Source organism: Metopolophium dirhodum, chromosome 2 (assembly GCF_019925205.1).
Source record: "Metopolophium dirhodum isolate CAU chromosome 2, ASM1992520v1, whole genome shotgun sequence".
NCBI lineage: Eukaryota > Metazoa > Arthropoda > Insecta > Hemiptera > Aphididae > Metopolophium > Metopolophium dirhodum.
The window spans coordinates 44,030,965-44,103,053 of NC_083561.1; the positions used below are offsets into that span (position 1 = coordinate 44,030,965).

Below are 72,089 nucleotides of genomic sequence, written 5' to 3' on the forward strand. Positions count from 1 at the left end.
GTGAAGAGACGGAATAGAACCGACTTATAATATTAGACTAGATAATATTATAATCTATAATAATTCTATAGAATTAAACACTAACTAAAAAACCACGAAGATTCAAAAAAAATTAATAACAATATTATGGTTAATGAATTTGTGACAACCATGTTATCTAAGAAATCACAGCTGTTCTGTACCCTAACCACAATTTTTTTGGTATAGTATTTTGTTGAAAATAAAAAATAATAAAATGAGTATTACTTGATAGCATTGCATTATTATTATTATTTTGCAGTATTAATGAACAATTTTTGTGTCTCCAAATATTATTTAGCCCTTTAATTGCATGTTTAGCTGATATGCCTTATAAAAATATAAAAATATCATTAATGCATTTATTAATTAATCATGAACTAAGAATCTTCTTAATTCATGCTATAAATATAAGTATTTCTTAGTACAGACCTAAATTAAACCTACTTTTCTTTTACAGAAAAAATCTAGACATAGCCACTGAATCAATTCTATTGCTTAAACAGAACGCAACCGGGCAACCAGTTCCAAATTCATCAGCTACGAGTAATGTTGTAAGCTGAAAGTCATGGCTGGTAGTTCATGGGTGCTGTCAACGCAAATTCTGTCAGTTGCATATTTTGACAAAACATCTATTTGATATGGTGTCATTATTACAATCATAAAATCGTCTTTCAATAGTGGACCTTCTTTTTCACATCCTTGCATTTTTTAAATTCTGTACATTCTGTGTTTTATTTTTTAAAATTATGTCATACGAATATAATACATTAAACTGGATTTTTTGTAATGATATTCACATTATTATACAGTTCTGTAATATAAATAATCATATATATTTGTAAATAATATTAAAGTACAATAAGCTTTCAATACCTTCGTTTTACTTATTAAATATTAAGTAAAGAGTTAAGTTAAGAGTAACAGATTTATTATGTTTTATTTGTATTATGTCCTGTAAACATAGGCACAAATTGACTAAATTTTTTGGGGGGACCGAAGCATCCCTCCCCATTGCCATATTGCTTAGTACCACAGAATATAAAAATTAATACTAATTACTAGATTTTGAACAGAGGGGGGGACTAAGTCCCCCAAGCCCACTCCCCCTATTTGCTCCAATGCCTGTAAACATTATTAAAATAATAATAATAAATAAATATAATATTGTAATATTTCTCGCCTCCACCTCAAGTAGGTAACATATAAGTGTATATATATACTTAAAAAGGTACTTAATGATAATAATTAATAAATATATACTGTAATATTTCTCAACACCACCAGTTATCCACTCTTAACCGTGATTTATGATTACGATTTAGGAGTATGACATTGACATTGACAATATTGACATAGTGCTTATAGTTCATATTTCATTAAATCATAACATAAAAATATGTACATTGTACAATATTAGTTTTACTATTTACTAATACCTATGATGTAAGTATGTCACATTGTGACTTAATTATAAATGTCTGAAGTTTTGCCAGTTGCAATCAGTTGTTCATCGATGTCCATTTAATAAAATAAAAACAGTGAATGAGTTAAACACATTTTATTAGTTAGTATCAAATATTTGTTAATAAAACATTATCATATACTATATAATAAACATTTAACATAGGTAATACATTACAATGAAATGTTACATGATATCATGCTGCAGATAATTGTAGTAGTAGAGTGGTCAATTTGTCCCAGCGCTCTTTGACACCTTCTGGAATCTATTCTGAGAATTAATGAATAATTATGTTACAAATCACCGAACAAGACATTCACATCAATGTTATCATGTGCATTCAATAATAACAGTAGGTATAACGTATGATTTATGTAAAATAGTAATAATAATAATTTACTTCATTCTTCCGTCCCCGAGTTTCCTCTAAGAATTGTTGGTAAGTATAGTCGTTTAACATGTCTGTTGCCCCATGCGTACTGGCAGTTTGCTCACACCTCTCTAACGCTGTAAAAAAAACATAAAATTAAATAACGAAGACAAACGTTTGGGTACCACAGAGGTTATAACCTAACCTGATTCGGCTCCGATAACTACTTTGTCAGTGGACTTCTTTCCTGAATCGCTTCTTTGTTTGTCGGCCACTGGAGGCGAAGCCGTCGCAGTCTTCTCTTTCATCGCCTGCGTTTGTTCCTGTAATATAATTGAAACGTCATCTTATTAATTAATATCTATTATAATTCATTATTATTATGTCGACATCGACCCGAGTCGAGACATAAAACACACGTATCTTACCGAAAGGACGAGATTGTCAAAATTAATGTTGGCAAGTGATTCCTCGTGATCCATATTGCCGTCGAGGTTCGTTTTTAACTCTCGTAAACCGTGTCCAAGATAGAAAACACTCAAATGGCGAATGTTCAATGCTTATAAAAAATATAACCAACAAATCGTGTGACAATAATAACTGATAAGGAAATAATATTATCAACACGAACCACGCACAAGATATCACACTCACAGATAATATCTCGGCTACCCAGCAAAACCTCGTAAGTCACTTTTATCAAATTGATCAGGAGAAGCGAAAAACTGTGACACGTATTATTATTTGACAATTATAAACTATTATAACTTTATTTACTCCTTTTATGATTACTCCACATTGGTGAAAGACAAAAAAATCAACATTTTAATATAATTGTGAAAATAATTTGACTTACGAGTTTTTGATTTTTAAAAAAACTAGACTTACGAGTTTTTGTAATTTATTAAATGTACTTAGGAGGTTTTGATTTTAAGTAAATTTGACTTACGAGTTTTTGATTTAACTTTAAAATCCTTTTATTTATAATAACCATAGAAATATCATAAAAACAATGTTGATTTAATTATTTAAACATGAACTAATTAAAAATGATTTAACTATCAAAACATGAGCAAATAAAAAAAAGTTGATTTAACTATTAAAACGTCATGAACAAAACACCTAACAGGTTGTACCTTCAATTACAGCAAGTGAATCATCAATATTAACCATTTTATCACTATACATTTCTACATTAGGATCAGTATCAACTTCTAACGCCATATCAAATACATCAATTTGAGTATTACAGTTTTCATTATTTACAATATCAGTCTCCAGATCTAATGAGTTATATTAATAAATGTATACAATATTATGAGTGAAATAAAATGTAATAACATAAAAAAAACACCTAACATGTTGTACCTTCAATTACAGCAAGTGAATCATCAATATTAACCATTTTATCACTATACATTTCTACATTAGGATCAGTATCAACTTCTAACGCCATATCAAATACATCAATTTGAGTATTACAGTTTTCATTATTTACAATATCAGTCTCCAGATCTAATGAGTTATATTAATAAATGTATACAATATTATGAGTGAAATAAAATGTAATAACATAAAAAAAACACCTAACATGTTGTACCTTCAATTACAGCAAGTGAATCATCAATATTAACCATTTTATCACTATACATTCCTACATTAGGATCAGTATCAACTTCTAACGCCATATCAAATACATCAATTTGAGTATTACAGTTTTCATTATTTACAATATCAGTCTCCAGATCTAATGAGTTATATTAATAAATGTATACAATATTATGAGTAAAATAAAATGTAATTACATAAAAAAAAACACCTAACAAGTTTATCATCAATGTTATTTACATCATCTCTAACAAAATCAATTACAGAATTCTGAGCACTAGTATCAGAATCTTCAGAATCACTAAAAGTGTTTAAAAGTGATTGAATTTCACTGTCTGGTAACATTTTGAATACAATAATGTATTATAAATATTTCAAACGTTTAAAATAATATAATAACTCATAAGTCGTAACCGTAGATATGTAAATAATGTATGCCATTAATGATTTATCATAATAGTACCTATAAGTACCCAGTCGGCTGATTTCAGATTTACAAGGTTTTGTTATTGATACTGTTGTTACGAGTTTTTGTTTTTGTGTATTATCTTATGAAAATAGCGGGAAAAACAATGATATTATGATATCAAAACGTGCGGAAATGTACAGTGCATCCAATAAAAGAAAAAAAAATTTTTTCAAATTACGACTTACGAGGTTTTGCTGGTTTAGGTTAATATATATAATAACCATAGACCTACAAACTAATGGACAGCGCTTAGAGAGGTCAGGGGTACGATATAGAGTAAAAGAGAAAAGAGAACGTGGGGGAAATACAGTATTAGTTTCATACGTTGATGATTTTACCCTTTATGTTTTTTCTCTCTTCTCTCTCTTCATCCTTTCTTCTTTCTTTCTTTTATATGATTCCCGTGCATTGAGGGCAGGGTAGAGTGGAATGCGCTCTCCATTAAATTATAGGTCTATGATAATAACCACGGACTCAGATATAAGCACGAACTGAGATATAATGGACTGGAATCGAGCAGCTTATCAGTGGCCCCGAAAGTATGTACAAGAGGCAAATGCGGGCGGTCGCAATCATAATTGAAAGTTTACAGCGCCATCTGTATAAAACACGAATTGAGATACAAAATGTGACACTAAATAAAACCACTGGTAGCGCTGTAAACATTCAATTATGAGTTTTGATGATAGGAGGAACCTTTTGCGGGCCGTCCCTAATTGTCACACGAGCGTCTCGGGAGCAAAATTGCGCCACCAAACAGAATCGTTCACATTTGTTATCACTATTTGTGGAAATCACGTTTCTTATCATCCTTTATAAAAATTATAACGTGATAATATAATAATCATCAATCATACAGGTTAATGATGGGTACTTTCAATTCATTTTAGTGAACTGATTCATGTGATTCAACTCATTGAACTTCTAAATGGATTTATGGCTGAAATAATGAATGACGATGATACTATTCAATTTGGTGAATATTTCAATAGTTATTACTTGAATAGAATCAAACTGTGGGCATACTGTCACCGAAGAAACTGTGGTATTAACACAAACATGTATTTAGAATCAGTGCATAAGTGCCTGAAATATTATTATTTTTATGGTAAGAAAAATAAGCGTTTAGATACCTGCATAAATGCGCTTATGAAATTCACTAGAAACAAGATTTTTGAGAGATTCATTAAATTGGTAAAAAATAAATATACTGATAAAGAAGAAAATATAATTAAGAGCCATAATATTGGAGTACAATAAATCCTGAAACTATTAAAGTAATTGGGGATAATCGATGGGAGATATCTGCTAAAGAAGCAAACATAACATATGAAGTAATCTATTCTACAGATGTGTGTAACACTGAAGACTGTCGCTTGGTTTTTCGCAGGTGTAATATATGCATTCATAATTATACTTGTGAATGTAGTGATTACATAATTAAATTAAATATAGGCAAGCATATTCATGCCTGCGCTATTTTTTCTTTATTGAATAATCAAAATAATTTGTGTGAAACAACAAAAAAAGAAATTCTAATTCCTGCTGCAGAAATAAACTTTTTAGAAAAATCAATAGTTAAAACAAATAAAAATAAAGAATATGAACAGTTGTTTCAAATAAAAAATCAATTAGAAGCTGGAATAGGAATATTATCATCCCTTATTGCAGGTAAAAGTGAAGTGACCGAGAAAGAAATTGCAGAAATGAATAAACATAGCAGTTCCTTACTTCAAATATTGCAAGGAAAACGAAAGATAATCGAAAATAATTCGAAATAGAAGAAAATAAGGAACCTGAAAACAAGAACATCGATAAACAGAAACGATTTGTGGCCAAAAAAAGAAAAATTGAATTACTCAGTGGTAGAATAGAATGTAACGAAAGGAAATCTCTGAAGGAAGGGTTGGTATTGGGAGAAGTAAAAAACATACATACTTCCTACGATCATACTTACCAGTAATATATTTTAATATCCACTTGCTTTTTTTTTACTATGATTTATTTTTATATTTTAGGACTTTAGGTTTGACAAATATTTTAATGTACCTATTTATTTAATGATGACATATTTAAATTTTACTGTAACTATTATATTCTATTTTTTCATATATATATATATTATTATTTATCATCTATGATAAGAAACGTGATTTCCACAAATAGTGATAACAAATGTGAACGATTCTGATTGGTGGCGCAATTTTGCTCCCGAGACGCTCGTCTTGTCACCCACCCACCTTGTCATTCCAGTCCATTATAATATCTTAGTCCGTGATGATAACTAGATACCCGACTTCTTCTTATCAATGACGCTGGCAGCCATTTGCAACTTTAGCAATATTTACTAATCGTTAGATAGGTAATATGATAATAAACAACAACATTTCATATCAAACAAGGCCATAGCCAATCAAAACAATTATAATTTGTAAACATTGCCAAAGTCACAAATGGCGTCGGGCATCATAATTTAATAATGTTGTTGTATATGAAGTCGGGTATCTAGTTATTATATATATATATCTGTGATCACACTGGACTGGTATCGACTTGTTTGGTGGGTAGTAGAGGAACAGTCTTAAAATGTTTAGACACCGCCACTCCGCAGTCCTATTGGCCCGCCATGAGGTACATAACTGGTTGCTACTTCAGTTACGATAATCCATTGCCACGATAAAAAAACGTTCCGAACATATTGATCTGAATGTCGAATGCTACGAATACAAGTTCTCCAATTATATACAACTACGAATGTAAATCAAACTACTCCAATATTATTAATAATACTATTAATACTAGACCAAACTGTAAACTAAATTTTTTTTTCTTTTATTGGATGCACTGTACATTTCCGCACGTTTTGATATCATAATATCATTGTTTTTCCCGCTATTTTCATAAGATAATACACAAAAACAAAAACTCGTAACAACAGTATCAATAACAAAACCTTGTAAATCTGAAATCAGCCGACTGGGTACTTATAGGTACTATTATGATAAATCATTAATGGCATACATTATTTACATATCTACGGTTACGACTTATGAGTTATTATATTATTTTAAACGTTTGAAATATTTATAATACATTATTGTATTCAAAATGTTACCAGACAGTGAAATTCAATCACTTTTAAACACTTTTAGTGATTCTGAAGATTCTGATACTAGTGCTCAGAATTCTGTAATTGATTTTGTTAGAGATGATGTAAATAACATTGATGATAAACTTGTTAGGTGTTTTTTTTTATGTAATTACATTTTATTTTACTCATAATATTGTATACATTTATTAATATAACTCATTAGATCTGGAGACTGATATTGTAAATAATGAAAACTGTAATACTCAAATTGATGTATTTGATATGGCGTTAGAAGTTGATACTGATCCTAATGTAGGAATGTATAGTGATAAAATGGTTAATATTGATGATTCACTTGCTGTAATTGAAGGTACAACATGTTAGGTGTTTTTTTTATGTTATTACATTTTATTTCACTCATAATATTGTATACATTTATTAATATAACTCATTAGATCTGGAGACTGATATTGTAAATAATGAAAACTGTAATACTCAAATTGATGTATTTGATATGGCGTTAGAAGTTGATACTGATCCTAATGTAGAAATGTATAGTGATAAAATGGTTAATATTGATGATTCACTTGCTGTAATTGAAGGTACAACATGTTAGGTGTTTTTTTTATGTTATTACATTTTATTTCACTCATAATATTGTATACATTTATTAATATAACTCATTAGATCTGGAGACTGATATTGTAAATAATGAAAACTGTAATACTCAAATTGATGTATTTGATATGGCGTTAGAAGTTGATACTGATCCTAATGTAGAAATGTATAGTGATAAAATGGTTAATATTGATGATTCACTTGCTGTAATTGAAGGTACAACCTGTTAGGTGTTTTGTTCATGACGTTTTAATAGTTAAATCAACTTTTTTTTATTTGCTCATGTTTTGATAGTTAAATCATTTTTAATTAGTTCATGTTTAAATAATTAAATCAACATTGTTTTTATGATATTTCTATGGTTATTATAAATAAAAGGATTTTAAAGTTAAATCAAAAACTCGTAAGTCAAATTTACTTAAAATCAAAACCTCCTAAGTACATTTAATAAATTACAAAAACTCGTAAGTCTAGTTTTTTTAAAAATCAAAAACTCGTAAGTCAAATTATTTTCACAATTATATTAAAATGTTGATTTTTTTGTCTTTCACCAATGTGGAGTAATCATAAAAGGAGTAAATAAAGTTATAATAGTTTATAATTGTCAAATAATAATACGTGTCACAGTTTTTCGCTTCTCCTGATCAATTTGATAAAAGTGACTTACGAGGTTTTGCTGGGTAGCCGAGATATTATCTGTGAGTGTGATATCTTGTGCGTGGTTCGTGTTGATAATATTATTTCCTTATCAGTTATTATTGTCACACGATTTGTTGGTTATATTTTTTATAAGCATTGAACATTCGCCATTTGAGTGTTTTCTATCTTGGACACGGTTTACGAGAGTTAAAAACGAACCTCGACGGCAATATGGATCACGAGGAATCACTTGCCAACATTAATTTTGACAATCTCGTCCTTTCGGTAAGATACGTGTGTTTTATGTCTCGACTCGGGTCGATGTCGACATAATAATAATGAATTATAATAGATATTAATTAATAAGATGACGTTTCAATTATATTACAGGAACAAACGCAGGCGATGAAAGAGAAGACTGCGACGGCTTCGCCTCCAGTGGCCGACAAACAAAGAAGCGATTCAGGAAAGAAGTCCACTGACAAAGTAGTTATCGGAGCCGAATCAGGTTAGGTTATAACCTCTGTGGTACCCAAACGTTTGTCTTCGTTATTTAATTTTATGTTTTTTTTACAGCGTTAGAGAGGTGTGAGCAAACTGCCAGTACGCATGGGGCAACAGACATGTTAAACGACTATACTTACCAACAATTCTTAGAGGAAACTCGGGGACGGAAGAATGAAGTAAATTATTATTATTACTATTTTACATAAATCATACGTTATACCTACTGTTATTATTGAATGCACATGATAACATTGATGTGAATGTCTTGTTCGGTGATTTGTAACATAATTATTCATTAATTCTCAGAATAGATTCCAGAAGGTGTCAAAGAGCGCTGGGACAAATTGACCACTCTACTACTACAATTATCTGCAGCATGATATCATGTAACATTTCATTGTAATGTATTACCTATGTTAAATGTTTATTATATAGTATATGATAATGTTTTATTAACAAATATTTGATACTAACTAATAAAATGTGTTTAACTCATTCACTGTTTTTATTTTATTAAATGGACATCGATGAACAACTGATTGCAACTGGCAAAACTTCAGACATTTATAATTAAGTCACAATGTGACATACTTACATCATAGGTATTAGTAAATAGTAAAACTAATATTGTACAATGTACATATTTTTATGTTATGATTTAATGAAATATGAACTATAAGCACTATGTCAATATTGTCAATGTCAATGTCATACTCCTAAATCGTAATCATAAATCACGGTTAAGAGTGGATAACTGGTGGTGTTGAGAAATATTACAGTATATATTTATTAATTATTATCATTAAGTACCTTTTTAAGTATATATATACACTTATATGTTACCTACTTGAGGTGGAGGCGAGAAATATTACAATATTATATTTATTTATTATTATTATTTTAATAATGTTTACAGGCATTGGAGCAAATAGGGGGAGTGGGCTTGGGGGACTTAGTCCCCCCCTCTGTTCAAAATCTAGTAATTAGTATTAATTTTTATATTCTGTGGTACTAAGCAATATGGCAATGGGGAGGGATGCTTCGGTCCCCCCAAAAAATTTAGTCAATTTGTGCCTATGTTTACAGGACATAATACAAATAAAACATAATAAATCTGTTACTCTTAACTTAACTCTTTACTTAATATTTAATAAGTAAAACGAAGGTATTGAAAGCTTATTGTACTTTAATATTATTTACAAATATATATGATTATTTATATTACAGAACTGTATAATAATGTGAATATCATTACAAAAAATCCAGTTTAATGTATTATATTCGTATGACATAATTTTAAAAAATAAAACACAGAATGTACAGAATTTAAAAAATGCAAGGATGTGAAAAAGAAGGTCCACTATTGAAAGACGATTTTATGATTGTAATAATGACACCATATCAAATAGATGTTTTGTCAAAATATGCAACTGACAGAATTTGCGTTGACAGCACCCATGAACTACCAGCCATGACTTTCAGCTTACAACATTACTCGTAGCTGATGAATTTGGAACTGGTTTCCCGGTTGCGTTCTGTTTAAGCAATAGAATTGATTCAGTGGCTATGTCTAGATTTTTTCTGTAAAAGAAAAGTAGGTTTAATTTAGGTCTGTACTAAGAAATACTTATATTTATAGCATGAATTAAGAAGATTCTTAGTTCATGATTAATTAATAAATGCATTAATGATATTTTTATATTTTTATAAGGCATATCAGCTAAACATGCAATTAAAGGGCTAAATAATATTTGGAGACACAAAAATTGTTCATTAATACTGCAAAATGCTATACCAAAAAGATGGTTATGGTGTGAAAAAATTGTACAAATATTTAGGGTGTATAATCAAAGGAGTAAAATGACAAACGGTAAAAAAATATTGTGCCAACACTCACACCAAATAGACTTAAGACTCTACACACATTATAAAGAAATAAGCACATAACACAAAAATTTAACTACAGGTAAGAAATAAAATATAGAATTACAAAAAATATCTTTACAATATTTGGATAATACAAAATATGTTATTAGATTAAAAAACAAAATTGAGAAAATGAATTGTACATTATCTTATTTAGAAAATAAAATGAAGCATTTATGTGATGATTCGTTAAAAAAGATATGTGACAATAATAAATTAAGTGAACCTCAACAAATATTGATTAAAGTAATGCTTAATACCAGCAAAGTTAAACCAGTAAACTAAAGATACTCTGAAAATTGGCTACTTTTATGTATATTGTTTCATATTAGGTAAGATTTTCACTATATTATTATTATAAATTTTATTATGATAGTTAATAATGATTATCATCAATTTATTTATATAGGTCATCTTCAACTTACAATTTTTTAAGAAACCAGGTTATATTGCCATTACTGTCGTCTCGGACTATTCGAAGATATTTATCAATGACAAATACAAACTGTGGTGTTGATGACAACTTTTTCAAGATATTTAAAAAAAAGATATCTTTACTAAATGAAAATGATAAACACGGAATGATCTTATTTGATGAAATTTTCTTACGTCAGAGTATTAGTGTCAACTCAAAGACACTAACTTATTCTGGATTAGAAAATTTTGGTAATGATGACCCTTCTTTGAACACAGGTGAAAAGGCAGATCACGAGCTTGTAATGATATTTCAAATTCTTGGGTAAAACATAACTCAGCTTATTGCAGTATTTTGTTCAAAAGGACCAGTGAATGATAACTAAAACATAATTATATTAACTTAATAATATGTATATTACTATGTTTTTCAGGTATTGTACTCACACAATTAGTTATAAAGGCAATATCATTGCTTGAAAATGTTGGTGTTATGATAGATAGTATTGTTCCTGAACCAGTTCTTCCAATAGAAAATTGTAGAAATTATTTGGTATAAATGGAATAAAAGATAATCTTAAAAATAGTATTATACACCCAATGAATAGGAAACGTAGAATCTATTTTTTTCAGATGCTCCACATTTGCTAAAAACAGTACGAAATAAATTATACAATAAAAAACATTAAGAGTAGGTTTAAAACACATGTACAATAACTCACTATAGTATTCAGTAGTTAATTACTTCTACAATTAAATTTAAGGTATCTCCTGAAAATGAATCAATTAGTTGGTCTCATTATGAATCACTTAAGCCCTTTTTACACGGGACCAAAGAATTCAATCTCAGAAGATGGATTAAATGAATTAGCTCTATTGTATATTCATAAAGACATTGTTAAAAAAGAAAAAATAAAGGTTATAATTGATGTTATTCAGTTATTTTGTATGCAACCAAGAAGAGTTCAATTTTTATTTAATGATTTATTATGTTTAAATGTACCTTCAAACTTTAATAAATATAAGAATATCGTTTAAGTCAAATTATTAAACATCTAAATATTATTATTTTATTATTAAATATTACTATTAATTTGATTCTACTATTATCTAATTAGTGAGTATATTATATTTTAAGTAATTTTTATCTTGCCCCTGGTAAGATTCTATCCTGCGGTCATGCTTGCCCTTCCCCCTAAAAAAGTAGGTATCGAGCTGTAGATTAATGAAAAAGTATTATAATTAAGGTAGTAACTAAAATATAGAATATAATTTTCAAATTTTATGGAATTTCGGAAAATTGGAAAAACCGGCACCCTTCAATCATCTTTTCTAGTACTTAGTTTTCTCTGTAATATTAATTTGGACCTTAATACATTTTTTTTTATTTATTATTTATCCTTTCTAACAGTGTTAAGTTGCTTCTTCTTATAAAGCGACAAAAGCCAAATACATTTTTTACCTTCTGACATCTGTTTTCTTTTTATATGTTTTCATGCAAACAGCTTTGTGTTTGTGGTACTTTATAATCAAACAGATATGGTCACTGTTCATGTTGCCAACGTCCATTCAGTCCTACACTTGCTGTAATGTAATGAATACTAGGATATTGGTTGTTGGTGTTATAATGTCATAATGGGCCCCCAATACACAGATAAAAATTATTAAGCTGTTGTAAAATACTATTAATATTTTAAATTAATTTTTAACAAGGAATTTGTTACCAAATTGTTCTAAATCAAATATGTTTTTATACATTTTACATGTTACCTAGATTCATTGACCGACAACAAACATAATAGATAATAAATTATTATATGAAATAAAATATAAGTATTCAAATAAATAGTTAGTAGAATACGCTAATGGAGTATGGTTTATATGAATATGGACTAGTACAGGAGACAATATGCAAGTCATGATTCATCATGGGTTGTAGGGTGTCTCGTCGGATAGCTCCCAGACCTAATATGAGGTACATAGTTGTAGCCGCAAAGCATCAAACCAGGAGTACTTTATGGTACAGAGGATTAGGTAGGAGCAGTATTTTTCTAATAGTAAAATCTCAAATATTATGAGCTACAAAATGGTAAAGTTGCTATTACCTGTTCTATTGAACTGTATAGCACTCCTTTTTGTGTGGGATTTTCTGTTCTTGGTGGGCTTGGACAGGTATTGAAGCCCTGGGAATATAGAAGGAGACTTCACTAGTCTACTTAAGACGTTTCAGGTTTATCTGAAAGAACAATTCAATTAGGTAGGTATCTACTAAATGTTGCATAATATTATTATTGATACTATTGCAACAACTAAATATTAAAAACATTATTTATACATAATACATACCAAAATGTTTGTAATACCAGTACCTGACTCTCAAATCCTGATAATTTACTCCACTCTAAAATGCTTTTCACAAACTACGTATAAGGAGTGACTTTTAAGTTGGAGCAAGGTATAGCTCTCATTAGTTTAGTTTTTAGTTCCTCATTTTTTGGAAACAAAATTCAAGAAACGTTTTCTGGATTTGACCTAGGTATACCTTGATTGATTATGCACAACATAATATCCTATAACATGGAAGATACAACACATTTTCTTAAAACAATAATTTTAACTAAAATTTTTACCTTTTTAAACCATTAATGACATTAAGATCCTAAAATTAAAAAAAATTACTAATAATATGTACTTACTAACTTGGGTACATTTTGTAGAATTAAAATACCTCTTCTGCATTAATAATAGTTTCACTTAAATCCTTTACTTCAGTTACAGTATATATTAATTTGTTGTGATCCTGCAAAATATTTTTGGCATTTAATAATTCATATTTGTTATAAAAATAGTTTATAATTAATTAATAATATATTTTTTTTTATCTCAAGTCCGATACATTCAAATTGGTAGTCATTGATATTTGGGTTGAATGTAGCCTGCCCAAATCCAGCTACAGCTATACCGATACCTTCTGACGTTCCTTTACCAGAAATTATTAATTTCTACCTTTCACTTGATTCTGGAGGCACTCTAGTAGTTTTATTTCCAGTCTGACCAAGATACTTTTTTAAATCTGGTTTTTTTTTCGAGCACAAGCTTTTCGCCACATCTATATTATATAAAACATATATCTATATATACCTATAATAGCTTTGTATCAACAAACAGTCAACACTTGTTATTATGTCAACAATTTGTACGTCCAGAAATATAATTTATAATACGTTTGTGAATAAAATGGTTATGTTTGCCTACTTTTTTCCACTGGTCTGCAGTTTTGAAGTTACCAAGTTCATTCAGTTTCTTTGGTAAGGTCTTCCCACTAAGTATTCTAGCAGATTGAACTCTCTATGGTCAGACTTAAAATTGATCAAATGATCAATTTATCCAACAGCCCTTTTGCTTGTTCTTTTTTTCCTTCACTAGGTCAAGAATAAAATTAATATTATAGATTATAATATAAAAGATTACAAAAAAGAATAGTTAGGTACGTGTATTAAATATAAAAATTATTTTAACCTGTTCATAATTGTAGACAATTGGAATGTTGATTTTCACAAAAACTTCTAGAATGAGTATGTAATATGTTGAAGTTTTAACAGTCTTGTATAATTGTATTATAATAATAATAATATTATAAATTGATAAAATGATAACATAATAATATTAAAGAAATCAATTAATTTTATTTTTTAACAATGTCATCACTGTACATTTTACAATAGTTAAAAAAATGACCGTATGCATATTTCAGCCATCTAATACTATAAAATCACAAGAAAAACAGCTGTTCTATAGGGAATTCATGGATGATCTCATGGTGGAAAAAATTAAACACCGCTCCGTTTCCCCCGACGGTGGACCAATCACGTCGATTCCCTATAGCGCGACCAATCGCGTACCTTCGCCGCGGCGGCGTTTGGTTTTAAAACATTTTCGAAATATGTTACGCTTTTTACGCTGTTTTTTTCGCATTTTAGACATTTTCTCATTTTACATATAGTTCGTTTGTTTCAAAAGCCGAGTGGTTTGTACGCGATATCGGTCCATAGGCATCAGCGTAGGTCGTTATTATTGCTTTTTTCGTGTTTCTCGATTCGTTTCGTTTCGATGCCGTTTGTGCTCGATTTGTTAAGTTTATTTCTTTTGAACCCTGTGGATATGCAGTTTGTACACTTAAAAATTCGCGTTCACAAAATGTCAGTCGATCTTCGTTCAACGCACAAGTGCACAATATTAATATATACAGTTTTTTTTTGTTTTGTTTTTTATTCAATAAATATTGCGTGTTGTGATTGTAGACATATTGTTTGGTCCTTAATAACGTAGCTGGTATATTGCTTAACGTAAACACAATTAAATGTATTATTAAACACAAATAAATGTATTGTTCAAGCATACATAATAATGTAATAATAATAATAACGGTCAGATAAGTGAATAAAATACAATTAAAGTTTAAACAGTGTGTAGATACATATGATACATAGAATTATATACGATTACATCGATCATCGATGTATATCGAATATATTGGTTTACGTCAGTCCGTAGACACACAGCTTAACTGTTGAAGTTTTGACAGTAATTTGCATCACAAACTGTGGCTCGATAGGTTAGGCGTGGGTTCCTCAAACATAGGATGTTAGGTAGGTCCGGGGTAGTAAACCGTCGTAGCTCTCTTCGGGCGGCTACCGACTGTACCGTATTCTAAGGCACGGCCGCCCGTAAATTAACTATTTAGCATTTTTTTTCACGTTATATTTCATAAATAATATAATAATATACATGTTAATTTTACATTATATGACTGTATATTATATATTATGTACCTATATGTTATTTAAATTATTAGGAATTTAACACATATTATTTTCTTTAAATTGTCATTGTTATTATATCATACTAATTTGTTTTATTTTTTGTAAGTTATTTCGAATGTTGTGTGATTGGGTTTTTGGAAAAAACTATTTTTTCTCTTCACTTATAGCAGCTAGACATACTAGACTTATTTTCTGCAGCACATTGTTCGCTATCCGACCAAGTCGGATAGTCTACCTAGCTGACAAACTTTAAAGTTTATAGATTTTGACTTGATATGACTGATTTTCTAGACACTCCAACACGGTTTTCGACTTTACACTTTTTACATAAGAAAAAGTACCGGACATGCGACGGCACATACCTACCATTCAATCCGCCGTAGGCGGATTGCTCATTTTGATTTCGTCTTAGACGGTGATGACTGACTTGCTTAACACTTAAACATGTAGGTTTTTTTTTTTTGATATAATTATATATACATTACAGGTACATGTTTATATGTATTTTATTGGTTAATATAATATTATGTATCTATATGTTATTTTTTTTATGAATTATAATAAATAGGCACAATATATCCGACGCAGTCGGATTGCCTACTTATGTGATTTTATGACTGATAGCTAGACAATCAAATAAACCTATCGACTCTACACTTTTTAACAATTTTAACAACCAAAGCAGCGGAGAAACGGGAGATGATCCTGGAGATCGTATCCAGCCTATCCATTTAAATTTTACAACGTTCGTGACGGCTTGCTAGACGCTCAAACTTTTAAATATTCCCGCCAAAACGCCATGCCTTATCTCCAATCCATATCACTAATCCTTATCACTGTAAACTTTCGTCTTACAGCCTTTGCGACTTTTATAATTCCAACGACATTGTCTCCAAAATTGGTACCCACTCTCAGCGAGTCCAACTCTCACAGAGTTTCACTTAGAACTAGTCTAATACTATAAAATCACAAGAAAAACAGCTGATATATAGGGAATTCATGGAGGATCTCATGGTGGAAAAAATTAAACACCGCTCCGTTTCCCCAGTCCGCTGGCCCAATCCCGTCGATTCCCTATAGCGCGACCAATCGCGTACCTTCATCGCGGCGACGGCGGTCGGTTTTTAAACATTTTCGAAAAATGTTACGCTTTTTACGCTGTTTTTCGACTTTTAGACATTTTCACATATAGTTCGTTTCTTTTAAAAGCCACGTGGTTTGTACACTATATCGGTCCACAGCTATCGCAATCGACGCCAGCGTAGGTCGTTATTATTGCTTTTCATTTCATTCACACAGTTGAATGTTGCTTATAGGTAATTTTATAGATGTACTACAGATGGTGAATGTTTGATGGACTAGTGATGTTCAATTATAATATCACTCAACTGGGCGTTAGCATACCCAGGAATATCTTACAGAGATCACTGGGATCAAATAATGAACATTTAAAATCACAAAATAACCTCTCTTCAATGTCTCTAGGACTAAATATTGTACGGTGGGAACTTGATACCATTTTGCACTATTTTCAAATCTGATATGCACAATGCAAGTACATTATGTCCAAAAGTCCTGTACCACCCTATAAGCAAATCAATATTTTGAAATGTGGTTCTTTTTTTTATTAATCCTTCCACAAATTCCTATTTATATTTGGATGACATTAATTTTAAAGCCATTTCTTAATGGTCAGTTCCGAAAAAAAAGTCATTGAAATGTAGTAAAATTGACCAAGTTTAAAGTTACAGATAGTCTTTTGGATTTTCTTCAGGTCAATGATAGATAATAATTATTGGTTTGTGTATTTTGCTTACGCTATCACATTAGTTTTAAGAAAACCAAAAAAGTAACAATTTGTAACTTGGTATATTTTTATTCAATTTCAATATTTTTTTTTTTTAAATGGCAACTACTACTTTTGACTAAGAGGAAAATTTTTTCGAAAATTTAGATGTACATTGGTATAAGTTTTTATTTTTTTATGGTTAGTGTAAACTATTACAAGTTAGAGAATCAGAATAAAGATACAGTAGGTACTTGTTGGAATTCAGCTGCTACTTCTCTCATGGGCATCCCAAGACATCTGAAGGGAGGGGGGGGGGGGTTAAAATTTAGATACTCATATTTTATTAACAACTATAATATTAATATTGTATTTCATATTGATGTAAATGTTATAAAATGCATATATACAGATGATGCATTTTTATGCTCTATTTTGCCGCAATATGGAGATTGCTTAGCATTGATAAATTTTGCTAAACAGACTAATGTCTCTAAAAGAAAATCTGCTTTATTCGATAAATTAATATCCAAAGTAAAAAAAAAATGATGATGCCATTTTTGAGTCTTCCATTGATTGTCCAAATCAAAGGTTTGTATATATTATAATAATTCAAATTTCAAATAACGGAATAAATTTAAATAGCTGTATTAGGCATAGATCCAAACAATTTTAACGGGGACTGCTCAAATACAAAAGATGGTTTTACCTTTCTATTTTAGATTTTTAGACTATGTAATTATAATATTAATTTATTTATTGGTGTATTAGACAACAGATGGTGCCTGAGCACTCATAGGCTCCCACTGACTCCTCGTCTGAGCAGTATCAAAATAATTTTAATATATATAATATTAACTACCTAATTAAAAAGTATTTGCACATTGCACATACTTTTCACAAAATTCTTCAACTAAAATGTGTACTTTTTTTAAATCGAATAATAAAATTACCAGCTATTCAGAATACTCAAAATTTCACAATATTATTTTGAATAACTAGCCAAAGAAACAGATTTTCTATAGAATCTGTCAAAGGGATAGTAACATTACAATTTAATTTTAAATCATTGACATGTTTGGTCGATTGGATATCCATAAATATTTATTAAAACCAAAAAAAATTACATATTTTTATAGGAAATAAAAAAATATTTCAAAGTATAAGAAATTCAAATAAGTATGTATAAACAGAAAAATGTGGGTATTTACAAAGTACCTAAACCTAATATACCTATCTGATTAATTATGATTTATTTTGTGATATTCTTTATTTTTTTTTTAATATACAAATATTTGATAAAATCCACAAATAAAATAACATATTATGATAAAAATGTTAGTGTACCTATTTATTTCTAAATTATGTAGACACTTTTGAATGTAGGTACATTATAAAAAAAATAAAATGTATTAATTATATTCATGATCTTGAAAGAGTTTGAATAAAAAAAACTATGATGGAAACTAAAATTAAAACTATGTGATTTTACAATTTATTATATTTTGGCAAAAAAAAAAGTTACAAATTATTCTTAAATTGTTTATAAGTATTTGAGTCATATTTAAATTTTGAATACATAACAATTAAATCATTTATGCAGTTAATTTCATTAGTATTTTAAACACTACTAAAATACTTATTAAAATTATTTTTACTACACTGTTAATAAGCAAACAAATTGTATACAATCGATAACAAGAAGATAGAGAAACCGTTTCATATTAAGAATCATACAAATAATTATATCTATAATTTATCCTAAACTTAATTCTTTAAATAAGTTTTATACCTAAAGTTATTATTTTATGAGACTGTTTTTTATCAATGGTTTAATATATTTTTTACTAATTATATGTATATATATTTTAGGCCAAAACTAGATATGGTGGAGGTACAAGGAATACAAATTTTGTAAAGTCAGACATAATTGATTTAGCCATAATATTATTTTTTCCTAATGGTAAATCATCAAAATATGGACAAATTGAACAATTTAAAACTGATTTACTTGACTTCCAACGAAATATTTTACCTTGTGACTTATCCGTGGCTGAGTTATATTTGAAAACAGGTACCTAATAATTAAACAATAATAAATTAATTAATGCTCTTAATGCCGGGTAGCACAAAACATTTATTGAATCAATAGTGAGCTAATGGCCCTTAAACAAGATTTAGTGGCCCTTTGACTGGTCAATTAAATGTTAGTGTATTTAATAAAGTTTAATAAATTGTTTATGCAATTCAGCAATAGTGCAATGAAACACTATCTTTGTTTTTTTACGAAAAAATTACTTAATAACTTCGTATATTTATCTGATGAATATATTTATATTTATGTTTTAACTGTTGTAAGTTTATGTAATATATATATAGTATAAAACGTCATAATTTGTGGTATAACATAAATAATAATTAAAAGTTATGTTAGTCATGAGTTCATGACAAAATAAACTAATTATTTTTGCAAAAATTGCAAAACCAGTATTTTTTTAAATTATGGTTTACATTAACACAAATAAAGTGGGACCATTGTAAACATCGATTACAACAAATTTATTTAGTTGCAGCATCATTTTAACACAAGGAACAGATCCAAGTAGGTGATTTTGTTTTCATTTGAATGACTATTGCTGGATAGCAAGCCAACTTTCTTCAATAAAATAACACTTTATCTTCCATTGCTATTGGCTTATCTAAAACTGCATTTGAAACCTTTTAGTTTTATTTTCATATACAGTAGATTTAGCAACAGTGTCATATAAAAACCAACATAATATTTCATATTGCCTTATATCTGCCGGAAGTTTTTTAAGAGGGAGTAAGTTTATTTTAAGTTTTCTGTTTTAGGAACACTAATAACAGTATTGTCTTTACCTAAATTTAATAAAAGTTTAAAAAAATTACCTGTATTAAAAATATAGAAAGATAATGTAATTATTAAGCTGTATATCATTATTTTTTATCTTAATTAAATATTGATAATACGTATTAATATTATACTTCCTAATTATATTATATAATATCAATAATTCAAATATACGCGGTTTTAAATTATTTATCAATATTTTTTTCTTATCATAATTCAATCTATCAGTGGGCAGGACGTGAAAATAACACCTGTCAATAATTAAATATAAATAGATAAAATAACACTAATTAATTAGCTTAATAATGTTTAAAAAATAAAATCTGATCAGGTTATTATCAAGAAATGTTCCACTAAATAGTCCATCATCTTTTAATTGACAAAATACGTCCATTCAGAATTGAGTGAAATGTTTCCTTAAAATACTCCACCAGGATTCAATTCGCTGATTCGAAGGAGTGGTTCCATATAAAAAATTAGTGGGGACGAGAAGTAGGTATTATTCCTTTGTAAAAACTGTTGAAATTACTCAATGTGTCGGTTTTCAGTACCTTTATCAAATCTTAAAGTAATAGGACATCCTCTTAATGCCTATACCGTATTTAAATAAAAACTTCCTATATCTCTGGGATCACTATAAGAAGGTGCCGCTTCCAGCCAAAGTATTAATCTAGAGAATCCATCGATGCAACCACTTATAGAAATTCCATAGGGTTTAAGTTTGTCGTAGCAATCTGTATGCCATGTATAATTTGGGCCTGGATTATAATACTATCATCTCCTTAATCTCTTCCGACTTCTAATTTCTACACTTTCGAGATCAATCATTTTTAAAAGAGTCCTAACAGTTTCTTGTTTCACAACTAATCCAACACCGATGCATTTTCGTTGCATCCACTTATAACCATGCAGTTGATTTGAACCCAGAATATAATTTTCTAGATACTCTCTCACTATATTCATAGGCGTATAATTGATGCGTTTGTACAAACCAAGTTGCTTCAATTTTTGTTTGAATGTACGAAGACTTATATCTACCCCATTGCTTGACAAATGTGTTATTATTTCATTGTAACTAAAAATCATGTGAAAATAATTTTCTATCAAATTATTTAAGTCCATTATGCTGTTGCCACTTGCCTGTTACCGATTACAGAGGACAAAGGTAAGACTGGTAAGAGAATAGTAGAATTAAAAGACTAAAAAAAAACATCGAGGCAGAGCACGCGACCGATTTGCCAGACTATGCTCAAAAGTTATGAAAAAATTAATCTGCTTATAGAAATTTCGAAATTTCGAAATTAAAAGTCGAAATGTGGAAATTAAAAGTTGAAATTACAATAAAATTTTTTTTTAGTTGGCACTACTACGCTTTCGTAAAATGACGAGTGAGATTATAGTTGGTAATTACTAATTAGTATGGGATCTAAAATATGTCTATGACGTTCTAATTTTCCAAAGGGATCCAGTTGACGTACTCGGATTCACTTATTGTCGCAGGATCTAGGTAGAACCACGAATTAAGCACGGTAAAAAGATCTTTTTATCCTTGGATTTAATTTAGACCTTAAATAATATATAGATATGATCTATGAGATAGACCATTGTGGGTGGTACGGCCGTACGGGTTCCCCTCCGTAAAGGTCCCCACACACTGCAGCGGTGGCGTTAAATTCTATCGTTTTGGTTTTACCGCCGCGGTGAGCGGTGAAATGTGTCCTGCATCAATTCACCGCCACCGCTACCGCCACCGCTGCAGTGTGTGGGGGACCTTAAACTAATAATATTTTATTAGAACTAATCTGGTCACCAAGGTGTATTTATAAATTTAAATACACCGTCTTTGCTGGTCACACTCACGTTATCAGTTATCATTTTATCAGACGTCGTATCATTGAAATCGTTAATCGGTCTTTCGATCGTATACTCGTATAATGACGTATAATTTATTATAGTAGGTCAATATGGACGTAAGGCTCACCAAAATTCAAATCCATCACTGAAATTGCAAATTGAAATTTTACGTATACCTATAGGTAGTATAATAATTATTAATTATTAGATGATTGATATGATCTTCAGTCGGTACTCGTTATAATTCTAAATAGTCGAAAGTACGTACAACGTACCTAACTCTTTTACGCGCAGTGCATTTAATATAATAATTGTTTATGTGACGATATAGTCATATTATAGATCTTCAAAATCATGATACATAATTAGAATAGTTTAGGTTTGATGTCAAATAGTAGCCGATTATTATTCCACGATCTACGAGCGAGCTGGGCTACAATAGGATTTCAGTGTACCTATTTGTGTACTGAATCTGGTGTACAGTCACTCAAGAGTTTGGGAGATATAGCAATTCATTGAAATTAGTTACGTTAAAATACCGACTCATCAATAATGAATTTAATATGGAGGTAATTTTTATGAACATCGTTTATATATAGTCTTACATAGGTATATGTAGGTAATCAAATCATATTATAATATAATAAAAAAAAAAGTAATCAATACTAGAAATTTGCTAGACTAAACCGGTGGGAAAAATAATGCACCGGGATGTTTGGACCATTATCATTAACATGGTTCTTTATCCCGGTGCGGGATAATGTGGGATAATTGTAAACCGGTCAAGTTTAGCGAATTTCTAGATGCCATTAATAACAGGTACCTTGTTATCTTAATAGTACAAATAAGCTCTATAGTATTATTATAGTACCTATATAAATAAAATATGTCTATTAAATACTTGTTTATATTCTTTACATATTGTCCTATTGCCGGGCTACATGGACAATCATTAAAAATTTAATGAATCAATACTGAGCTAATGGTTCCTTAAATATGATTTAATGACCCATGATTGGTTCATTAAATTAATAAATTTTTCATGCAACCAATATATCTCTAAATAATGATAATTAATTTATAATTTTTTTAACTTTTCAAGTACCTGTTTAAAAAATATTATATTAAAATTGTGTACACCAATAAAACAATATAAAACCACTAAATATAATGTTTATCACTTCTACATAGGCACTCTACTTTTTAGCTATCTAAAATACTAAAACATATTATTATTAAGCATACGTTAAATATTGTTATTAAATTGCTTCTATTTTTTAGACAGCCGAGTAAATTTTACTCAATAAATCTGATGAAACAGCAACGTCAAGAGTTGTCATATAAAAAACTAAACGAATTACGCAAGTTAGATACTATAAATGTATTTAAATTTTAATAGAATGTATTATTATTATTTGTTTTTATTTAGAAACGCTACATTGTGTGATTTCACTATAAAGACAGTAGATGGAGATATCATACATGTTCACAAATATGTTCTAATGAGTAATTGTATGTATTTTGAAAAAATGTTGAGTGAAAAATCTAAAGATAATGATCAAAAGTGTATTCACATACTAGTTATTGATAGCGATATTTTACATGCTTTGATCGATTATATTTATACGGGTACATTGATTCAAATCCACGAAGAAAGTGTTGAAGTAATAATTTTTATATTTTTAAGGATTCATAATTTTATTGCATCTTTTATTTTTAAAGAGAATACTGAAAGGAGCTGATATCTTACAACTATTTGGTGTTCAAGATTTATGTATTGAATTCCTTCTGAGATCAATAAACGGTGAAAATTGGTTGAAAATTAAAACAATAGCTGATTCAAGAATGATGGTCAATTTGCCTATTGTATGTTTTCAATGGGCTATAAAAAATTTTGAGTAAATGATATATATTTTTTATATTAAAGAAGTGAAATTGTCTGATGCTTAATTATTTTACAGTAAAGTATTCAGATGTGCTGCATTTTTAACTTTAGATATTAAACAACTTAAGCAGTTAATTGATAACAATGAATTAAATCCTGGAGAAGAAGAAAATGTTTGTATCAAAGTCATATAAATAATTCAATTCATATATGGTATATGATATATAATTCTATATACAAATTCTATATTAATAGGTATATAATGCTATTCTATTATGGGTGAAACATGATGAAATAAACCGAAAACGTTTTTTACCAGAATTAATTACATTAGTTAGAGTGCCACTTATAAATTATATGTATGTGTATAGATTACTCCAAGAAGAACCTCTTATTACTTCCAATCGTATATGTGAGTTGGATGATCACTTACTCTTAACTACTTAGTCAAGACATAAATACTGTCAGTACTTCAAAAGTATAATACTCAAGTACAACAAATATCAAACAAAAATTCTATAAATATATTTGAATAGTATAACTAATTACAATTCGAATCATATATAAATTATTCAAAATGTCCCCCCTTCATTTTCAATATAACAACGTAAACGTTCCAGCTACTGTTCAATATAGGTATGTACGAATGGTCTCCAACGGAATTTCTACTCCTGCCTTCACAATACTTCGTTTAAGTAATCCAAACAAACGTTTTTTACACTCTCCTCTAAAATGCTCCATAACCCATAATCGAGCGGGTTCAGGTCCGGGCTTGCAGAGGGCCAATCAGATGCCTTAATGAAATTCAGAACATTATTTTTAAGCCACTCTTGTGTTGTTTTTGCCTTATGGCCAGGTGCCGATTCCTGTTGGAATACCCAATCGATTCCTTTAAACAATTTATTATTAAGAGGCTTCACTAAAGAGTCTAAGACAGTTTTTTGATAAATGCAAGTCCCAGTTTTAACCTCTTTCTCATAGCATTTTATTCGCTCGTACAAGCGTAGCAGCTTTTTTGATATTCTGTGTCTAATTACCTTTTATTGGTCCGTCAACAGATGGCTTGTACATGCACGCACACCTAAATAATTAAGTAATATGCAAAGGATCGATCGTGCGTTGATTTTCATCTCTCTAGCAATGATTTTCTACTTTAGTAGCGGGTTACAATTAATTCTTGAACGAACAGCTTAATGCCCATTTTTTTGGAACAGAACAAAGGCGTTACTATGGATACTATGCCAGTTTCTGTGATTGAGCTATGTATGTGATACTAATTATAGCATATTTACAGTATTGCAACATTTAAGAGTTAACATTTCCATCAACTACAAGTACTCTCAGTATTTATGTCTAGACTAAGTATACTTTAAAAAGTAAAAACATAGAATTTAATATGATGTTTACATATTATAAATGATTATATCCAGGTTTTGAATATCTTATAAAATTACATAAAGATATGTTTTACAAACATAATAAAACACCTAATCGTGATCCTGTAAGACGCACGCAAAGGGTAATTAATTTAAGTTTTATGCTAAATTTATTTGTCTTATATATTCGGTTATTATCATTTTTATAGTGCTTTATGGTTCGTAGTCTACCTTGTCTATCATGTTATGTTGCTGAAAATGAAACGGATGAATATGATTCATCTTCCGATTTGGATACTGAAAATATTCCCTGATAAAACTGTTTTCACAATAACAAGGCATTGCAAACTATAGAGGAAAAAATTGGAAAATATTTTATGGTGATTAATTATTTTAAAATTAAAAATGTTATAAATCCTGTATTATATCCTATTCTTTCTATCAATTATGTTATATATCTATGTAATATTGTTGTATCGTTTAAATAAAATAAGGTCAACATCATCCATGAAGTGAACGTAAAATAGTCTGATAATTAGATTAAACATTATATTTTTAATTTACAAATGTTCTCCTTTTTGTATAATTTTAAACAAAATTAAGCTATCAATTCATTACATTTATATAATATTATTGTTACCATATGTTAATGATAACTAGAACATAGACTTTCATGTATTTGCATATTTTTTTCCGCTTAACTTTATCATATTTATATGCTTAGTAAGTACACAATACATTTCACAACGCTTCTGATCAATTACTCAATGTTTTTAGTGCATATTTTAATAGTTTATCAAAAATCAAGAACTTAGGTAAATATTTGTCATAAATTAAGGTCAACAACTATATTAAATTTGATTAAAGAATGAGATATGTATTGGCTGCATACTACTGTATTTTAATTTCCAATATCAACAACTTAGATCAGGGGTCTCTAACTATATCCAATCGCGATCGACTGGTCGATCTTCAGAGGAATATTGATCAATATTATTAAAAATGCATAGTCTATACTGGCGGCTTATAAATAAAAAAAAATTATTAAAAATGAATTGTAATATATATGTTATGTTAATCACGGGTGTAATATTAAAATTTAAGACTTAAATACGGATGTACTTATTATATACAAAGTAGGTAAAGTATGGAGTACCGAAGAAAAACATACAAATTTCTGATGGAAGTAATGAAAGAAAAATATTATTATAAAATGTATTATTATATTTTATGCTGCATGTAATAATATTAAAAAAAAATGATTATTATCTCCTACTTAAATATTCAAATACCAAAGGCTGGGTATTAACGAGTTAAAAGGCTTATTTAATTTTAACTTTTTAACTTAACTGCTTACTTTTGGCTTTTCATTAGCGTAATTGTTAACTTCCTAAATTTATTTTTTAATTAACAAATTAATTTTTCATTTTAATAAGTAAGTTAGGTTAATTTATTTTATTATATTTCACTATTTTTAGTCTTTTTTGTTTACAAGTCAAAAAATATATTATACCGTGAATTGTTTGAAGTTAAAAATGTATATCATTTGAATCTAACTTATATGAAAATACTCTATGAACTATAAAGTATAAACACTATAGTCTATAATTTAGTTTTGGGTTGGAAAAAAATTAAGTATGGTAGCTTTGTATTAAAAAATTAATTTTTTTGTAACTTAATAAAAAGTTAACAAAAAGTGTGTATTAACTTTTAACTTAACTGAGTTAACCTATAATTAATAATTAACTTTTAACTTTTAACTTTTTGTTATTGGTGCATATTAACTTAACTGAGTTTAAAAAAATCATTGAATTGCACAGCCTTGCAAATACCTATATACTAGATTAGACTTCATACAATATAATATTGAATAAGGCAATCATAGTAGGTATTAAGTATCTAGAATTTTTTACGGTTGCGAGGGGGGAGGGAATTATTTAAACATTTTATTCATATTATTATTATATATATATATATGTTGTACTGACGTATTGTGTATAAAATGTAGTCTACAGGGGATATCTGAAGGTATTTTTAGAGCAACACATTGAGGACGCTACACCCGCATGTGTTGTCTACGTCTTACAAATGTAAAACATTGCAAAAACTGTTTTGCGCAGGTAAGAACCAGTCGGCTGTCTTGGGTAAAATAGTTTTGAAAAGTATTTAGAATAAATACTCGAATACTTACGAAAAATGGTATTCCGAATATGTATTCGAATACTTGATAAATATAATATTCCGAATAACGTATTTGGAATGCTATAAAAGTATTTTGATATTGTATGATATTTTTTTAAACATTGCGCACCCATACCAGCCATTTCCAGTCAATAAAACTGAAAATTGATTTAATATATATATATTTTAAATTAATATTTTCTGTAGCTAGAAGTATTTATTTGAATAAATATAAATTATAAATGTGTGATTATGTAATGTATTTTGGATTCAAAAAATTACCAAAAACTTATGCCGCCGTGAATACTTAGTACAATTTAACATAGATTTAATAATTTCGCACAATTTTGGTTTTTGGTGCAACTCTTAAAAAATTTACCGTAGATACATGAATTTTTCACTGAATGTTTATATTAGCAGTTTCTATAGAAATATGACACCATATATATGCACCATAACATTTTCAAAATATGGGCTATTTTTTGAGCTATTTATAGGCATATGAAATGTTTGATAATTATTTTTTTTTTTTAAATTTATATTAATAAAAAATTTGTTTTATAATTTATAAAATTGGAAGTATTATAGTGTTGCTAGCTCACGCGAAATCGTTTTGCGCAGAATTCCAATATACACTCTTTACACAAATTTTAAATATTTGGTTTTAACACTTTCAAGTTTAAAGCAATAAATGTGTTTTTTGAATATAAATTTAAGAGTATGGGTTACCATTTTCAAATGTCATTGTAAAAATATAGCAGGAGCCTTGTATTAAATTTTCAAGCTTTTTACCCTACAAATAAAATGTTATTGATATTTATAGAAAAAAAACCTAAAAAAATGGAAACCGAAAATGTCCGTAAACAGCACAAAATAAGTCAAAATATTTGAAAAATGTTATGGTGTATAGAAAATGCTAATATAAACATTCAGTCAAAATTTCATGTACCTACGGTCATTTGTTTTAGAGTTGTACCAAAAACCAAAATTGATTTTCTTAAAAACAGATTTTGCGTAAAAATTCCCATTTTTCCTTAATTTTTCTTTTATTTTTCATTTCGCTTTTGAAAACTACTGGAAAATTTTTAATTTTGACACTCCCCAAAGTACCAACTAAATTCACTTTCCTATCAGAAAAGTTACTGTTGAAGATAAATCTAAGCACTTTTACTGTCCTAAAAGGTGATGACAGACACAAAAATAAAAAAAAATTACAAAAAAAATACAATAAAAAAATTAAAAAAAGTTAAAAAAAACATTAAATAACTATTGAGAAAATTACCTCTCTAAAGTACCATCTTAATTCAATTTGCTAAATACTATATGATGAAATCGAAGCACTCCTTCTGGTAGAAATTTTGTATACAGGATAAAATAAACACTATTGTAAAACCACTAGCTTCCTCGCTCCGCTCAGAATTTAAAACATGCCTCATTGTAAAACCAATACATTCATCACTCTGCTCAGAATCTAAAATTGTGTTTAGTTAATTTGTTGTATAATATTGTTATATTAAATAGTATTTCTTAATTGTTTAATTTTTTAATTCGACATATTTTTAATTGAGATTGGGATCTATACAAATATTTTAATTTATTATTATTTTTTTTTTAGAATTTGATAATTTCTCTTATTAAAATTGTATTGTTAATATCAATAATCTCTTTTAAAAACGTGAAATGTAGTCAAGAGTTAAACACTCAAATGATAACATCGTTTTTCTATTTACATTTATATAGGTGTTCGGAGTTAAATAGTAATTTACTCAACAATCAATTTATTTAAGAATTTTTTTGTTCCTAATTTAAAAGCTATTTATTATAAAAATGTAATTGAAAATACATTAAAAGTAGATGTTAGGCTATTTTATTGGGCGTTTTTTTTATGTTTTTCAGCTTTACAGCTTTGTAGTTAATTAACGATTGGAGATAAAGTTCTGAAAATCTTTACTGCACTTCTCCTAGCCAATGTGAATCTAACAAGACCCCAAACAACAAAATCCGTTCTCTAGTTTCAGAGATTGAACTTTAAATTCTTATAAAAAATAATTTTGTCTATGTACCGTTAATATTTTTAGATAGCTATAATAAAACCTTGTATTACATTTTTAAGACTAAACGCATAATTTTTTATTGACGTTTTAAGAAAAAAAAACTAAACTTAATCAAATTATACAATCCAAGCAAAGACCAACCAACGGGTAACCAAACAATTTTTTATTTATTTTTGTTTTCTCGATTGTTCTTAAAAAATACTGAGAATTTTCATTTTTTACCTCCCAAAAGTTCCAACTAGAAGCAATTTGCTTCGAAAAATCTCCTTCAAAGTTTATAATTTGAACATATTTTTCTACTAGAAAAATTGAGAAGTTGAAGTTGTACAAACATTTTCAAATATCTCACCTAAACGTCGTAAATTATTGGACTGGACAAAATAAAAATAAAATTGTAATTAATTTTCAAGCCCCCCCCCCCCCCATTGAAAAATCCTGAAGGTTATCAGTCAGTGGCGACAACTTGTAGTGTGCGGCAAAATTTTTATTTGCAAAAATAAAAATATCACCGGAAAAAAATCCACATGTAAAAAAATCCCCAAAGCTAAAACCTAACTGTACTGTTGAATAAAATCCAAAATTCCCAAAGCAAATGCTTAAATATAATTGTACATCATAAAATAATAAATATACTCATAACGCTCTTTAAAATTAAAATATAATATAAAACCCTATGATATTGCCTAGATAAAAATCTTAACTTTAAATTTTATTATAAGTCAATTTATTCCAGTGGCGTATATATAAATCATTTTTGGGGTGAGCTATAATGCTATATAATATGATTGACTATTAAATGATACTCTAATCTTACAGAAAATGTAAACAAATTTGTTACTTATATAATAGTCGTCGAATCACCTCCCACTAAATATAAATAATTGCGGTGTTACCTATTATTTTTTTTCGTCTAGATAGTAGATAATGTTATTAGTTACGACTTTTGTTATAAAATTAATAATTGTAGTATATAATTACATATTAATACTTCAGTTAAAAAATCATTTAAGATGTTAGGATTCATATACAGGAATACGATTAATTTTAAAAATACTAACTCATTTATAATATTTGTCAAATTGAGATTCAACTTACTGTAGGTACTTTTAATTTTTATTACTAAAGGGTATACCTATCTGTTTTTTTCCATGGCAGTATCCAACTACACCGCTGAAAGGTCATTTTCTACGCTAAAAAGAATAAAAAATGTATTTACGACCAAATTTACTGGAAAAAAAATTCAACGCTTTGTCCATACTGTGTATTGAGAACCGCATCACAAACGAACTAAACTTTGACCACTTGGTAAAAGATTTTTCCCAACTAAATGCTCGAAAAGAACTGCATTAAATCATTCGTATTCTTTATTTATAAATTGTAACTTGTAAGATTACCTATATGTAATACAATATATTTTGAATTAAAGTGTCAATTAATAATTATTCAACCATAATACCTTTGAATCATTTCTCACTCCCAGGAAGGCTATCCCCAATTATTACCCATTACTCTTCGATGTTAGCCCATTAAAATTATCTTTGGATAGCATTAGAAAAAAGGGGGCGGTTAACACTGAGTGTGCCTCAGGGTGCCGAGAAGGTTAATCCACCACTGTTAACTGTGCCTGTATAAAAGTAAATTTTCGATATATTAATTATTAATAAACTCAATAATTAAAATTCAAAAGTAAAATATCACAAGTCATAGAGCTAATTAATATTCATTTAAAATAAAATAGCAATAATCAACTCGTACAGTAAGTTGTACCACTTGCACCCACGTCTTACACACTAGTGTGTATTAACATTTTTGTTCACGATAATAGGATGATACCGTGTAGTTCGTATTTTTTGAGAAAAAAAGCCAACGCAAATAAAGCCCATGGATAAAAAAAATCCACCGAAAAAAGTTTAAATATAAATATAAACACATACAAATTTGTATTGCACCATTGTACTTAACTCGTTGAAATATATAAATTTCCGGAAAAACATTTCTAAAAAAGGTAGGTAAGTGGATGTCGCTCTGCTGTACAGTAGGTTACAAGTGGGCCACTGTAATGGATGGTGTTAAATTTGAATTCAATGATATAATATCATTGTATAAGAAAAACGATTCTGAGCGAAAACGGTCAGTCAGCCTATGATTTTACCAAGTATATTTGATGATATTATTGTGAATAAAGTAATTTATATAATATAACCTATTTACGTGGAGCCTTGTTTTAAATTTTCAATCCTTAGCTATAAAAGTTGAACATTTTATAAATATTTAACTACAAAATAATTAATAAAATTAAAATTTGATACATTTTGTCGAAATTTGAACTTAAAATGCTTATAAAAAAAAATTGTGCATAATATGTATTTTTAATATTTTTTAACTGCTATTGTAACAATATATCAGGAGTCTTGCATTAAATTTTCACGCTTTTTTACCGAACAAATAAAATTGTATTGATATTTATAGAAAAAAAAACAAAAAAAAATGGAAACTGAAAATATCCGTAAAAAGCTCAAAATAAGTCAAAATATTTGGAAAATTGTATGGTGTATAGAAAATGCTAATATAAACACTCAGTCAAAATTTCATGAACCTACGGTCATTTGTTTTAGAGTTGCACCAAAAACTAAAATCGATTTACTCGAAAACAGATTTTGCGTAAAAATTCCCGTTTTTCCTTAATTTTTCTTTTGTTTATCACATCGCTTTTTAAAACAACTGGGAAATGTTTACTTTTTACCACAAAAGTACAACTAGATTCACTTTCCTATCAGAAAAGTTACTGTTTGAAGAAACTCCAAGCATTTTTACTGTCCTTTTAGGTAATGACAGACACAAAAATTAAAAAAAAAATTATAAAAAACACACATCATTATAAAATCAATACATTGATCGCTTCCCTCAGAATCTAAAATTGCTTTGGAGCAAAACTAAATTTTCTATGTAGATTCGTACCCACCTATGTATAATATACAAAAAATCTCGAACTTTCTAAAATATATATATTTAAGTATATATTTATATAATATTATAATTCAATATAATTGTGCTATGTTACAATAGAGATTAAGTGTTTATTACGAAGTAGGTACTTAATATTATCTTAGTTACGACTACCACAGGGGATTTGTGTTTTTATTCGTTGTTTCTATTAAATATAACTTAATAGCTGATCCCGAGCACCTCGTTGCCCGTTAAATGTATCAACTCTATATGACTCAAACTTTGTTCAATTCGTTATTTAATATTCGGTGTATGGTGTTCAAAATTTATCTTAACTTTTCCGTTGCCCGGAATAAAAAATCTGATGCACAGCAGTACATTATCAGGTAGGCAATCTACCTGCGGTAGATCGCGGACCCCGTAATGTTTGTGCGTAAGTGTATAATTCTAAAGTCAGTGGCGGAACTACATATGATTGAAGGCGGGATTTTCCGCGGGCCTTATCGTGAAAGGGGCCTCGGCGCCTCGCAGCAAAATGTACTTTTTAAAAAAAATTTTGGTTCAAGTAAATAAAATCATTGAATACTGAAATAATACTAAGTATACTGATAGCGGATAACCATACACCATACTCAGTATTTAGTAGGTAGGTAGGTACTATTAATAATTAATGTGAATAATAATATTATACGAGTATAATAATATTGTCATGTCTTATCGCGATATGCGGGCATACGGCGGCGATACGCGGTAACTCAGAGTGGAGCCTATAATAGCTGGTATACTAAATTATAGAAATAGATTCAAAATACTTCAATCACCTGGAGCTGATATTGGAAAGGCTGTTGATTTGATAAAAAACACAATGGAAAATATGTTGAAAATCCGTGAGAACTTTAATGATTTGATAGAGGAAGCAGATTCTAAAGCGTTACAGTGGAATGTTACACCGGAGTTTTCTTGTAAACGAACGAGAAAAGTAAAACAATTTTATGGTGAGCTATGTCAAGATCAACGTCTTTCACAAGGAAACCGTTATTTTAAAACGCAAGTTTTATATCGCTGTATCGACACTGTAGTTACACAATTGAAAACAAGATTTGAAGGTCTTAGTGAAATAAGTAATTTATTTAGTTGTATTTTAAGACTGCCTATAATATCAGATGACGAGATCAGTGAGAGTACAAAATAGTTGGCTGATGAATTTCAGGACTTTAATCCAGCAGAACTTGCCACACAAATTGAGTCATTTAAGTGTATGTTTGCTTCTGAACTTAAGTCTTGTAACAGCGTTTTTGATATGACTAAATTACTAATAATTGAAAATAATAATTTGATTACTAGTTTCCCTGACTTATTAACGGCATTTTACTTGTTCCTTACATTACTGGTTACTGTGGCGAGTGCAGAACGGACATTCTCAAAACTTAAACTAATTAAAAATTATTTAAGAAGCACAATGTCCCAAACACGGCTTAGTGGTCTTGCGATGATTTCAATAGAAAATGAGCGTGCTAAAAAATTGGACTTATCGTTATTGGTGAAGACGTTTGCTCAAGACCGTAGCAGAAAAAAATCATTTTCAATGTAAATAAAATATTATTATAACTGTTTCCGAAATTATAATTAAATAAATTATTAATTTACTATAAATATATTTTTTTTTATTGCATACAAATAAACAGCCAAATGTTTAGAAATTTAAATTACAGATATAGGGCCTCAATGATCGTAGTTCCGCCACTGTCTAAAGTATTAAAGTTATACCAAGTTTGTCGTTTTTACTTAATTCCACCTACAGGGGATTAATATAATCAATTTATACAAAATCCTATTCTAATCTAACCGTACTAAAATCCAATGAATAAAAAAAAGAAATTTAACGCTTTGTAAATTAATCTATCTTCTTCCCAGAGGTCCAATCTACCCACAAATATTAATTTATATATATATCTAACTATATAAATACATAGACTATCACTATACAGACTAAACTCTGGAACTACTTATCAGATCTTCTTGTATATATTATAAATGTCTTGATTTTTTTTTTTTTAAACAAAAGAGTATTTCACGGAGAATGTTTATATAAAAGAAAATTATAGGAAAATCCACCTGTGTATAATATATTGGTTGTTATTACGTCGTCTCTGAATGAAAAGGTTCTAACGTAATTTATATAATTGTTCAGGGGAACGTTTTTAAGTTGGACTTTGAATAACTTTTTCACCATAAATACTGAATCGTGAAAATGTTATGCAATATCAAAAAAGTTCCTAAGAACACAACTTTACCTGCAATTTGTTTTTTCTCAATTATTGATTGAGTTAATTATAAAAAAACCAAAATGTTAGTTTTAGAATTAAAAGAGAAGTAAAAGGTTTTACGCGTAGAACTTTTTTATTCTGAAAATAAAAACTATTTATTTAGTTAAAACTCTTTCATTCTGATTTAAATCATTTTTTCTATGCAGTGATACTAACTTCTAGTGTAAATTATATTAAAAATTATACATTTTTTTATTATGCAATATCTTTAGTTTTCAAGTTAAGTATTATTATATTATAACATACCCGTATATGTGGTGGATGGAAGGCCCCCCACCTCCTGGAATTCAAAAAGCCAGGGCTTGGAACCGAAATTAAAAATATTGGTGTTTTAACCGGAACCTATTGAATATATTGGAACCGAAACCTTACCGAAATCCTTTTTTTGATTTTCTTAGGAACCTAAACCAGAACCGGACCCGATAATTGAATTAATTTTTGTTAGCGCTATCATTTTATTTATTCTATTTCTCCTCGAGTTCATGTTGAAAATTTAACCTAACCAATTACGAAGGAAAACGCAACCATATAAATTAAACGACATAAATCACAATAGGTAATGAAAAATGTCAAAAACTTCATTCAAATTTAAATGGTACGTCTTATTATAATACTATAGTACTATATACTATGTGGCATGTAGGTATTACCTACCTTATCACCGCAACAAAACAAAAATAGGTGGTAAGTTTATGCTGGAATAATATTTTACTATGGTACAATAATAATTTATATTGTACCAGTGGTATAACCGTATTATAATGGTACCTTTTCATTCTGAGATATTCCATTTAAGACCGTTTAGAACTATTTCATTCTTAATTATTGTTTATAACGAAAAGGTTGTAACTGATATTTGTCGGTTTCGCCCTTATCATACGCGTTTTTATAAATTAGAACCTTTTCATTCTCTGTATCTCATTGAATAATCAATGGATCGATACGATTTCAAGATTGAATTATACAACAATAAATATTAAATAATTATATGCAAAAAAACCATTTTTCAAAAAAATTGATTTAGAACCTTTTCATTCTGAGACGACGATTGGTTAATCGGGCATATTTGTTGATTTGTGTTATTTTGTTAATATACATAAAAGATCTGATAAGTAGTTCCAGAGTTTAGTCTGTATAGTTATAGTCTGTGTATTTATATAGTTAGTTTGTAGATTAGACCTCTGGGTAGAAGATAGGTTAATATTTACAAAGGGTTAAATTTGTTTTTTATTTCATTCATCTGATTTTAGTACGGTTAGGTTAGGATAGGATTTTGTATAAATTGATTATATTAAGTAAAAACGACTAACTTGGTATAACTTTGATACTTTATAGTTAAATCATACGTACAAACAGCACAGGGTCCGCGATCTACCGCAGGTAGATTGCCTACCTAATAATGTACTGATGCGTATCAGAATTTGTATTCCGGGAAACGGAAAAGTTAAGATCAATTTTGAATACTATACACCGAATATTAAATAACGAATTAAACAAAGTTTGAGTCATATAGAGTTGATACATTTTAACGGGTAACGAAGTGCACGGGAACAGCTAGTCTATACTATTATATAAAGAGGAGTTGTTAATAAATTACCATTGTTAAGGCTAATCCCTGGAACTACTGAACCGATTTCGAAAATTCTTTCACCAATAGAAAGCCACATTCTTTGTGAGTGTCATAGACTAATTTAAAAAGGGAATTGATCACCCCTGGTAGGTTCTCAAACAGGAATTTTGAGATTTACGATAGAGATTGTTGTTTATTAATGGTTGCTATGGGTTATAGGAGTTGAGAATAATACTGATTTATTATTATTATTTATTATTACGTAACAGGCCATTATTTATAATAATTGATAACTCCTTTGTTTATTAAGTTAGAGAATCGATCAAATGCCATAAACCTTCTCCGCAATGAGCTCATCAATTTAAAAAAAAATCATAACGATCGGTTAAGTAGTTTCCGAGAACATAGGCTTCAAAGGTTTTCATTTTCACAATTATATATAAAGATTAGTAGGTACAATAGTACTATACGGCTAGCTACCTATCTATAAATAATAATATTTACCTATACATATAAATAAATAAGTAAGTACATAAATATGGTTCACCAGCTTAAAAAAAAGTCATGGGGGTAGGACACCCAACCCCTCCCCACTGTAATTACACCACTGGCATTATAATATAATATAATTAAATACCTAATAACTCAATTAAATAAAACAATTTATAATTATAATATATTCTGTAATATGTATACTGTATACTGTACACAACTCACACTACTCAAAGAATAGTGACACAACTCATAAAAGTATAAAACACAACTTGGTTGGTAATCAGCTATTAACTCATGATGTTTAAAAAATACATTAGAAATCAAATTTTAATACATTTCTATGCTGTTTAGTTAGAAATACCGTCGTTTGGAGTTACTTTGCTCCGATTTTTACATTTTTTTTTGTTTTGACGTAATATGACGTATAAAATTAAAAAAAAAAATTTCTTGGATGGTTAGATTGTTGAGAGTTCCCAAGACCTACTTTATGACCTAAAATTGAACATATCTCAATTACTTTTTTTTTTTTTTTCAAAAGTGGAGTAAAGTTTTTAAATATGCTAACAGATGTTGTAAATTGATGAATTATTATTAATGTTATTACTTATTAACAAATACTTGAAAATTTTTTTGAATTATGTCACTGTTCGTGACTGAAATAATCATTTGTATATTGTCTGCTGAAAGAATAGTGACAACTCAATTCTGAGTATTAAAGATACAATTAGACCTATGTCAAATAAAATAATAAATTGTATTAATAATATTATTTATATTAAACACATTGTAACTTGTATTTATTGTTAGTAGTTTATACCACAGTTCTTAATGATTATAATATTATTTATTACCCATGTATAAAACATGGACCACAGCAGTATTATAATATATTATGCCTTTAATAAAATGGCCAGCGGCGGCTCGTGGGTGCTGGTGGTTGGGGTGCGACTTAAAATATAATATTGGTAGCCATAGGTATAACAAATTATTTAAATATACGAAAATATACACCCTACCATGACAAAATAGATCTATTTTGTCATGCATCTTACTTTTTATATAGTCGCAGGTTGCAGTAGAAAATGGAAATTAAAATAATAATAATAGCGATTATAGCGACCGACAACGCTGTTAATTTTAAAAATAAATTTCCCAATATAGTAATATAATATAAATATTTTACTGTATGGACGACGCTGCCGGTCGTCCAAACCCGTATATAACATCGCAGCGACAATAAACGTACCCGCACGCCCACGATTGCGAGCGCCGCTTTTAAGTTATTAATTATTATATTGTACGAAATTCTGAATATTGCTTGTACGACGCTGCCGGTCGTCCAAACACTGCTCGTGTGTACATGCCGTACGGTATCTGAGAGAAATAACCAGTTCGCACACGCCAATTAATGTAATAGACAAATGTAAAGTAGGTAGTTTATAACTATTTTACTATTTAAAAATTTGCAAAATTTTTTAGAAATGTAAAATTAAGAATATTATACAATTAATTTTATTCATTTAATGAATTTTAGTAGTGGGTGCGATCGTTCCGTCATCCAAACCACGAGCCGCCACTGAAAATAACGCATCAAGCAGCAGGAATTCAACAAAATTATATTATGGTAATAATAAAATGTTTGGTTGCCATTTATATGATTTTAATAATTTTATATTATTCACAACAGTCAACAATAAAGATTGCGAGTACCTAGGTACTGTATAAAAACTTAGCTAATTTGTTCTGAGGATGAGGGGGGGTGAAGGGGCGTTTGCCACTCTCGTTTGGCTGCCTTTTTAACGTTATTTCTTATTATAATATTTGGCTAAACAAAAAAACAACTTAATTTTTGAAAATTTCCCCCCCCCCCTCTGTTGACTTCTGGATCCACTACTGATGTTTTGTGAACATTTTGAGTTGTGTCACTAAATTCTTTCAGTAATGCGTTGTGTTCATATTTATATTTAAATTGTTTTCGATTGATTTTTTTCATTTGTGGGCTTTTGTTCCTTGGTGTGTAGTGTGATTATGTTTGGCTAATTTGAACGATGTGTACGGGAATAGAACATATAAATAGTACCTACTGGGAAAAAAGTACGAGCCAGCTTCAAGGCCTTCCTATATAAAAAAAATCAAGGAGTGTCCACTCCATACATAGAGTAAAAAATATATCTACACTGCATGCAGAATGCAGATATATCGGTACATGTATTATAATATTATTACATATATTATTATGTCTTTTTGCTACTGAATATAGTCGACCATGCATAAATATGTTGACGTCGATTGATTTAGCGCAGTTATCGTTGGGTTAGGTACTACTGTAGATACTAGGTGCGGGAGCGTACGAGGAGACAAGGACTATAAGCTATAAAGCTCAATCGTCATCAAAACACTAATTAAAAAAAACACTCATTCAACACAAAATATTCAACAGGCTATAGTACTTAAGAGGACGTTATACGTACACTTTGTTGTCTTCGTCTTACAAATGCGTAAGATAGAAAATTTTACGCTCAGCCGAAAGCTCACGTTTAACTTTGTTAGTATGAAAATTAAGTGAATTTCCTCTAATAAAATTTAAACATACGATTATAATCTTGGCCTCTCTTGGGCATCTCATAGGCTTTTTTGTAATAAATCAATTTTAAAGTGAGTTATGAGGGTATTTTAAGATACACAAACAATTTACAAATTTAAAATACTCAGATATTGCTTTAAAATTAAAATATAACACAAAGCCTATGAGATGCCCTAGATAACAATCTACCTTTAAATTTTACAAGAGGTAAATTCGCTCTAGTTTTTAAACTAACAGAGTTAAACGTGATCTGCTGGGCGCGAAATTCGCCATGTTTCGCACTTGTAAGATTGAGACAACAAATGTCGGTGTAACGTCCTCTTAATACAATAATACTTCTTGTTAAACCTAGAATATAGAGCACACGCTGCCGCGATGCCAAAACGGTCGTAAAATCGCCAAATTATAATACAATTGGTGTATTATAAATTATAATATAATTACGGTTCCCACCGGCCGGCCACATACACACACACATTAGGTACATATTAACACGTTTATGACGTCATGGTAACATTCTCGGGGCCATGTCAATATAGGTTTATAATATTTATCATGACCAGTCTTGTAAAGTATTCCAATACAATCACTTGTATTTAAATACTTTTTGAAGTATTTGTATGGATTCTAAATACAATTTTTTTAATGTATTTTTTAAAGTATTTTGGATACTTTTTAAAAGTATTTTTAACAAAATTTAAATACTTGTATTAAAATACTATAAAGTCCGTTTAATTAATTTTATTTAATTATTTTTTTCAAAAAAATGACATCAATAAAAATAATATTGTTTTCATTGAAACAATATTGATAATAATATCATAATCATAATTTATTCTCTTTCTTTATAATATATGTAGTTGTACTTCTAAGAATATTTTATTGTATTATTGTTATTTTAAAGTAATAGTACGTAATAATTGTACAGACGTATGTATAGTTTTATAGAATATAACTTATACAATTATACCAAATAAGTTAATAAGTAATACTTACCTATAATATAACTATTATTTGGTAATTGATAAATCAGATAAGTAATAAAGTACTAAGATATTAGTGATATTGTTATGACGCTATCTAATATCTATATTATTATAATATATAATTTATACCTACTTGTGTTGTAGATAATTATAACCTACGCCTAACCTACCGAGCTACAGTTTGTGTTGCTAACAACGGACAAAATTTCAACACTTAAGCTATGTATCTACGGAATGATGTAAACCGATATATTGGATATACATCAATGTAATCGTTTATAATTCGATGTATCTACACACTGATTAAACTTTTAATAAATTGTAGTTTATTCAATGATCTGACCGTTATTATTATTCATACATTATTATATTATAATGTATGTTTAAATAATACAATATTTATTTAAATCAAACCACAAAATTGTGTTTACGTTGAGCAATATACCTACGTTATTAAGGACCAAACAATATGTCTACAATAATATAATGCAATATTTATTGAATCAAAAACTAAACAACAAAATTGTGCACTTGTGGGAACGAAGACCGACTGACATTTCGTGAACGCGAATTTTTAAGTTTACAAACCGCATATCCACGGGTTTCAAAAGAAATAAACTTAACAAATAGAGCACAAACGGCAATTGAAAAGATGAAACGAAAAAAGCAATAATAACGACCGACGCTGGCGTCAATTGCGATGGCTAGGGACGGTCACATCGGCGGCTTTTAAAACAATAACGAAGTATGCGAAAATGTCAAAAATAAGAAAAACTGAGTAAAAAGCATAACATTTTTCGAAAAAGATTTTATTTTTGAAACATTTGAAAACCGACCGACCGCCGCCGCGGCGAAGGTACGCGATTGGACGCGTTAAGGAATCAACGGGTACGGGTCGGGCAGACTGTAGAAACGGAGCGGTGTATAATTTTTTACGCCACGGTTTCAATATGGACGGCGTTTTCCGTTCCACGGTTCCACGTAGCTGTTCTCGTAGTCAGCTGTTCTTCATTTTATAGTATAGGAACTGCCGTTCACTAAATATGGTGGCTAACCTGCAATCTGGCAGTTGTTTCTTACTGATAAGATCAACGTATACGTTTATCTAATGTTCAAAATATGTCAACATTTTGTTTTACACCTTTGTTGAGTTTGTAATTACTTCCATATTTACGTGTAAGTAGATTGTTCATTTTTAAAATATTATATTTATATATATATATATATATAATATATTATATTCCTATTTCTTACTCTTACCAAAGAGCAATAGTATTCCATTATAATAGGTACGAAACTTTTAATACCTAATTAATAACTCACTTTTTAAATAACGCTGAAAAAAATTTTTAAATGCTTTTTAAAGCAAATAATGATGTTTATTGATTATTTTTGCATAATTAGAGTTTTTTAGCGTATTTTTGCACATTTTTTAAATTTTTAAGATAAAATATTTAAAATATATTCAGAATATTTGAAGGTTTTTTAGAGAATATTAGAATCATATTTTAAGTATTTTAAGAGAATATAAATCCGGTCTATATAATATTAAATACAATTATGATGAATATAGGGAGCACTAGAAACTAGCTCGTACTTTCCTTGATACTTCCCACCGTCACGTCACACCATAGGTACTATTATATAACTAGCTGGTTATGGCCGCATCGTGATAAAGATCTATTCAGTCCACCATACTCTTGACTTCCTGAGTCTTGACCATGGTCAAAGATATCGTAAACCGTGGTCCTCACTTGTATCCATTGCCCACTACTGCATATTCCATACAGTCCATAGACATGTGAACACAATGAATACAAAAAACAGTGGATTACTTGCCACTTGGCTCCGTGGTTCGTTGTCTTCTTAATTAAAACGAAATCGTTATCGCTACTTAGCTTTAAGTAATAATTTTCCAACTGTCTAGAACCACCTTAATCGTTTGAACACATATTATAAGAAAAACAACGGATTTCACAGTGGCATTCTCTAAAAAAAACTGAAACTACCTATTGTAATATCGATGAATGTGTTTTATTAAATAGGTCTGTGTCCAACAAACAACCCTGCAAAAATGAATCATAAAGTAATATAAAAAAAAAAACAACTTAAGAATTGCACAATAAATTATTAAACAATGTAGGTTTAGAAGGAATGGTTTAATAGCACACCAACTAAATTTATAAAAAAAAACTAACAGGAATCTATGTAGATACCTATTAGCGTTGAATTAATTTTCTCACACAAATAAAATGTTTTTGCTATAGGTACCTACATTGCATTATTAATAACAATTGTTTTTTTGAAAGATATTCATAATGAAGGCTGTACATTTGTTAACTAAAAATTGTAGGTATCTTTAATGATTTAAATATAATAAAATTCAAAATTTAATATGACGGATAATCATAATAACAAAGTTCTATTGAAAAATATAAATGTATAAAAAAAAAAAGTATAATCTAAATAATATTGTATGGCATAATTTGATAAACGGTGTCTGACAAAATTCCATTTGCATTTATTATTTAAATATTTAATACTTAATTGTTATAATATGTAATAACTGATAACGAATTATGTTCATAGGGTATTAACAGGATGTCTAGAATCAAGTACGAACACAAACCCGAAAAAATAATGTATGCCATGTTAGTTAATGGTAACATCCAGTATGTATTAAAGTGCAAAAATGTAGACATGCTGGTAATACTTAAATCGAAAGTTGTAAGAAACAATTGGCCTCAATTACTCATTGAGTACTTTGAAAATATCACTGTGTTTTTTAAATAATTATGTACCTCAAAAACCTCGAAAAAAGTTCAAATATTACCGCAGATTTTATATACAAAATGTAATATTTTTTTTATATTTTAACTACAGTGTTCAGTATTTTTATTAATGTATTTAAATTTAATGATATTACTATATTTTTGTTTGTTAAGACATCAGCATCACAAATTAAATATAATTAATATTGTCACAGCTTATACCCATTTAGTCTAAGATGGTATTTTTTTGTTTTTCAATGCCAGTTACAAGGTAAATAAACATTTTACATACCAATTTTGTTGTATATTTTAAAGACTGAGTATTGAATTGGAATATATTTTTTTCACAGTTTGAATTTAATTTATACTTTATTAGATTATATTAAAATAATAAAATATTATTATGTTTATCATTTTCCTGCTTCTGATGTACTTTATAACAATTATGTAGGTATAATTATATAATATTATATACAATTTCATATCTTGTAAAGTCGTAATTTATATTATCAAATGTGTGTTAAAAATAAACAAGTGTTAAAAACATTGATGTAATACTATAAATTATTATTTTATATTTATATATATATATTTATTTTTTTATTTTATTTATTTACAAAATACAAGAATATTATATAAATAACATATTATTACAAAATAATATAGTGTACAATGTATAATGGGCCTCACTGAGCAAGCTTGTGTGTGGGCCCATGAGTCTTAAAATAAAGTAAATACAGTTTTATTTTACTTAATATAACAGCTATTTACTTAAGATCAATTTGCACATAGAAGTATTAAAGTACATAGAAATTCATATAAAAAGATTTATAATACAGGTGAGATATCAACAACTTCTTTAAGTTTGAATATATTAAAATTTTTTTTAAAGTTTTAGTGGTAAACTTCTAATTTGTTGAGTGGCATCACTTTTTATATCGTACTCATAAGCTATGAATCCATAAACTGGCATCAATAATAGTATAATACATATTATGATATTTGATTGTCGTGTCATAATTATTTTTAGCTTATTTCTAATATTTTATACTTATTATAATTGTTATTGACATTAAAATCAGATTTATTACATTGTACAAAAATTAATTTTATATTCTAATAAGTATTTACATCAGGGCCTAAAATTGTGTGCAGTAGCTCAAACTATGTGCAGTAGCAAATGCAAAAGTGTGCAGCACTTATTTTCAGCTTTTAGACATTTTTATTTGATTAATATTCGATTGAATTATTGAAAATTACTATTTAGCACATTGTATTCGTTTAAAATCCTTAAAACTAAAAGTAATACCAACTACACTACATTCTGGGTGGCTTATAATATAATAAGTATACTAACCCAAGGTATTTCGTTTTTAATTCAAACTGTTCAGTCATATAGGTATCAAGGACTTTTATAGAAGTTTGTCTTAGATTGTATTTATTATAACTACCTAATTAATAATAAATAGCAAAAACAATTGTGGAATGAAGTTATATGTGGCATGTGCACAGTGGCGTGCCTAGGAATTTTAAATGGGGGGACAAAATTTTTATTTTAAATAAACAAAAAAATCAGTGGAAGTCGTTCTGCTGTACAGTAGGCTACAAGTGGGTGACTCTAAATTTAAATTCAATGATATACATCATGTGTGCAAAAAACGGTTTTGAACAGAGACAGTTTGGCAGCCTAGGATATTGTATATTATATTTATATTGTTATTATTAATATAATATATACATTTTTAACTACTAAATCATTTAATAATTTTTTAGATTCTGAGCGAAGCGATAAATATGTATTGATTTTACAATGATGTGTGTTTTTTTTTTATTTTTTTTTTTTTTTGTCTGTCATCACCTTTTAGGACAGTAAAAGTGCTTGGATTCCCTTCAACAGTAACTTTTCTGATAGGAGAGTGAATCTAGTTGGTACTTTGAGGGGTCAAAAGTAAAAATTTCTCAGTAGTTTTAAAAAACACGTGAAAAACAAAAGAAAAATTAAGGACAAACTGGAATTTTTACGCAAAATCTGTTTTTGAGAAAATCGATTTTGGTTTTTGGTGTAACTCTAAAACAAATGACCGTAGGGACATGAAATTTTGACTGAATGTTTATATTAGCATTTTCTATACACCATAAAATTTACAAAATATTTTGACTCTTTTTGAGCTGTTTACGGCCACTGTCAGTTTTCAATTTTTTTAGTTTTTTTTTCTATAAATATCAATAAAATTTTATCTGTTCAGTAAAAAAGCTTGAAAATTTAATAGAAGGCTCCTAGGTTATTGTTTCAAAGGCAGATGAAAAAAATTAAAAATCCTTAGTCACAGTTTATAATTATAAGCATTTAAAGTTCAAATTTTGACAAAATACGGAAAAATCACGAAAAATAGCAAATTATTTTGATGAGAATTCATAAAAATTTTTCTTTTTAAATCTAAGATTTGAAAATGTAATATAAGATTACTTATAAGTTTGTCTACCTTTATCAAAAAAAAAAATGTCTAGAAGAAACTTAAATTAAATTTTTATGAGCGTCTGAAATTTATATTTTTACAACATTTGATATTTACTCGATTTCTCATGTAACAATTTTCTTATTTTATTGTAATTAAAAAACGAATGACTGTAGATACTTAAAAATTTCACTGAATGTTTATATTAGCATTTTTTTTGCACCATAAAATTTTGAAAATATTTTGACTCTTTTTGAGCTGTTTACGGACATTGTCAGTTTTCAATTTTTTTAGTTTTTTTTTCTATAAATATCAATAAATTTTTATTTGTTGGTAAAAAAGCGTGAAAATTTAATATAAGGCTCCTGATATATCGTTCTAATAGCAGTTGAAAAATATTAAAAATACATAGGCACAATTTTTTTTTATAAGCATTTAAAGTTCAAATTTTGACAACATTTATCAAATTTATAATTTGTTAATTATTTTGTGGTTAAAAATGTATAAATGTTTAACTTTTATGGCTAAGGATTGAAAATTTAAAACAAGGCTCCACGTAAATAGGTTATATATAAATTACTTTATTCACAATAATATCATCAAATATACTTGGTAAAATCATAGGCTGACTGACCGTTTTCGCTCAGAATCGTTTTTCTTATACAATGATATTATATCATTGAATTCAAATTTAACACCATCCATTACAGTGGCCCACTTCTAACCTACTCTACAGACGAGTGACATCCACTTACCCACATTTTAAATTTTAAGTTTGATAAATTTTGTCAAAATTAAAACTTTAAATATTTATAATAAAAATTGTGCATATTTATTTTTAATAATTTTCAACTGCTATTGTAAAAATATATTAAGAACCGTGTGTTATATTTTCACGCTTTTTGACCAAACAAATAAAAATATATTGTTATATAATATAAATTACATAAAAAAAATACAAAATAAGAAAATGTTAATATTTGAACTTCAAATGCTCATAAAAATTTAATTTGACTTTCCAGTAAACATTTTTTTTTGATAAAGGTAGACAAACTTATGAGGAATCTTGTATTAAATTATCAAATCTTAGATAGTATGATTTAAAAATAATATTTCTTATGAATTTCTAACTCAAAATAAATTGCACATTTTCATTATTTTTTCGTAATTGGTCAAAATTCAAACTTAATGCTTGTAAAAAAACGCTTGCCAAGTCAGTGATCGGCATGTAAACATTCTTGATTTTAATTTTTAGAAATTTATCAACTGATATCACACCCAATCGGTATAACAATTTAAATCCAGAAAAATGTCGGTTCAAAAAATCATTTTCATTTTCATTTAGTTAGATAGAAATCCGAATCTGGAGAACGGATTTCGTTGTTTGGGATCTTGTTAGATTTGCATTAGTTAGGAGAACTGCAGTGAACATTTTTAGAACTTTATCTTTAATATGAAATTCATTACAGAAAATTTTAAAAAAAAGTTAAAACAAATTTTATTGGGCGTTTTTTGATGTTTTTCAGCTTTACAGCTTTGTAGTTAATTAATGATTGGAGATAAAGTTCTGAAAATCTTCACTGCACTTCTCCTAGCCAATGTGAATCTAACAAGACCCCAAACAACAAAATCTGTTCTCCAGTTTCGGAAATCTACCTCGCTAAATGAAAATCTAGCGTAAAATAACTCTTTTTTTTTTTTATCTTTGAAAAAATAAATAATTTAAAAAAAAAATTTTAATTCCACATTTAGTATCTACTTGATAACCCCTTTTTAATGAGTTGTCAACCAACTTTCTAGCTATTATAGTTTAGGACGCGTTTACACGTTAACACGTTGATATTACGATGTGCATGTGTCGACAAATTAGTCTTGGGAATACCGTTTTTACTAAGCTACATAGCTACAGGTTAGTGTTAATCTTTTTAGCATTTATATATAAAGATACAAATCCTATTTTGCTATTTATATTTTTATACACTAGTTATTAGTGTTTTTTAAGTTTTTCAAGTTTATTTATTTAATTTTTTTAACTTTTGTTTAATTTTAATGTTTCACTATAGTCAGTAGACACATATTTTTACTTAATATTTTATAATTAATAATTTTTAAACACGACACAACGTGTAACTTATTTACTAGTAATAATTATACTCATGTACACATAATATCTCCACACGAGAATACTCAGTGAGGCCCAGTATTCTTATCTTGAGAAATACATTAATAATTATAACAATAATAATAAAAATAATAATAATATGTTATTTTTGTTTTAATTTATAATTATTATTTTATTATTTGATATATTTTATTAATTATTTTTACAATATTTTGTATGCAACCTTGGATAGTATAGTATTTATTGTTTGCAATAATTGTATTCTTGTATTTTCAGTAATATATAATATTTACTAATTATTTATTTATCTTATAATAATATTTACTTTTGTTTTCTTACGTTTACCTATACATACTCATACTTATAATATAATTTAGATTTTATTTATCTATTTGTTTATTTAATTGTATCTGTGAATGTATGCTTTCATTCTTCTGACATGAATTATGTCGTCAGTTGTTTTATTGTTTAATGTTAGTTGGACTTAATAATTTAAATTATTTATTTTTTCAATTATTTTAAATGGCTCTTTATATTTGGAGGCGAGTTTTGGAGATTTTCCTACTATATTGAATGGAAATTTGATAAATATAGAGTCTCCTGGTTTGAATGTTATTAATTGATGCTTTTGATTGTCATATTTTTTTTTGTGAGTCTTGAGCAGTTTTGATTAAACATGGAATTTTGTCTCTTAGCCTGTTTAGTTCTGCTAGTGACTTTTTTATGTCATAAGGAATATAATTTGGAATTATTTTGTTATCAATTGGAAAGTAAGATTCAAACCCATGCATTAGAGTTCTAATGTTAATATTGATTGATTATTTTCATCAATATAGTTTTTAATAGGGTTGCATAACACATCATTTTTTTTTATAACAAAACCTTTTGTTTGTGGGTAATAACCTATTGAAAATATTTGTTTTATTCATAAATGTTCACACACTTTGCTAACCATTTAGTTTTTAAAATGAGTGCCTCTATCAGATGAGAATTTTCGGAAACAAACCCATTGTGATATTATTTGATTGAGCATTTACTGATTTTACAGCTTTAGTGAATATGAATTTGGTGTAATTACATGCTGCTACCAAAACATATTTTTTATTATTACTGGATGTCTGGATGTTAATGGTCATAAATAGTCAAACGTTAATCTATCTAAGGGTCCACTTGAAAGTGGTATTGGTTGTAATTGACTATAAGTTTTCCATTTATTTTTTTATTTATTTGACAATTATGGCATATTTTAATATAATGAGTTGTATCTTTTTTTAAAGTGGGCCAGTAATATTTGTTTTGTATTTTGTTAAGGGTTCGTGTTATTCCTGTATGGCTATTGGCTACCAATAATTCATGATTATAATAGAAACTTTTTCTGTTAAGGATTGTGGAACTACTAGTGGGTAAGTGCATTTTAAACTCCATAAATATATATTTAAATTTGTTTTAAGTTCTTCACATTTTATAATACAGTTGTATTATAGTCCGTGATTTCGTTATTCCGGTGGTTTTATTTCCGTGATTTTACGGCCATCCACTTGGTTTATTTTGGAATATTATAAAATACAAGTACCTATATTATACAACTAACAAATTATTGATATAGCCTGTATGACAGTATACCAACAAGTAAACCCCATTATTACCTACATCGTAATCCGAAATTCCGATCTTTAACCTTGAGACGTAATGGATTTCACTTGACGCAATCGTTTACTCGGCTTATAATGTTTGTTGTTCGTCTAGACTTTTAATCTAGAGGCATGTAGTTACCAAATAGGTACCATAGTAAGTATAAGTACAATAATCATACGTATAAATATAAATCAGTGACAACAATTTTAGTTGTGATTTATTGACTTGTACCTATAGTATACTAGTTGGTGTACCTTTACATGCAGGCATCATATAAAATAATATGTACCAATATTAAGCTATATAAATTATATGATGTATTAATGTGTAATTTGAATGTTTTTTTAGGATAATTACAAGGATCATTTCATTTTTTTTTAAACATTGCGCACCCATACCAGCCATTTCCAGTCAATAAAACTGAAAATTGATTTAATATATATATATTTTAAATTAATATTTTCTGTAGCTAGAAGTATTTATTTGAATAAATATAAATTATAAATGTGTGATTATGTAATGTATTTTGGATTCAAAAAATTACCAAAAACTTATGCCGCCGTGAATACTTAGTACAATTTAACATAGATTTAATAATTTCGCACAATTTTGGTTTTTGGTGCAACTCTTAAAAAATTTACCGTAGATACATGAATTTTTCACTGAATGTTTATATTAGCAGTTTCTATAGAAATATGACACCATATATATGCACCATAACATTTTCAAAATATGGGCTATTTTTCGAGCTATTTATAGGCATATGAAATGTTTGATAATTATTGTTTTTTTTTAAATTTATATTAATAAAAAATTTGTTTTATAATTTATAAAATTGGAAGTATTATAGTGTTGCTATCTCACGCGAAATCGTTTTGCGCTGAATTCCAATATACACTCTTTACACAAATTTTAAATATTTGGTTTTAACCAGGGCTTGCATTTGAAAAAAAAATATTGTTTTACGTTATTTACAATCAAAACGTTATACAAATTTTGAGTTTATCGTTATTCAAAATTTAAACGTTATTCAACTTTTGTGTTTATCGTTATTCAGAATTAAAACGTTATACAATTTTTGCGTTTAACGTTATTCATAATTAAAACGTTATACAATTTTTGCGTTTATCGTTATTTAATATTTAAAAGTATTTAGATACCTGTTTTAAAAGTACACAGGCCGCAATTTAAAAGTATATGACTATGACCTTTTTTGGGGACATAATTTCCCTATTCTGAGTTTTAAGTAGGTATTGTGTAATTTTATTTATTTAATTAAATGGGTTAGATAACCCAATTACATATTATTTACAAAATATAGAGTACAATGATACAGATTAAATTACAATATACATAGTTCGTAAAGAAATGGAAACAAAATAAATGATAAAACAGTATGATGATAATTAATCTTAAGTTATAAGTGATAATGTATTATTGAATTTAATAAATTGCCTAGGCTCTAAGGACTTTATTATAAAATAATAAATATAAAAAAAAAAAATCATGATCATTATTTTCAAATTTTGAACGTATTATTAGGTTTTTAAATGTTAAAATTATTTAGTAAGTTTTACAATATTGTGCTTGAGAATATCATTTAAGCAGGAATCTATGTTTCAAACATATTTTACTCTGATTGTTTTGACATACTTTGTCAACATTTATTTTATACCTTCCTACAATTGACAAAATAATCAGAATCTATAATTTATGTTGTTAAAAGTTAAATAATATGTATTGGCAATATAAAAGTGTGTACATAGCTAATATACTATAGAGTGTAGACAACATAGTATAATTTATACTATCTAAATATTATACTTATTAGTTATTACCATATTACCATTATTAAATAGAACATTCACAAATAACAAAATAAATACCAATGATCACCGAACACAATAGTTGAATAACTTGAATGGTATAAATTCCGACCGTAGTACAGATAGTACAGTACAATATTATCAGAGTATAATATAGTATATTATTAGCTATTGGTAATTAAATTATTCTATTAATACCTTCTTATTAAATTTTAAAATAAATCTAATACGGGATCTCCCGGATAGGCCGGATACGGGATAAAATTAATTCTTGGATCGAATAAATAATTGAATAATACTAAGTATTATTAAATAATTGGAAATTAATTATTTTGTTTAATGGAATACAATATATACCGTTTTGCGTTATGTTTTGTTTAATGATATATCATATATTTTGTTAAACGTTACGTTTTGTTTTGTGTTATTTATTTATTTATGTTTATCGTTTTTCGTTATAATTACGTTTACAAATTTCAATCGTTTTTTATCAAACATAACGTTATAATCATAACGTTATTATAACGTTTGCAAGCCCTGGTTTTAACACTTTCAAGTTTAAAGCAATAAATGTGTTTTTTGAATATAAATTTAAGAGTATGGGTTACCATTTTCAAATGTCATTGTAAAAATATAGCAGGAGCCTTGTATTAAATTTTCAAGCTTTTTACCCTACAAATAAAATTTTATTGATATTTATAGAAAAAAAACCTAAAAAAATGGAAACTGAAAATGTCCGTAAACAGCTCAAAATAAGTCAAAATATTTGAAAAATGTTATGGTGTATAGAAAATGCTTATATAAACATTCAGTCAAAATTTCATGTATCTACGGTCATTTGTTTTAGAGTTGCACCAAAAACCAAAATCGATTTTCTCAAAAACATATTTTGCGTTAAAATTCCCGTTTTCCCTTAATTTTTCTTTTGTTTTTCACATTACTGAGAAATTTTTACTTTTGACCCTCTTAAATACCAACTAGATTCTCTTTCCTATCAGAAAAGTTACTGTTGAAGAAAATCCAAGCTCTTTTACTGTCCTAAAATTTGTTGACGGACACAAAAAAAAAGTCAAAAAATAAAATAAAAACACACATCATTGTAAAATCAATACATTCATCGCTTCGCTCAGACTCTAAAATTAACTATAAAATCAGTCTATATCGAATAATAAGTAGCAGGTACATTATTATTTGTTAATGACTTAATGTTATATATGAACAAAATGTAAAAGTACCAAAAACCAAAATCGATTTTCTCAAAAACAGATTTTGCGTAAAAATTCCCATTTTTCCTTAATTTTTCTTTTATTTTTCATTTCGCTTTTGAAAACTACTGGAAAATTTTTAATTTTGACACTCCCCAAAGTACCAACTAAATTCACTTTCCTATCAGAAAAGTTACTGTTGAAGAAAATCTAAGCACTTTTACTGTCCTAAAAGGTGATGACAGACACAAAAATAAAAAAAAATTACAAAAAAAATACAATAAAAAAATTAAAAAAAGTTAAAAAAAACATTAAATAACTATTGAGAAAATTACCTCTCTAAAGTACCATCTTAATTCAATTTGCTAAATACTATATGATGAAATCGAAGCACTCCTTCTGGTAAAGGATAAAATAAACACTATTGTAAAACCACTAGCTTCCTCGCTCCGCTCAGAATTTAAAACATGCCTCATTGTAAAACCAATACATTCATCACTCTGCTCAGAATCTAAAATTGTGTTTAGTTAATTTGTTGTATAATATTGTTATATTAAATAGTATTTCTTAATTGTTTAATTTTTTAATTCGACATATTTTTAATTGAGATTGGGATCTATACAATTATTTTAATTTATTATTATTTTTTTTTTAGAATTTGATAATTTCTCTTATTAAAATTGTGTTGTTAATATCAATAATCTCTTTTAAAAACGTGAAATGTAGTCAAGAGTTAAACACTCAAATGATAACATCGTTTTTCTATTTACATTTATATAGGTGTTCGGAGTTAAATAGTAATTTACTCAACAATCAATTTATTTAAGAATTTTATTGTTCCTAATTTAAAAGCTATTTATTATAAAAATGTAATTGAAAATACATTAAAAGTAGATGTTAGGCTATTTTATTGGGCGTTTTTTGATGTTTTTCAGCTTTACAGCTTTGTAGTTAATTAACGATTGGAGATAAAGTTCTGAAAATCTTTACTGCACTTCTCCTAGCCAATGTGAATCTAACAAGACCCCAAACAACAAAATCCGTTCTCTAGTTTCAGAGATTGAACTTTAAATCCTTATAAAAAATAATTTTGTCTATGTACCGTTAATATTTTTAGATAGCTATAATAAAACCTTGTATTACATTTTTAAGACTAAACGCATAATTTTTTATTGACGTTTTAAGAAAAAAAAACTAAACTTAATCAAATTATACAATCCAAGCAAAGACCAACCAACGGGTAACCAAACAATTTTTTATTTATTTTTGTTTTCTCGATTGTTCTTAAAAAATACTGAGAATTTTCATTTTTTACCTCCCAAAAGTTCCAACTAGAAGCAATTTGCTTCGAAAAATCTCCTTCAAAGTTTATAATTTTAACATATTTTTCTACTAGAAAAATTGAGAAGTTGAAGTTGTACAAACATTTTCAAATATCTCACCTAAACGTCGTAAATTATTGGACTGGACAAAATAAAAATAAAATTGTAATTAATTTTCAAGCCCCCCCCCCCCCCCATTGAAAAATCCTGAAGGTTATCAGTCAGTGGCGACAACTTGTAGTGTGCGGCAAAATTTTTATTTGCAAAAATAAAAATATCACCGGAAAAAAATCCACATGTAAAAAAATCCCCAAAGCTAAAACCTAACTGTACTGTTGAATAAAATCCAAAATTCCCAAAGCAAATGCTTAAATATAATTGTACATCATAAAATAATAAATATACTCATAACGCTCTTTAAAATTAAAATATAATATAAAACCCTATGATATTGCCTAGATAAAAATCTTAACTTTAAATTTTATTATAAGTCAATTTATTCCAGTGGCGTATATATAAATAATTTTTGGGGTGAGCTATAATGCTATATAATATGATTGACTATTAAATGATACTCTAATCTTACAGAAAATGTAAACAAATTTGTTACTTATATAATAGTCGTCGAATCACCTCCCACTAAATATAAATAATTGCGGTGTTACCTATTATTTTTTTTCGTCTAGATAGTAGATAATGTTATTAGTTACGACTTTTGTTATAAAATTAATAATTGTAGTATATAATTACATATTAATACTTCAGTTAAAAAATCATTTAAGATGTTAGGATTCATATACAGGAATACGATTAATTTTAAAAATACTAACTCATTTATAATATTTGTCAAATTGAGATTCAACTTACTGTAGGTACTTTTAATTTTTATTACTAAAGGGTATACCTATCTGTTTTTTTCCATGGCAGTATCCAACTACACCGCTGAAAGGTCATTTTCTACGCTAAAAAGAATAAAAAATGTATTTACGACCAAATTTACTGGAAAAAAAATTCAACGCTTTGTCCATACTGTGTATTGAGAACCGCATCACAAACGAACTAAACTTTGACCACTTGGTAAAAGATTTTTCCCAACTAAAAGCTCGAAAAGAACTGCATTAAATCATTCGTATTCTTTATTTATAAATTGTAACTTGTAAGATTACCTATATGTAATACAATATATTTTGAATTAAAGTGTCAATTAATAATTATTCAACCATAATACCTTTGAATCATTTCTCACTCCCAGGAAGGCTATCCCCAATTATTACCCATTACTCTTCGATGTTAGCCCATTAAAATTATCTTTGGATAGCATTAGAAAAAAGGGGGTGGTTAACACTGAGTGTGCCTCAGGGTGCCGAGAAGGTTAATCCACCACTGTTAACTGTGCCTGTATAAAAGTAAATTTTCGATATATTAATTATTAATAAACTCAATAATTAAAATTCAAAAGTAAAATATCACAAGTCATAGAGCTAATTAATATTCATTTAAAATAAAATAGCGATAATCAACTCATACAGTAAGTTGTACCACTTGCACCCACGTCTTACACACTAGTGTGTATTAACATTTTTGTTCACGATAATAGGATGATACCGTGTAGTTCGTATTTTTTGAGAGAAAACTAGTAGGTTTGCCCCGAAATGCAATTATTTTTTTTTCTATAATTTTCAGTTGTCTTAAAATATTTATTATATTAGATAGGTACAATAACTAGGTATAATAATATAAATTATAATAAACTGTATTAATAGAGACCGATAAAAAATAGTCAAAATCCTGCGGCGTTGCGCACCGTGTACACTTCACGAAATATGATATTACAAACAATTTTCTTACCCTCGAGTATTCCAAGTTTGCAGCTGAACTTGAAGCTTCTAGATAATATTATTATCATGTTTTCATTAGACAACGTTTAACCTGCGGCACCCGAATAACGTGTCGACAGCAGATAATATTCGATTGAATTCGTCTGGTATATAATATCTATATCAATTCACGACGATCTGAAAAAGTTAAATTACAAGAAATGTAAACAGTATACTACTATAATATACAGACTATACAGTGTTATCCTACCTTCAAAATATAGATCATATTATAATAAAACGAATATATTATTACGAACTACGATATGTTTATATACGGGACGCATTAGTAAAGCTATATTATGGCGTGCACGTGCATCTTACGACTGCCGCAGTGACAGGAATTTATTATATTATCGCTGTATAATTATACCTAAGTATACAGGTACGATACAGAACTACAGACAATTTCAACAAAATATATAATATATTATAATGAAGATTTAATAACAGTCTCACAATATTATATACCTATTACAATAGTCCCGTCTTATAGCACCGTCGTACTGTCCTGGGTGAACAAAGTAATTTTTTATTGCGTTTTGTATATTATAACATATTGTATTATTTTTTTTTATAGTCAGTTTAGTGTACGCCTAAAAATAATAAGACGAGGGTCCGTGTCGCAGGTTGCAGCACCTCGATTTTCAAATATTCAAGTCGAACAGTTATTGATCGAAAAAAAACGGCGGGGATTCCACGTATTTTTTTTCTTCTGTAGATAGCTTAATTTATTGTTTGTCCAGACGTTGTTGTAGTTTTTTGTCTTTTAAGAGTAAAACGTGTTTGACTATAGTATAATACCCATTCATTTTTTTTACGATAGTAGTTTGTATGTATATATACGCCGTCCCTGCACTCATAGATATTTTTTTTTTCCGTTTGAACCGACAGCAGAGGAGGATCTGTGTGAACACTACTATTCCTCTGCTGCCATCGTTTATTAATGTTTAATAAAAACGTTAATACATGCACATTCTTAACACATAACTAATTATGGTTGCTTCACCTTGAAAATAAACATTAATACAATATATACAATACAATGCAATACAATGCGATACAGTAAATAATAAAGTCAGTCAGTTGGAGCGGCTGCCACTGCATTCGCTCTTCGTTCGGTCTCAGCTATCCTTTTATCATGCTCCTTGCAGCTTAAAATGTTGTCAACCATGTCATAAAAGGACTGAGTGGCACATTGGGAGGCAGCCCGTAGACGGTCGTTCTCGCTGAACGGGACATCAGAGGGGCCGCACAACAAATCCTGGACGTCTCCCGGGGTTATATTTCGGTTACCAACAAACATCTTCACTGGCAGCCGAAGCGGATCCCAGTAAGCACAATCAAATATCGTGTGTTCCGCAGTGTCCTCAGGGTGTTGGCAGTACAGGCAAGCCGCATCAGGGGCGCGCTTCATCCTGTGTAGGTAGTACCTGAAACACCCGTGTCCCGTAAGGGCCTGCGTTACATGAAACGTGAGGTCTTTGGGGCATCTTTTCGTCCATCTTATCAGGTCCGGAAGAATCGTGCGCGTCCAGGCTCCTCTAGCGCCCCGACTCCATTTGTTCGACCAGGCAGCAAGCAAGATGTCTCGCTCTGCTCTCCGGATCTCATCCTTTGAATCAGCTCTGTCCGGATCGTCGAGTTTACTTCGGACTCTTTTGCGTTCCGAAGCAAGAAGATCACCCGGAGGAGTTCCCACCAGGAATAAGGCTGCCTCAGCCGAGACTGTGCGGTACACCCTCGTGACTCTGAGAGCCGCAATCCTCTGTGCCCGGATCATAAGGTTTCGACAGATAGCGTACTTTCATGCTCTTTCCGCCCACGTTGGACAGGCGTACAGCAGTCTGCTGTTCACCACAGACATTAGCAGCGTTCTCTTAGACTGTGAGGGTCCTCCAAGGTTGGGCATGAGCCGTCCTATAACCAGCGCTGCCTGGGACGCCTTCCCCGAAACAGTAGTGAAGTATCCACTGATGTGAGTCCAGATGGAGTCCCAGGTATCGCAACTTCCTTAACAAAGGAACTGTGTGACCCCCTACAACGAATACCGGATCCCGATATGCCCACTTCTTAGTCAGCATGATGGCCTCTATCTTTTGCCGTGCTAGTTGAAGTCCGTGAGCGCCTACTCATAGATATTTAGATATATTATGTTTACCAATGTACCATATATGCCCAGACGTAGTATAGTAATGCAATTATCGGGACGATCTTTCTGAGAAAAAAAACACCCCACAAGTGTTTTGTAGATGACAACGATTGTAGTATGGCTGCAGCTGCCCTACAAGTGGTTAATAAGGCGCTACCTTATTAATAAACCGAAAAAAAACCCTATAACAGTATACACTCAAAGCCATATTTTTTTAAAGCCTCCCTCCCCAATGAAATATTTATATAATTTAAAAAAAAAGTCTTGAATTATCTGTTGACTGTTTACAATTAATAACATTACACCACCTAGCTACAAATCAAAAATAATACAACAATTATACATTTATACCCAATAATAGATGCGAATCATAGCGTCGCATGTCTTAAGTCTTTATAGTAAGTTTATGCCAAGGCTGGGCAAGTTAATGATTTTTTTAAACTCAGTTAAGTTAAGTTAATAAGCATCAGTAACAAAAAATTAAAAGTTAAAAGTTAATTTAATTATAGGTTAACTCAGTTAATAAAAGTTAATACACACTTTTTGTTAACTTCTTATAAAGTTAAAGAAAGTTAATTTGTTTGTACAACGCTTGCGTACTTAATTATTTTCCAACCCAAAACTAAATAATTATAGACTTTAGTGTTTATACCTACTTTATACAGTAACATATAAGTTAGATTCGAGTGATATACATTTTTAACTTTAAACAATTTACGGTAAATATTTTTTGACATGAAAACGAAATAGACTGAAATATTAAAATATAATAAAATTAAAAACAAAATAAATTAACTTCACTTACTTCTTAAAGTGAAAAATTAACTCATTAATTTCATGTTAATTAAAAAAAAATTTAGTAAGTTAACAGTTAAGTTAATGAAAAGCCAAAAGTAACTAGTTAAGTTAAAAAGTTAAAATAAAATTAACTTTTTAACTTAACTTTAACTGTTTTGAGCTGTATACGAGCAATTTCAAATTTAAATTTTATAGGTTTTTTTTTTCTATAAATATCAATGAAGTTATATTTGTTGGGCCAAAAAGCGTGAGAATTTAATATAAGGCTCCTGAAATATTTTTACAATATCAGTTGAAAAATATAAAAAATATATAGGCACAATTTTTTTTATAATCATTTAAATTTTAAAGTTTGAATTTCGACGAAATTTATCGAATTGAGAATTTACAAATTATTAATAGTTAAAATATTATAAAATGTTCAACTTTTATAACCAAGGATTAAAAATTTAAAACAAAGTTCCATGGAAGTAACTAATTTTGTTACCAAAAAATCTAAAAAATACATTAACACAGTATATTTTCATAGTTGTTTTAAGTTCAAATTTGGACGAAATTACATAATAAAAACCAAGAATAACTATTCTAGTTATTTTGTGGTATTTTTATAATATTGATATTTATCTTACCGGCTACCCTACTGCTAATTACTAATAACAATATATAAATAGGTATATTGTAAAATATCTTCACTGACAAACCGTCACCGCTCAGAATCGTTTTTCGTATACAATGATATTATATCATTGAATTCAAATATTTTAATACCATACATTATACAGTGACCCATCTTAAACCTAATGTACAACAGCAAGCGACATCCATTTACCTGTTTTTTCAAATTGTATTTACGTTTTCTTTTACGATAATAAGAACCTGTATAATATGTTCTCCCGTAGTGACCCGCTTGATTTATGCGTTATCGTCATGTAGGCATGGGTAAGCATGTATAATATTACACTCACAGATTTCATGGCCGATAAGTATATTTTATTATTATGTGTTGGACATCGTATTATATAGAGTACGTCTGGCGTCGGGAACCCTACGACGTCTCTTTATTTTAATCAAATAGGTACCAAAAACTACTTAGTGGTTAGCTATTTAGTTTATAATCTTTTAGTCGATATAGATTTTCTTTGAAATTAATAAATTAAATAACGAAAACAATTTGGTAGACGCAAGAGTTTACACATCATCAAAATATCCATTCATGTATATATAGATATTATACTATATACCTATGAGTCTTCGCATTAGAATATTATTACACTAAACCATTCGACATTTAGATTTACGTACACGATACATTTATGCGTCAGACATTGTGTACGATATAGGCAGTACGACACCTATTAAGAATATTGTAGATGTCAAGACGTAAATTATTTATAAGGCTTAATCGTAATTAATTATTATGAAGACCAGAAAAAGAACATATTATAATGTATAAATTATATTGAAAAAACATTGTAAGGCGTATCCCATGATTTTAGATGATTTAAAAATATTATAAGTGCAGGCTTGGCGCAGCGCATTGGCTGCTATCAGTCGCGGAATGTGACTGAGAGTAAGTAATGCCTGCTGCTACTAGCTCCCGGATGGGTGACCACCCGGGTTCGTAGTAGTAAAAACCTTGCCACACATACACGTGTTTGCTTACCTTCCGTAACAATTGTAACAACACCTTACTGCATCAACTTTACCAACTAAAGTTCATAATCCCCTACAACAGCTAATGGCTATAGTCGCCTGGCTTAAGTTCAACAATAATAAAAAAAAAATATCATAAACTATATTTTATTATAGTATAAACAATTATTTTTATTTTTATTATTATTATTTGTGTGAAAGGAGTGACAACGTTAAACTTTTAAATGGAAATATGTTTTTAGGAGAATTAAATTAAAATCTAGGTGGTACTTTTGGTCAAAATTGAAAAAATAATCAAGAAAAACAAAAAAGGGAAAAAAAGTGGTAATTTTATTTTTTTGGCGTAACTCGAAGATAACCGCTGACCTATGAAATGTTCACCAAATATTTATATTAGCATTTTCAATGAATAGTTACAATACAATCTTGAAATATTTTGACTTTCTTTAAGATAGTTATAACATTTTCGAAATTCGTAAATTTTTTTAAAATTATTCTTTATATTATTTTTCTTACTTAGTAAAAAAATTTACTCAATGTTTTTTATAGACATTTGAAGTTCTATTTTTGATAAAATTAGTTTTAGAATTTGAGTGGAACAATGTGACACTGTGTACACGATAAGTAGTTGAAACAATGGTTCGATTTTCAATTCAGTATCTTGTTCGATGGGAAAGTGAATTTTGTTGGTGCATTGGGGGGGGGGGGGGGGTGGTCAAAATTTAAAATTTCCAATAGTTTTCAAAAGCGCCCGGAAAAACAATATAAAAATTAAGGAAAAACGGGAATTTTTACGCAAAATCGGTTTTTGACAAAAACGAATTTTAGTTTTTGGTGTAACTACATGCATTTTTCACCGGTTGTTTATATTTGCATTTTCTATATACGATAAAATTTTCAAAATATTTTTATTTGTTTTAAACTGCTTAGAAACATTTTCTGGCTTCCAATTTTATTAGTGTTTTTTTCTATGAATGTCAATAAAACTTTATTTGTTGTATAAAAAAGCTTGAAAATTTAATACAAGGCTCCTACTATATTGTTACAATGACATTGAAAAATATTAAAAATCCTTAGTCACAGTTTTTATTTAAAAGCATTTAAAGTTCAAATCTTAACAAAGTATGGAAAAATCACGAAAATTAGCAAATGAGGAAATTATATAGAAATCTTGTATTACATTTTCAAATCTTAGATTTAAAAAGAAAATTTTTTATGAATTCTCAACTCAAAATATCACGAAAATTAGCAACTTATTTTGAGTTGGGAATTCATAAAAATTTTCTTTTTAAATCTAAGATTTGAAAATGTAATACAAGATTCCTCATAAGTTTTTCTACCCTTATCAAAAAAAAAAATGTCTACAAGCAAATCAATAAATTAAATTTTTATGAATTTCATTTTTACAATATTGGATATTCACTCAATTTCTCATGTAGTGGTTTTTTTATTTTATTGTTATTCAAAAACCAATAACTGTATATACATAAAAATTTTACTGAATGTTTATATTTTCATTTTCTATACACCATAAAATTTTGAAAATATTTTGACTCTTTTTTTGGGCTGTATACGGACATTGTCAGTTTTTAGTTTTTTTAGTTTTTTTTTCTATAAATATCAATACAATTTTTTTTGTTGGGTAAAAAATCGTGAAAATATAATGCAAGGCTCCTGATATATTGTTAAAATAGCAGTTAAAAAATATATTGGCACAATTTTTTTTTATAAGCATTGAAAGTTCGAATTTTGACGAAATTTATCAAATTTAAAATTTAATAATTATTTTGTAGTTAAAAATTTATATTCTTACCTTTAAATTTTATAAGAGGTCAATTCACATACATTTTAAAATTAACGGGGCTAAATTTATCTGCTGAATCAATAATATTATTTTATTGCAGACCGGTACCCAGTTATTGTTCACCTTTTTAACATAGTTCAGATGGTACGTATAGGTACAGTTGTATCATACTATCCATTGTCAAATATATTTAAGACTTTAAGGTCGTTACACCTGCATGTTTTGTCACCGTGTTACACACGTACGACATAGATAAAACGCGTTTACGCAGTCTGAGTATAATTCGCTCAATTTAAGTTCTAGATAGCAGATAATAATAATATACAATAAACCCATATTTTTCTACAATCTACACTATATTATATGCTCATTATTATATATTTTATTGTTACTACAATGTCTATAATGACATGATATATGTATCACGTATGTTTATGTTTATTTACGTAGTAAGTACGCACGTTACTAATTTACTATATTAGTACTTAGTAGTCCGTATTTTGTGAAATTTGATTAATACATAAATACATTAAAATAATGTGATTTTGATATTTGTTATCAAATACAAAAATAGGCTATTATACATTTTTCTGGGGGCCTTGGTGATCGACACCCCCCACCGGTTATTGCGCCACTGAATTTAGACCGTCCGGTGTCTATGAAGACATTGTAGAAATTCGCTAGACTAAACCGGTGTAAAAAATAATGCACCGGGATGTTTGGACCATATCATTTACATGGTTCATTATCCCGGCGCGGGATAATGTGAGATAATTTTAAACCGGTTTAGTCTAGCGAATTTCTATATTATATCTGGTGTTCAGGGCCCGTTATAATATTATTATTATATCAAGTAAATAATATTATGTCATCGTCCAGACCGGGTAGTCTGGCGTGGGGTGGAGCAGTTGGCGGTTTAGTCGTCGAAGTTAGTTAAAGCGAACAACCAGAGAGCGCTCATGCGTGGTGCTTACACAGAATAGATAACATTATTTTAATCCAACTGTTGCCGGCCACATCATGGGTTATGGTAGATAAAAATTAAAAAACACATCACTTCGCCGGTCACCACTTGTTAGTTGTCATCGACCAACAACAAGTGATTTTCGTATAACGTCACACTACAGACGGCCACTGCAGAGCACAACATACGTCATCTGTGCATCCAAGACCGTAGTCTCTTAGGCCGTGGCTATACACAGCGTATTCCGCTACATTTTCGTCAAATTAAAAATTCATTGGTGTTCGGAGCATCATCTGTACACGACGGGCGAATACGCTGTGGCTAAAAACGACGTTCGGCATGCGTTTAAGGAGTAAGGACCAAGTACCAAGGCGTTAGTCCTTTCATCTGTCGTCGACTACTCGGTTGCGGACGTGCCAGCAAAACTTTGCAGTTCCTCGCCGTTGATCAACAACTTCACTACGACAGATAAATTACTGGTAACGATGCAGAACGTCAGTTAGCTTGTCTTTTATTATTACTATTATTATTATTATTAAAATTTTGGCGATCCATCCGACTATGATTGGTTTTCATTCTCTGTTTGGTTGATCTCAAACCAGAGACACCTATCTGCCTATCCCGTCTCTGTCGTATCCGGGACTGTCAATTTTGCACTCGTCTTGCATTGTTTAAGACTCGACACAATCATCTACGGACCTATCGCGTCGCCTGGTCAGCGTTCATGTTGCGTACGTTTCTAGTTTCTAAATAAGATGGCTACTATTCGTTTTTGTAAAGGTTCATGGGTATTTTTTATTGACAAGAATCAGTGGTCATCGATGGTGTGTAGGTATTCAGAATTGTATTTCTCCCCGTTTTTAGATATTATATTACATTATTATTATGCATGAATACTTGAATATATAAGAGAGCGCTACACCTGCAAGCGTTCTCTCTGTCTTACAAACGCAAAAAATTGAAACTGTACGCTCAGCAAATCACATTTAGCTCAAGTATTACTTTCTTGATTTTTAATTAAGGAAGTATGGCAATTTTAAAATTTCAAGATTTTGTGTTGAATAGGAAAATAATAATAATGTAACACAGTAATAATGAGTAGGTGGGTAATTAAGCTAGTTTTAATATAAAATATTAGTGAGAGAGATCCGTTATCACACTCAATTTGAATCCACACAAACGTCGGCGTGAACAGTCTCAAAATTTCTATTTTTTAACTTTTCTCCTAAACCATGATAGTTAGAAAGTTTGTTGATAGCTCATTAAAAAGGAATTATCAATTAGATACAAAATGTGAAGTTAAAAATTTTTAAAAAAATTATTTTATTTTTAACTGTTAAAAAAATAGTTATTTTTTGCTATATTTTCATTTAGATAGATCTCTGAAACTGGTAAACGGATTTTGTTTTTTGGGGTCTTGATAGATTCACATTGGCCAGGAGAAATGTAGTAACGATTTCCAGAACTTTATCTTCAATTCTTAATTCTCTACAAATCTATAAAGCTGAAAAACATCATAAAACGCCCAATAAAATGGGTTTTATTTTTTTTTAAAGCTTTGTAGTGAATTAACTATTAAAGATAAAGTCTTGAAAATCTTCACCGCACTTATCCTAGCCAATATGAATCTAACTAGACCCCAAACAACAAAATCCGCTCTTCAGTTTCAGAGATCTATCCAGAGCCCTGAACTTTCTATTAACCAGAGTTTAATTGAGATTGAGCCCGGCAACTTAGGCCATTAACTGATTTGTTTTTTCATAGGTTGTTTGTAGGTTGTTAGTAGAGGAGGGGAGAGGGTTGGAAATATGTTTTGTATGTGTGGCAAGGATTTGTTGCTAAAAACCCCGGGTGATCGTTATGTACACTCAGTGCGTATCCTTAGTTGAGTGCATGCGCGGCTAGAACACCAAGCCACTAATTAATTTTTGTTTCTACTCATAATATGAATAAATGCTGTTAAATGCTTATTATAAGTTATTTAATATTTAAAACTACAATGAGCAATACACTTAAACAATTTTTTTTTTTCAATTTTATAGGTTAGAGTTTACATTTAATATTTTTTTTTATTAAAGTACTAACATAATTCCTTGCATAATACTTATCAAAGTATTAAGTATTTAATTTAAACATACATTTTCATTTTTATATATTTTGAATAAAATTAATAATTTTTTTGTGTTGTATTACAGATATTTACATAATTTGAGGATTTTGATTGAAAACTTGGATGTACTATGTTGAGTCATCAAAGGGGAGTAAGACCACATATTGAATTTAGTCGCAGCATTAAAAGAGATATCGATATAACTGATACAAATAAAAATTATGCAAGAACTAAAAAAACTAATAAAGATAGAAAATCAATGCAAAATACTACTAAAAAAGAGAAAGTTGTAACAGTTAAATCTGTGGATATTGGGTTACCAGGTACAAGAAAAAAAAGAGCTCTTAAAGAACAAATTGAAACTTTTGTTGAAGGAATGACTCCATTAAAAAAGTCTAATACCCAGCAAGATACTTTAAATAAAGGAAAACTTGATGAAATACAAAAAGTAAAATTTGTTTAATATCTTTTATATGCTTTTTATTACTTAATTTTACCAGGAGTTTAAATTAGTTGGTATTGCCTAATAATTGTTCGGGCAGTAAGAAATATTAGTTAGAAATTCACTCGAATTTTTAAACTATCGGAGCTAAACGTGTCTGCAAAGCGTACAATTTGGTATGCTACACACTTGTAAAAGGGAGACAACTAATGTCGGTGTAAGGTCCTCTTAAGTAAAAATTCTTAATTTAAAATTTTGTTTTTAACGATGATTACTTATTATTGATTGACCAAAGTTAAAAGTTGTTACTTCATTATACAAAAATACTGTATACATCTATTATTATTGCAGTTACAATTAAATTAAATTTCAGATGTTCGATTAATGAAGTACTTTACTTCACTTTATAACTCAATATATTTAATTTAATTCAATTTTAGTAGTTGCTCGATATTTTTCATAGGATTGATAAATGTAGCATTGAAAATAAAATCTTAGCTAAACCATAGCTATTTATACTAATATAATATGTTTTCAAAAAGTAATGTTTTGTTTTATTACATATTTTAGCATTCGCAATCAAAAACCAAAGAAGTTGTAACTACTAAATCAAGTGTATCAGTTTTAAACCATCTTACAGATGAAGAGGAGAAAGCAACTTCAAATGATTTAAACCCATCACCTGTGTATGTTTATAAAATTCATATAAATCTATGCTCTGTCCAGTGATTGAAACCGCAGATTCTGCATCGCCCTGCTATTGAAACCCGTTTCCCTATAGTAGGGTGTTGCGCAGAAAAATGGATTTTGATTGACCCACTCAGTGTTATGTTGCTGGACAGAGGAAATGTAAGTCATATTAATTAATATTGATATTATTTTTTGTTAATTTAGTAATATTGAAGTTGAGCCATTAGATAAAGACTCACCAGTGATTGTTGGAGATAACTTAGGTGTATACTATGGAGATGAACAAGCCACAACTTATGGTGCAAAAGTAAGTTATTCAAATGCATATAAAAATATATAGGTATATTTTTTTTTTATAGTATAATCAATATTAGGTTGAATTTTTCTAACCATAATATTAATTTGTGTATAACACAATATTACAATCAAGCCAAAGAAATAAATTTTATTTTTATCATTATAAATAACCTATAAAGGTAAACAAAATAATTACCTATTAATAGTTTGTGATGATCAAACAGATTATCCTATAACTTATAAAATATACTATGTATAAATAAATTATTATATTAGTAGTTAATAACAGCTTTCTTTAAATATTTAAAATAAATTGTTCTTATTGTAATCAAATCTTATTCAAAAATTAAATGTCTATATTTTAATTATCTTAAAAATTATCATAGTTACCAAGTTCGTTTCACATTCTCGCCAGTTTTAATTAATCAATGTTTTGTTCTTACGTTAAATTTGAGTTTTAATTCAATTCCATCATCCCATAACGTTAATATTTTGATATGTAAACATTTATAATACCTATGTTTGGATTTGTAGTATTTAAAATAATCAAATTACTAAAATATTATACATTTTTAGTTTATTGACATGTGTGGTTTTAAAAGAGCAATGAAATATTATGCACATTTTAAAGGATGGAATTTACGTTCTGATGTAGTGCATATTGTTAATAAAACCAAGGAACCGGAACCAGAACCCAAAGTTGATAATGACACATATTCTTTAAAAACTAATCCTCCTGAAGTATGTATAATAACTGTAAAAATATTGTAAAATAATTTAAATTAATTTCCATTTTTAGATTATGTATTTTATATTAAAAAGTTTTTTAAAGATCATTTTATTTTCAAACTATATTTTTGTAACTATAATTAATAATACGTTTTTGTTAATGTTAGTTATTTAGAACTATATATATTCTAAATTCTATGGCTCTAGGCCTACCACTTCTCCAAAAACTTTCATTAAAAACTTGATGAAATACCAAAAGTAAAATTTGTTTAATATCTTTTATATGCTTTTTATTACTTAATTTTACCAGGAGTTTAAATTAGTTGGTATTGCCTAATAATTGTTCGGGCAATAAGAAATATTAGTTAGAAATTCACTCGAATTTTTAAACTATCGGAGCTAAACGTGTCTGCAAAGCGTACAATTTGGTATGCTACACACTTGTAAAAGGGAGACAACTAATGTCGGTGTAAGGTCCTCTTAAGTAAAAATTCTTAATTTAAAATTTTGTTTTTAACGATGATTACTTATTATTGATTGACCAAAGTTAAAGGTTGTTACTTCATTATACAAAAATACTGTATACATCTATAATTATTGCAGTTACAATTAAATTAAATCTAAGATGTTCGATTAATGAAGTACTTTACTTCACTTTATAACTCAATATATTTAATTTAATTCAATTTTAGTAGTTGCTCGATATTTTTCATAGGATTGATAAATGTAGCATTGAAAATAAAATCTTAGCTATAACATAGCTATTTATACTAATATAATATGTTTTCAAAAAGTAATATTTTGTTTTATTACATATTTTAGCATTCGCAATCAAAAACCAAAGAAGTTGTAACTACTAAATCAAGTGTATCAGTTTTAAACCATCTTACAGATGAAGAGGAGAAAGCAACTTCAAATGATTTAAACCCATCACCTGTGTATGTTTATAAAATTCATATAAATCTATGCTCTGTCCAGTGATTGAAACCGCAATTCTGCATCGCCCAGCTATTGAAACCTGTTTCCCTATAGTAGGGCGTTGCACAGAAAAATGGATTTTGATTGGCCCACTCAGTGTTATGTTGCTGGACAGAGGAAATGTAAGTCATATTATTTAATATTGATATTATTTTTTGTTAATTTAGTAATATTGATGTTGAGCCATTTGATAAAGACTCACCAGTGATTGTTGGAGATAACTTAGGTGTACGCTATGGAGATGAACAAGCCACAACTTATGATGTAAAAGTAAGTTATTCAAATACTTACGTATAATCAATATTAGGTTGAATTTTTCTAACTATAATATTAATTTGTGTATAACACAATATTACAATCAAGCCAAAGAAATAAATCTTATTTTTATCATTATAAATAACCAATAAAGGTAAACAAAATAATTACCTATTAATAGTTTGTGATGATCAAACAGATTATCCTATAACTTATAAAATATACTATGTATAAATAAATTAATGTATTAGTAGTTAATAAGAGCTTTCTTTAAATATTTAAAATAAATTGTTCTTATTGTAATCAAATCTTATTCAAAAATTAAATGTCTATATTTTAATTATCTTAAAAATTATCATAGTTACCAAGTTCGTTTCACATTCTCGCCAGTTTTAATTAATCAATGTTTTGTTCTTACGTTAAATTTGAGTTTTAATTCAATTCCATCATCCCATAACGTTAATATTTTGATATGTAAACATTTATAATACCTATGTTTGGATTTGTAGTATTTAAAATAATCAAATTACTAAAATATTATACATTTTTAGTTTATTGACATGTGTGGTTTTAAAAGAGCAATGAAATATTATGCACATTTTAAAGGATGGAATTTACGTTCTGATGTAGTGCATATTGTTAATAAAACCAAGGAACCGGAACCAGAACCCAAAGTTGATAATGACACATATTCTTTAAAAACTAATCCTCCTGAAGTATGTATAATAACTGTAAAAATATTGTAAAATAATTTAAATTAATTTCCATTTTTAGATTATGTATTTTATATTAAAAAGTTTTTTAAAGATCATTTTATTTTAAAACTATATTTTTGTAACTATGATTAATAATACGTTTTTGTTAATGTTAGTTATTTAGAACTATATATATTCTAAATTCTATGGCTCTAGGGCTAGTGCTCTCTTTGTGGCCCGAGTATAAATGCCATGGATCTAGGGTTACCACCTCTCCGGGTTTCACCAGAGTAATCAAGTTTTACATATAAATCTACAGGCTAGAGATTCAATGAATTATTTTCCCGGGTCGTCATAAAATTTTAGTATATTTATATAATTGTACAACGTGTTACAGGGGAAGTGACCGGCCGACGTCTTATGAAAGTATACCAAAAACGATGAAAACATATCCTTTAAAATTTTTTTTTTATCAAAGCCAAATACCTATTACACATTTTTTCATGTATCTTTAAAACTTTTCAAGATTTTGTCATAATTTTTATTTTATTTTAAAGCTATTTAATTGTCCTATCAACCAACATACACAGTTAAACCAGAAATTTGCAAATTATTTTTATTAAATTTAAAAAATAAACATTTTTTCAAAAAAAATTAATATTTTTTAAAGTATTTTTCGAATAATTTAGTATTTAGTATTTACTACAGGTTTTTTTTTAAATGTTAAAGTTTTTTAATTGAATACAAATAATTTGCACATTTCTGGTTTCATTGTGTATGTTTTTTAATAGTACAATTAAATAGCTTTAAAATAAAAACAAATCGTGTCATAAAGTTGAAAAGTTTTGAAGATGCATAAACAAATGTGTGATAGGTTTTTTTTTGATGAAAAAAAAGTCAATTACTAAACTTTAGAACTTACTAACTTAAAAAATGAAAAAATTAAACCCACTCTTTAAAGGGTGCTTATTTTTTTCATTATTTTTGGTATACATTCATATTATGATGTCGACTGATCACTTACCCTCAGAGCACATTGTATATTATAGTTTGTCAAATGTTTGTAAAGCAACGAATAATATAAAAAATATTTTAATTATTATAATATTTTCATATTTCCTAAAAATAACACTTGTTGAACTCGTGTCTTCTTTTATGGGAAATATGTGGAGTAATGAAAGAAATTTAAATAAAAAACATATTTTTTATTTTTTAATAATAAAATATGTGATTATATAATATTTTTTTGCATTTTATTATTTATATTTTCACTTCATAAACTAAGCTATACATTACAAAACGACGTATCTTTGGATAATAACCTTTTTTCTTTTGCTTATCGGCCCAGATTTTTTTAGTAGTTGCTAAAATTAAAAAAAAAAACTAAAATGTTTATTTAATACATTTAATAATATTATTTTGTTTATGCTTATTATATACATTGACATGATTGATTAATTGTTCTCAACAGTTTGCCAATACAATAATAATTTTTTTTTGCAAAATAGTATGCACTATGCACATAATATCGGGAAGGGAGGGATACCATTAATATATATGTAAAAAAATTTTTATTGTTATATTCCATAAAATAAATCATTATACCATGTTTTTATGGGAGGGTGGTATAACATAAGAGTAGGTATGTGATATTATTGGTGGGTAACATACTACATGCGTTTAGTTTTTTGGTAGGTAGCACACTACACGAGTATATATGCTATAAATTATAAATAATGATAATATATTATTTAATCATTTTAAAATAGTTAAATTTTAAAATTGTATTCAAATATATATAATAATTAATAAAAAAAACATTATTACTCTATCAGTATATTCACACAAGTGGTATATTAACTTATAGAGTTTTAATGTTTTTAATATAATTTTGAGAAACAACTTTTTTTCAATATTAACTTATAGTTTTTAGAATTGGTATTGGGTTTATTCAAACTTAATGTACATACATATTATATTATTATTATATTATTCATACTAGAGCACTAGAATACGAGGATTTCATGAAAACACTATGCCCAGTACCAGCAAAAGTGTTTATTATCAAGATTTTGATGTAAATAGCGAACTATTTTGTGAAGAGACTATACCAGGTAGTCCAACTAGTACATCAGAAGAGCAAAATAATCAAGAAGAAAGAAAAAAAGCTCCTCAAGAACTCTATGAAGAAAGAGAAGCTGTTATAGCCATATATGCCAAGAATCACTCTTTAAATAAATCAAATACTTTGATGGGTGCTACTAAAGAAAAAAAGATAGAAATATATACTAATATTTTTCATAAGTAATTTTATTGTATTAATAGAATATAATATAGATTTAAGAGGTTGGACAAAATATAGTGGATCTGTGTTCAGCAATTAAAAGTTAATGCTGTTAGCTGTAATATAAGAGTAAAGGTGAGAACATTATCTGTGTTCTCTC

General features: G+C 28.4%; 5 protein-coding genes across 6 annotated transcripts in view; 4 read left to right on the forward strand and 1 right to left on the reverse strand.

Annotated features, from left to right (window-relative positions):
- Positions 1-1,564: 1,564 nt before the first annotated feature.
- LOC132939844 (uncharacterized) lies at positions 1,565-2,440 on the reverse strand. Its single transcript, XM_061007243.1, has 4 exons — positions 2,282-2,440; positions 2,059-2,176; positions 1,884-1,990; positions 1,565-1,753 (listed from the first exon to the last, which is right to left on the reverse strand). Exons 1-4 carry the CDS (start codon positions 2,333-2,335, stop codon positions 1,712-1,714), a joined length of 321 nt encoding a protein of 106 aa, XP_060863226.1. The 5' UTR covers positions 2,336-2,440; the 3' UTR covers positions 1,565-1,711.
- Positions 2,441-8,404: 5,964 nt separating this feature from the next.
- Positions 8,405-9,280, forward strand: LOC132939849 (uncharacterized). Its single transcript, XM_061007248.1, has 4 exons — positions 8,405-8,563; positions 8,669-8,786; positions 8,855-8,961; positions 9,092-9,280. The coding sequence occupies exons 1-4, from the start codon at positions 8,510-8,512 to the stop codon at positions 9,131-9,133; spliced, it is 321 nt and encodes a 106-aa protein (XP_060863231.1). The 5' UTR covers positions 8,405-8,509; the 3' UTR covers positions 9,134-9,280.
- A 13,290-nt stretch (positions 9,281-22,570) lies between these two features.
- LOC132939496 (kelch-like protein 2) lies at positions 22,571-26,601 on the forward strand. 2 transcript variants are annotated; one of them, XM_061006688.1, is made up of 9 exons: positions 22,571-22,720; positions 22,792-23,029; positions 23,742-23,825; positions 23,890-24,124; positions 24,183-24,358; positions 24,422-24,518; positions 24,601-24,757; positions 25,776-25,864; positions 25,931-26,601. In XM_061006688.1, exons 2-9 carry the CDS (start codon positions 23,013-23,015, stop codon positions 26,033-26,035), a joined length of 960 nt encoding a protein of 319 aa, XP_060862671.1. In that variant the 5' UTR covers positions 22,571-22,720; positions 22,792-23,012; the 3' UTR covers positions 26,036-26,601. The 2 variants fall into 2 exon arrangements, with proteins under 2 accessions (XP_060862671.1, XP_060862670.1); XM_061006687.1 differs by having other exon boundaries at positions 22,571-23,029.
- Positions 26,602-33,767: 7,166 nt separating this feature from the next.
- On the forward strand, positions 33,768-34,493 carry LOC132938955 (uncharacterized). The gene is made up of 2 exons (XM_061005933.1): positions 33,768-34,023; positions 34,129-34,493. Exons 1-2 carry the CDS (start codon positions 33,768-33,770, stop codon positions 34,491-34,493), a joined length of 621 nt encoding a protein of 206 aa, XP_060861916.1.
- A 31,196-nt stretch (positions 34,494-65,689) lies between these two features.
- Positions 65,690-72,089, forward strand: part of LOC132938956 (uncharacterized) — a 10,349-nt gene continuing 3,949 nt past the window's right edge. Inside the window, exons 1-9 of the mRNA XM_061005934.1 lie at positions 65,690-66,007; positions 66,572-66,687; positions 66,896-66,998; positions 67,565-67,729; positions 68,540-68,655; positions 68,863-68,965; positions 69,502-69,666; positions 69,822-69,935; positions 71,648-71,949. Coding sequence (XP_060861917.1) covers positions 65,690-66,007; positions 66,572-66,687; positions 66,896-66,998; positions 67,565-67,729; positions 68,540-68,655; positions 68,863-68,965; positions 69,502-69,666; positions 69,822-69,935; positions 71,648-71,949 — 1,502 coding nt within the window. The remainder of the gene's footprint in view (positions 66,008-66,571; positions 66,688-66,895; positions 66,999-67,564; positions 67,730-68,539; positions 68,656-68,862; positions 68,966-69,501; positions 69,667-69,821; positions 69,936-71,647; positions 71,950-72,089) is intronic.

Coding starts and splice junctions, on each gene's coding strand:
- LOC132939849 (XM_061007248.1), top strand. CDS start 8,510: ATGGATCACGAGGAATCACTTGCCAACATTAATTTTGACAATCTCGTC. Junction 8,564..8,668: donor TTGACAATCTCGTCCTTTCG/GTAAGATACGTG, acceptor ATTATATTACAG/GAACAAACGCAGGCGATGAA. Junction 8,787..8,854: donor AGTTATCGGAGCCGAATCAG/GTTAGGTTATAA, acceptor TTTTTTTTACAG/CGTTAGAGAGGTGTGAGCAA.
- LOC132939496 (XM_061006687.1), top strand. Junction 24,125..24,182: donor TCCACGAAGAAAGTGTTGAA/GTAATAATTTTT, acceptor TTATTTTTAAAG/AGAATACTGAAAGGAGCTGA. Junction 24,758..25,775: donor TATTACTTCCAATCGTATAT/GTGAGTTGGATG, acceptor GATTATATCCAG/GTTTTGAATATCTTATAAAA.
- LOC132938955 (XM_061005933.1), top strand. CDS start 33,768: ATGGAAAATATGTTGAAAATCCGTGAGAACTTTAATGATTTGATAGAG. Junction 34,024..34,128: donor TGAAGGTCTTAGTGAAATAA/GTAATTTATTTA, acceptor TTAATCCAGCAG/AACTTGCCACACAAATTGAG.
- LOC132939844 (XM_061007243.1), bottom strand. CDS start 2,335: ATGGATCACGAGGAATCACTTGCCAACATTAATTTTGACAATCTCGTC. Junction 2,177..2,281: donor TTGACAATCTCGTCCTTTCG/GTAAGATACGTG, acceptor ATTATATTACAG/GAACAAACGCAGGCGATGAA. Junction 1,754..1,883: donor CTCGGGGACGGAAGAATGAA/GTAAATTATTAT, acceptor ATTAATTCTCAG/AATAGATTCCAGAAGGTGTC.